General features: G+C 46.3%; 2 protein-coding genes across 2 annotated transcripts; one reads left to right on the top strand and one right to left on the bottom strand.

The window, feature by feature from the left end:
- Positions 1–7,156: 7,156 nt before the first annotated feature.
- On the bottom strand, positions 7,157–15,988 carry LOC148442619 (uncharacterized). Its single transcript, XM_088463716.1, has 7 exons — positions 15,907–15,988; positions 12,061–12,139; positions 11,845–11,942; positions 11,553–11,691; positions 8,443–8,686; positions 7,922–8,130; positions 7,157–7,840 (listed from the first exon to the last, which is right to left on the bottom strand). The coding sequence occupies exons 2-7, from the start codon at positions 12,092–12,094 to the stop codon at positions 7,344–7,346; spliced, it is 1,221 nt and encodes a 406-aa protein (XP_088319842.1). The 5' UTR covers positions 12,095–12,139; positions 15,907–15,988; the 3' UTR covers positions 7,157–7,343.
- Positions 15,989–35,426: 19,438 nt separating this feature from the next.
- LOC148442618 (uncharacterized) lies at positions 35,427–53,516 on the top strand (the record flags this gene model as incomplete). Its single annotated transcript, XM_088463715.1, has 7 exons — positions 35,427–35,487; positions 44,287–44,444; positions 44,565–44,643; positions 47,003–47,100; positions 47,240–47,915; positions 52,809–52,906; positions 53,069–53,516. Coding segments are annotated over exons 3-7 (1,354 nt in total), but the record flags the coding sequence as incomplete, so codon positions are not given.
- Positions 53,517–72,089: the final 18,573 nt, after the last annotated feature.

Genomic DNA, 72,089 nt, shown 5'->3' with positions numbered 1-72,089 from the left:
CACCTGACTTTTTATATGCCACTGTCAACTGCTCATTCATGAAAATCAAGTGTTGTTTTACTAAACTTGCAAAAATAAAACTTAATTTAAAAAAAAGAAAATGGTGGCTTCATATATAACAGAAGCCAATTATCAGGCACATTGCATAATCCCAGCGAAATATAGAATGTATGGCGACATTGGTCCACTCCACCCAAAATGCAGACTTTGGGGGAGTAGCCCAGGCATAATTATTGTCCATCCAGACTGTCAGGATGGCACTGGGAGATTCATATCTTCAGGTCTGGTTTGATACTGTTTTTCCAGAGGCACTGAGTCTAAAGGGGCACTGGTCTTCATAAGGGACCATCCCCTTCCCAAGGAGGTTTAGGCTACCCCGCAGGTCACTGTCACCAGGCAAGCACCAGATGTGACTTTAAGGAGATTGCAAGAGAGGCACCGGGGAGGTATGGGATACTAAGAGGGCTGGGTATACTAAGTAGGCAGCACAGGATCTGGATCACAGCACAAGGATGCTTAATAAAGTGTCAAGAGAAGAGCACAAGATGGTGCAACTTGGAATGCTGAAGTGCAATACATGGAGTAACTGCAACAATGCTGGAACATAAAACACGTGTTTGATTAGAATTCAGGACCACAATGCAGGTGTGGTTTGGATTACTGGACTTCAGTACAAGTAGTCCATACTGAAATACAAAAAAAAACATTTTCTGGGAAATTTCTGATGGAACCTTTAAGAGTCAAAGCATGGAATATTAGAGGCATCAATCCAAGTACGTTCTTTGGGACCATAACACTTACAATCAATTATAAACTGAAGTTTAACTGAATTTTGACAGGTCTCGAAAACTGGTCAATGACCAAGGAATTGAGCAAAGATATATGATAAGAGTTTGCTATTCAAATTAGAGAGGCATAACAGAAGCTTGTAGGTTACCGGATTTAGCAGGAGCTAATTTCATGGTGGGGTCCCACAGGCAAAGATCCTTGGTCTAGAGCCAAACCCTAACTCCAGTTTTGAGATTGGGAATTGGTAAATGTCTCATCAACAAAGAATTTGCAGTGAACAGATTCCTAATTCATTAGGAAAGTCCAGCAGAAGTTGCAGCGAAAAGCGGATTTTGGCGTCCGCATGGGCATAACTGCGCAGGATATGTTATTGGTATAAACATGTAACTTGCCCTTTTGTTGACTTGGTTGTAATGTTACTCGTGTGTGAAGGGTGACGTGCCTTTAAAGATGAACAAGCAAAGGTGTAACCAAAGGTTATAGAAAATTCTGCTTCCCTGCAAGCTATAATTGTGTCAACTTGTACACTACCATTCAAAAGTTTGGGGTCACTTAGAAATGTCCTTATTATTTAAAGAAAAGCACTGTTTTTTTCAATGAAGATAACATTAAATTAATCAGAAATACACTCTGTACATTGTTAATGTGGTAAATTACTATACTAGCTGCAAACGTCTGGTTTTTAAAGGAATATCTACATAGATGTATAGAGGCCCATTTCCAGCAACCCTCACTCCAGTGTTCTAATGGTACATTGTGTTTGCTAAGAGCGTTAGAAGACTAATGGATGATTAGAAAACCCTTGTGCAATTATGTTAGCACAGCTGAAAACGGGTTTGCTAGTTAGAGAAGCTATAAAACTGGACTTCCATTGAGCTAGTTATGTATCTGGAGAATCACATTTGTGGGTTCTATTATACTCTACAACTAGCCAAAAAAAGAGAACTTTCATGTGAAACTCGACAGTCTATTCTTGTTCTTAGAAATGAAGGCTATTCCATGCGAGAAATTGCCAAGAAACTGAACATTTCCTACAACGGTGTGTACTACTCCCTTCAGTGAACAGCACAAACAGGTTCTAACCAGAGTAGAAAGTGAAGTGGGAGTCCCCAGTGCACAACTGTGCAAGAAGACAAGTACATTAGAGTCTCTAGTTTGAGAAATTTACACCTCACAAGTCCTCAACTGGCAGCTTCATTAAATGGTACCCGCAAAACGCCAGTGTCAACATCTACAGTGAAGAGGCGCCTCCGGGATGCTGGCCTTCTAGGCAGAGTGGCAAAGAAAAAGCCATATCTGAGACTGGCCAATAAAAGGAAAAGATTAATATGGGCAAAAGAACACAGACATTGGACAGAGGAAGATTGGAAAAAAGTGTTATGGACAGATGAATTGAAGTTTGAGGTGTTTGGATCACACAGAAGAGCATTTGTGAGACGCAGAACAAGTGAAAAGATGCTGGAAGAGTGCCCGACGCCATCTGTCAAGCATGGTGGAGGTAATGTGATGGTCTGGGGCTGCTTTGGTGCTGGTAAAGTGGGAGATTTGTACAAGGTAAACAGGATTTTGAATAAGGAAGGCTATCACTCGATTTTGCAACGCCATGCAATACCCTGTGGACAGCGCTTGATTGGAGCCAATTTCCTCCAACAGGATAATGACCCAAAGCACACCTCCAAATTATGCAAGGACTATTTAGGGGAGAAGTAGGTAGCTGGTATTCTGTCTGTAATGGAGTGACCAGCGCTGTCGCCAGATCTCAACCCCATTGAGCTGTTGTGGGAGCAGCTTGACCGTATGGTACGCAAGAAGTGCCCATCAAGCGAATCCAATTTGTGGGAGGTGCTTCAGGAAGCGTGGGGAGACATTTCTTCAGATTACCTCAACAAATTAACAGCTAGAATGCCAAAGGTCTGCAATGCTGTAATTGCTGCAAAAGGAGCATTCTTTGACGAAAGCAAAGTTTGAAGGACAAAATTATTATTTCAAATAAAAATAATTATTTCTAACCTTGCCAATGTCTTGACTATATGTTCTATTCATTTTGCAACTCATTTGATACATAAAAGTCAGTTTTCATGTAAAACACGAAATTGTCTGGGTGACCCCATACTTTTGAACGGTAGTGTATATCCCACATAAGAAGGATGTCCAGGGAAATTAATTGACAGCTGGCCAGATCCTTGCTAACACCAGTCATAAAAATCCCTGTGTCCTGTTTAGGGACGGAGATCAAAGAATTGTTGTTTATACCAGCAGTCAGGCTACAGAGATGTATGTTTAATTACCTAATCAGTGTGCACGTTTATTGACCTAAGCCCACTTCTCAAACTTCAGAAAGGACTAAAAGGTAATTAATAACCCCTGCTCAGGTGACCAAGAAACCCTGTGTTACAGTCACCTAAACAATGGAAGGGTTAAACTATCCCAAGGGAGGAGAGTGACCCAGAGCAGCCTGGAAAGGCAGGCATAAATATGTGGTTCAACTATAGTTTGTTGTTCATTTCCGAGAGGCTATCGTGAGATACAGAGTGATCCAGAATTCGTCATTGAGACTGCCTCGTCTCACACCACTTACAGTCAATGTGGTTTGTTTATTCACTTTGATTTTATTTCTGAAACTGTGAGTAATTTGTGTGAACCCTTTTATTATAACATTATAATTTCTTGTAACTTTTTGTAACTAAGCTTTGAAGATTTTCTTGAATTAAAACATTAATTCTAGTTCTGGAACTGTGTTTTTATGACCCAAGGCCTCATTTGGCCCATGTTACCTATTTTTACTAAGTGTACATAATCGTATAGCGGGTAAGAACAAAGGCTTACCCTGTATTTAATACTAAAGTTCCCCTTTGCTGGTGGCAGCTATCAGGTTTATTTAACCACACATGCCGAGTTAACTTGTAAATGTCACGGGCGGCCATTCTCAGATTGGCATATCTGGAGAGATCGGCCGGTGGTCCATGACAGAAGTGACTCAATGGCCTGGTCAACAAAGTATGGCTAAGAATTAAGTGGTGGAAGTCAGGGATTAATGCCATAAACTAAACAGTGTAGAATGGAGTGGTCCCAGATGATATGGTTATTGTGAGCAAACTCAGCCCAAGGAAGTAGGTCAACCCATTCATCTTGAGTGCCGGAAATTTACATTCTCAGAAGATTTCAATACTGATTAGTGCATTCTGTCAGCCCTTTGGACTGTGGGTGGTATGCCCAGGTGAAGTTTAGATGGATCTGTAATGCTTTACACAGGGTTCTTCCAACCTTTGCAAAAAAACACTCTGATCTGAGACAATCTTTTTAGGACATCTATGGAGGTGGAATATTTCCCAGATGAACAAATTTGCCAGAATTGTAGCAGAAGGGAGGCCTGTGAGTGGAATAAAATGGGCCATTTTCGAGAAATAATCCACCATGAACTAGATGGAAGAGGTTAAAGAGGACCAAAAGAAGCTTGATATGGAAGCCTGAACAAAGCAGGCTGCAACAAATTGTTTCACGTCCTGGAGAAGAGTAGTCAATAGTTACAATGAATCAGCTCTATTGTCTTGCAAATATCAGCGTGCCCAGCACAAGCAAGAAGAGTGTGCATTTTGGAGAAGAGTTTTAGTCAACTTGAGTGCCATTAAGGTTTCCCCAGGAGTAGGTGTATGAATGGGGACTGCTAACGTTGCTTGGAGGCACTTGGGATCAATAATGGGTTGCTTCTTAAGAGACTCTTATCGTCAGTAACAGAAAAATAGTGAGAGAGGGCATCTGGTTTCTTATCCAAAATATAATGCGGAGATTAAAACATGAAAATAAAAATAAAAAAAAGACCACAAGCTTGTCACAAATTGAGACAATGTGCTTTTTGTAGTTTAAAGACGTTTATTGGGCAAAAAAATTTTGGGAAAGAAATAACACAAGTGCAACTTCCCATCAGAGAATTTTTGAGAGAGGATGGCAGCAATACCCAACTGAAGATGCCTCAACCTCCACATAGAAAGATAGGGAAGGAACAGAAAGTGTCAGGTTGTCTGAGAACCGGCGAGGACAGCCTGATGGCTACAGGAGACCAGACCTAAGGACAGGTGTGCTTCTTAGTAAGAGAGAGCTATAGGAGCAACACGAGAGGAATAACACCTGAATAATCCGGCAATAATTAGTGAATCCTAATAAATTCAGATGCTTCAGATCCAGGGGTTGTGACCAATCTAGGATGACCTACTTTCTCAGGGTATATCTGGAGGCCTGTTCCAGACACAATATTACTAGAAACAACATCTCCTCCTATTCATAAAGGTATTTCACTACTTTACAATAGAATTCTGCTTCCATAGATGATCACTGAATTCCAAGATATGGAGATAATGGAAGTGAATATCCCAGAAGAAATCAAAATATCATCCAAATAGACCACCACTAGAAAGATAGAGCAAATCCCGGAAAATCTCATTCACAAAATTTTGGAACACAGTAGGGGCATTGCATAATCTGAAGGGCATAACCACGTACTTGTACCCAGTCCTTATTTTGAAAACAGTCTTCCATTTATCTCTGCTGCAAATCTGGATAAGATTGTAGGCCCTGTGAGGATCTAACTTAGAAAGAATAACTTTATACCAGCCAAAGAGTATGATGGACAAATGAACCCACATTGAAAATTTTCTTTGATGTATCCAGACATTGCCCTAGAGGAGAAACCTTGACAAGATCAAGGTCAATAGGGCAATCCCAGCAGTGCTGAAGTGGAAGAATCTCTGGCCACTGTTTAGTAAAGATATCATGGAAGCTCTGATATTGTGGTGGAATTGCGGGGTTAAAATTCGCAGTGGAAGAGGGGAGGAGGTTGAATCTTATTGCGACAGGGGCCCAAATGTAAGAGACTCCTGGAGAGAACTTGAAGAGGGGACCAGTCCAAGTGAGGATAATGTAGCTGCAACTCTACTAGACCAAGGACTTCAGGATTAGAGGCAGCACCAGAAATAGATTTCCATGAGTGAGGTGCAGTTGTGTACGGTATCATCAGGATTATGGCTCCCATCGATAGCAGTAAGGACGATAACAAACCTCAATCGGCTGAAGAGGTAGGTCTAACTTACAAACCAGCGCAGAAGATACTGACCATACCTAAATCTATAAGAGCTGAAAGAGCGTCAGACCTAGTAGAGTATTCAATGGTAACTGAAAGTACAATCCGGCCACTGATTCAGCAAGGAACGCAGCTGCAAATTCGCACGCACCTGGTCGATGTTTGCATTCTGCGCATGCATCGCATTGCGCGTGCGCAAATTGGCCGCTGCGATCATAGTGACCAAGCAGTCTCATCACATATTGACAGGAAGTGATTGTTTGGGGGTGGTGACGAGGGGGGGAGGGGTGGTCAGAGAAACACGGGCATGCCAGTGCGTTTGAACGCTGTTACAGGGGCGTGCATAATAATTAAGCCCCTGTGATTGCATACGTAGACAGAGCTTATGGCACCGAAAGAACGTGTAGATATCTCTAAGACATGGACGGCTCAACCGCAACAATGCGTGTGGGTCCAATGTTACCCGATGTTTTTGCAAAGGTGTTGCGGATGTCAGTAATGGGAACTTGGCGCCTGCACACAGTGATGCATTCGCATTACATAAAACACATGCAGCTGATGCTATGCACACTGATAAATGGAATGCCGTCTAGCGTCCTTTCTGCAAACATACTGTAGGCATATTGTGGTAGAAGCACTGGAGATGTCTGGGATGGCATATATGTGTGTCCCAGATTCCTATCATATGTGTTTTTAAAACCCCAGGAAAAGTCTGTTATGCCAAACAGACCAGAAAAGCCGGATAATGGGTCCTAGGGGTGTGGATGTGAGAAGAGAATGGAGGTCTCCATCCACAGGCCATTCCAGGTGTTGGGCCTTTCAGTCTGAGAACAGGCTGATTAATAGTTGCACATGGAAGTGGCTCAGATAAGCTGTGTTAGGTTTTGATTCAGTGTGTCACGTACCCTGGGGAGAAACAGACACTGAGGTTTGTTCAGAGACACTGTGACATTTGAAAGTGCTGTGTTTGTGGTAAGGCAGTAGGCCCTGCCACTTGTAGAGAGGGAATAACCTGTCTAGTTAGTGCCCAGACGGGCTAGGATTTATTTTTATGTTTTGTTTATTTTGTTGTGTATATTGCACAATAAAACTGGTTCCGACCAGCTTGCATGAAAACCCTGGACTGGTGTGCTCTTTCCTAGCTGCTGTGTGTAAGGAGGTGTCCATCTACCCCAGGAGAGGGACCTCCTACCCAGACTATATCACAATATATACAACTGTTCCAGAGGCTAACTGATTATAAAGGTAACAAGAATGAGACAGACTTCAAAAGGACAGGTAAAGTTTGGTTTATTTACCACAACAAAATGAACATTTTTGTTGTATTTTTTTTTTTTTTTTTACAAATTAAATAGTATTCATAAGTCAAAATAATGGAGTATTGGAATATAAAGCAACACCCCATTCTGTAGGAAGGAATAGTAAGCAATGTACATATTGGCCAGTGGAATACGGAGGCCATAGGAGATTGCAGATGCTGTTATTTTCTGCGTCGTTTCTTCTGTGCAGGCTTTAGGGAAAAATGTTCTGTTTGCACCCTCCGTGTAGATCTGTGACTGCCCTGACCAGAGATGGTAGGATTCCGGTCAGGGCTGGGGGATGTCACAGCATAGGTGGTGGGCCTCAATCGTTGATCGAGAATGGAGGTTAGCTCCCTCATAGCGTTCCTGTGTATTATGTTGCCCTGCTCCTGGGCCTGGGCCTGTCGCTCCCGAGCCTGGGCCTGTCGCTCCTGGGCCTGGGCTAGTCGCTCCTGGGCTTCGGCCAGTCGGTGAATTCCAGATAAAATATCTGTGAAAATCCGCGAATTCCTGTGTGTCTCCTCAAGCAATTCTGTAAGAATTTCTTCTGGCCTCAGGAGGGGCGTCTCAGGAGGGGTGTCTACTGGGTCCGCAGGTGACGTTGGTGCCTCATCTCCAGCAGTAAACCTTGACCCACCCTCCCTGGAATTTCCCTCAGGAGCAGGCTCTTCAACATCTGTAGATTAAAACAAACAAAAAAATTTCTATTGTGTTTCCAGTAATTTAGAATAAATTAATATTATTTTAAATACAGTACCCTGGGCAACATGCGGGGCTGCAATGTTAGGCATGTCCGTGTCGATACTGGACACGCCTAACACCTCCTCCTCTTCGATACACCCCAGAGCCATCTCTTCTAATGGGGTGTACTTCAATGACTCTGGGGTTCGCCCACCACCTGTGCCCCTCGCATGTCTATGGCGGGCAGCCATCTTTCCCTTCAGCCTGTACTTGAAGTCTGCCCATCTGTATAAATATTTTTAGGTTATTTTTATTTTTTGCTTGTAAAGCTTTGAAACAAAAACATTTTGATTGTGCCCTTATTTACATTTTAATTTTAGAAATAATTAATAAATTAACACTATATAGATATACTGTTGCAACAAATATTTAAAAAAAAAAAAACACTGTTGATATTCACAACATAATACACATTTAATTATAATTTTTTTTAATGTTAACATTACACATTTTGAAATGTGTAAACATTTTTTTAAAACTATCTGAAATTGTAAATGTTTATTAAAAAAAAACAAAAAACATAAATCTATTTCTTACCGTCTCTTCACTTCATGTGATGCGCGGACGATGGGCGCCTCAGTGTTAACAGCTTCGGCAATCTCTTGCCAGATTTTCTCTCTCTGACCGGCCCCCATGTTCCTTGGGCCATGATGGATCCTCTCCATTGCCAGGCTTATTAATATACTGAGCTCCTTCCAACAGAATGGTGGTTGTCTCTTACGGCCCAGTGGTTGAGTTGCTTGGCTTGGGCCTGCTTGTGTTGCTTCATCCTCAGAAGCCCCTGATAAATAACATATGCACATTTATTTAACCGATGTACAACTGTGGCATTTATATCACACTAAAAATGACATCTTCCATTGTATATGAGTTGTAATTTACATGTAAAAACATAACACACACCTTCCTCAGAAAGATATCTCCATCTAAGGTCCTCAGTCACCCTCTCAAAATGCGTGCCAGGGTCCATAACTGCAAGATTTATTGGAGTTTGGGATACTTTGGGCTTTTTTATACAGCCAATCTCGTAACCACCTCCACTGTCTACATAAGGTGTTTTCAGTTCTTTCATTTTGTGCTTGTAGTTGGTTGTGGTTGTTGTGGCTTTGTTGTGATTTATCCTGAGGGAACGTGTCATTTTATATTTCTTGGCCAGGTAAGGTAATGTGAGTGTGAGTCCTTACTGAAAATCTGTGAAAGTCTTTTATTAATGAATTTTTATTTTTTTTCCCCTCTGCTGATTGGTTAACAGGTGCCTTTCCTTGGTTTAACGTTTGTTCAGTGGGTACGTGTCATTTATTTTTCTTGGTGTACTACAGTAGAATTGCGTGCGTATGCAAATAGCGCTTTACAGGGGATGCGGACAAAACAATAAAATATAATATAAAATGCCCTACTCTAAAACACGTCCAAAGGCCGGCATTTGTCCAAGTTTTTTCACTAACGATGTCATGTGAATGACCAACGAATGCCTGCAAAGACATGTGTAAGACGCTTGTAGAGTGGCGATCAATTACACATAGAGGTTTCTGTAACTATTTCACAGCCATAACTAGTGAACACTGACATGCAGCCATTTTTATGTAGACAGCCAATCAGAAAGCACCAGAGCCTTGATAAAGCATGCACACTGTAATATTCGCCATTGCCATCATGAGAGCTGCATCCTTCAGCCGCAGGGAGCTCCGCCTACTTGTGGAAGTAACGGACCGCCGGCTGGGGCATGTGGCGCTCTTTGTGGCAAAGGCCATGAAATTAAGGGGCTACGTGGAGGTGCCTCCGACGCATAGGATGCCACCGCTCCATTGTGCACATGGAACGACGGTGGTCCGACCTAAGGCGCCACACACCGGACCTCCTGGCCCTCTTGCAGGCACTCAACGCACGGAGTAAGTATGCTTTACTATGTGCATGCAGATTAGTGTGACTTGTATGAATGTAAGCCATTCTACGTGCGCACCTCGCGGGCGTGCTGTTGCTTGCTGCTATGTGCACGTGTGTGATGTTAGACTTGTCTGTCAGTTTGGTGCTTCCATTTTGTTTTATTCAGTGGCCATTTTGATTATTCTATCAGTGGTGTACTGTGTAGTGCAAGTGCATTTTGTGTCATAACACAGTAATGTCAGCTATAATAGGCTGTTTTATTTGTTAGTGCTTAATGGTGTGTGTGTCTGTGTGTGTGTTTTATTAAAATCTAGCATAATTTGTTTTTCTTTTTATACAATTTAGCCCAAATCCCTCGCTCCCCTGCACCAACATCATACCGTTCACAAATTGCATCCCCTGGCCAAAAATCCCTCCCTTGTCCAAACAACCTAACCTCCCCAAATTTCTTCCTGACAGTCCTTCTCCAGTGGCCCAGCTCGGAATCCTCGGCAGGGTCCAATTGGGCAGCATCCTCACTGGGAGGACCTGAGGCTGAAGGTACATGAAAAGCTACCGTAACTTACCTCACATGTACAAGTAAGTTTGTATTTGCAGCACTTACAATGAAAAATCTGGGGGGAGACTGGTCGGATCTCTGGGCTGGTAACACACAGTGACATGATGTGAGGGGGAGAGCAGGAGTATAATAGGGGCTGATGGCTCCTGATGTATGAGATACACCAGAGAGTGTGGGGAGGAGACTGGTCAGATCTCTGGGCTGGTAACACACAGTGACATGATGTGAGGGGGAGATGAGGAGTATAACAGGGAATGATGGCTCCTGATATATGAGATACACCAGAGAGTGTGGGGAGGAGACTGGTCAGATCTCTGGGCTGGTAACACACATTGACATGATGTGAGGAGGAGAGCAGAAGTATAATAGGGACTGATGGCTCCTGATGTATGAGATACACCAGAGAGTGTGAGGAGGAGACTGGTCAGATCTCTGGGCTGGTAACACACAGTGACATGATGTGAGGGGGGAGATCAGGAGTATAATAGGGGCTGATGGCTCCTGATGTATGAGATACACCAGAGAGTGTGGGGAGGAGACTGGTCAGACCTCTGGGCTGGTAACACACAGTGACATGATGTGAGGAGGAGAGCAGGAGTATAATAGGGACTGATGGCTCCTGATGTATGAGATACACCAGAGAGTGGGGAGGAGACTGGTCAGATCTCTGGGCTGGTAACACACAGTGACATAATGTGAGGGGGAGAGCAGGAATATAATAGGTGCTGATGGCTCCTGATGTATGAGATACACCAGAGAGTGGGGAGGAGACTGGTCAGATATCTGGGCTGGTAACATACAGTGACATGATGTGAGGGGGAGAATAGGAGTATAATAGGGGCTGATGGCTCCTGATGTATGAGATACACCAGAGAGTGTGGGGAAGAGACTGGTCAGATCTCTGGGCTGGTAACACACAGTGACATGATGTGAGGAGGAGAGCAGGAGTATAATAGGGGCTGATGGCTCCTGATGTATGAGATATGCCAGAATGTGGGGAGGAGACTGGTCAGATCTCTGGGCTGGTAACACACAGTGACATGATGTGAGGGGGAGAGCAGGAGTATAATAGGGGCTCCTGACTCCCCCACTGGGCAGAGACATTTCCCTCATTAGTTTGTACTGACAGAGGATAAGAGATTGCTGTAGTGACTGAGCAAGGACAAAATGTGGCTGTTTTCTGTAATAAGTGTTTATTACTCACCTGTGCTGATATCTGTAGAGATTTCCTCCTCCTTACACTGTTGATCGCCCCTCACATACGTCTCTTCTTCTCCCTCTATATCTTCTGCCTTTATATCACTCAGATCTACCTTAATACAAGTCGCCATAAGTTCTAAAACCTATAAAACCCCGAAGACAATAAAATAACATATTATAATGTGTAATGTCATTGAGATTACAGAATATCAGTGTATAAGACACACACAGCTTCTGTACAGATCATATAGTGACAGTCACTTTGGTATATTGGTGAGACGCTAAATCCCACCTACCTGATGCTCCTGTGGGAACCTGTGATTCTCCTCTTTACAATCCTGGGAATAAAGAGGACGGGGACATCTCTCTGGGGTATTTCTGTTACTGAGTCCATCTGTAGGAGACACACAGTGACTGAGTACATTGTATATATGTGATTATCAGATGATGTGTGTACATAGGGGGCCCTATACCTGCTCTCCCCTGTACAATAAATGACAGTCTCCTCTTACCCAGTGATGTGAGGGGCCGGTGATTCTCCATCATCACGTCCTTGTACAGACTCCTGTGTTCCTCTATGTACTCCCCCTCCTGCATGGAGACATAGACAGTGACATCCTGACAGCTTATAGGAACCTGACACACACAATGATACAGTCATCACCCAGACACATCCCCTGGTGTTACTGTATAATGTCCCATTCCCAGCAGTCACCTCTCCAGTCATCACCCAGACACATCCCCTGGTGTTACTGTATAATCTCCCATTCCCAGCAGTCACCTCCCCAGTCATCACCCAGACACATCCCCCGGTGTTACTGTATAATGTCCCATTCCCAGCAGTCACCTCTCCAGTCATCACCCAGACACATCCCCCGGTGTTACTGTATAATGTCCCATTCCCAGCAGTCATCACCCAGACACATCCCCCGGTGTTACTGTATAATGTCCCATTCCCAGCAGTCACCTCTCCAGTCATCACCCAGACACATCCCCCGGTGTTACTGTATAATGTCCCATTCCCAGCAGTCACCTCTCCAGTCATCACCCAGACACATCCCCCGGTGTTACTGTATAATGTCCCATTCCCAGCAGTCACCTCTCCAGTCAGCAGCCAGACACATCCCCTGGTGTTACTGTACAGTGTCAAATTCCCAGCAGTCACCTCTCCAGTCATCACCCAGACACGTCCCCTGGTGTTACTGTATAATGTCCCATTCCCAGCAGTCACCTCTCCAGTCATCACCCAGACACATTCCCTGGTGTTACTGTATAATGTCCCATTCCCAGCAGTCACCTCTCCAGTCATCACCCAGACACGTCCCTTGGTGTTACTGTATAATGTCCCATTCCCAGCATTCACCTCCCCAGTCATCACCCAGACACGTCCCCTGGTGTTACTGTATAATGTCCCATTCCCAGCAGTCACCTCTCCAGTCATCACCCAGACACATCCCCTGGTGTTACTGTATAATGTCCCATTCCCAGCAGTCACCTCTCCAGTCATCACCCAGACACATCCCCCGGTGTTACTGTATAATGTCCCATTCCCAGCAGTCACCTCTCCAGTCATCACCCAGACACATCCCCCGGTGTTACTGTATAATGTCCCATTCCCAGCAGTCACCTCTCCAGTCATCACCCAGACACATCCCCCGGTGTTACTGTATAATGTCCCATTCCCAGCAGTCACCTCTCCAGTCATCACCCAGACACATCCCCCGGTGTTACTGTATAATGTCCCATTCCCAGCAGTCACCTCTCCAGTCATCACCCAGACACATCCCCCGGTGTTACTGTATAATGTCCCATTCCCAGCAGTCACCTCTCCAGTCATCACCCAGACACATCCCCCGGTGTTACTGTATAATGTCCCATTCCCAGCAGTCACCTCTCCAGTCATCACCCAGACACATCCCCCGGTGTTACTGTATAATGTCCCATTCCCAGCAGTCACCTCTCCAGTAATCACTCAGACACATCTCCTGGTGTTACTGTACAATAATAATAACAGGACACTACAGGCTGCTCCCCCTGTACAATAATAATAATAACAGGACACCACAGGCTGCTCCCCTGTATAAAAATAATAACAGGAGACCACAGGCTGCGCCACCTGTATTATAATAATAATAATAATAATAATAATAATAATAACAGAACACCACAGGCTGCTCCCCCTGTATAATAATAATAACAGGACACCAAAGGCTGCTCTCCCTGTATAATAATAACAGGACACCACAGGCTGCTCCCCCTGTATATTAATATTATTAACAGGACACCACAGGCTGCTCCCCCTGTATAATAATAATAACAAGACACCACAGGCTGCTCCCCCGTATAATAATAATAATATCAGGACACCACAGGCTGCTCCCCCTGTATAATAATAATAACAGGACACCACAGGCTGCTCACCCTGTATAATATTAACAGGACAGCACAGGCTGCTCCCCCTGTATAGTAATAATAACAGGACACCACAGGCTGCTCCCCCTGTATAATAATAGTAATAACAGGACACCACAGGCTGCTCCCCCTGTATAATAATAATAACAGGACACCACATGCTGCTACCCCTGTATAATATTATTATTAACAGGACACCACAGGCTGCTCCCCCTGTATAATAATTTTAATAATAACAGGACACCACAGGCTGCTCCCCCTGTATAATAATAATAATAACAGGACACCACAGGCTGCTCCCCCTGTATAATAATAATATTATTATTAACAAAAACAGGACAACACAGGCTACTCCCCCTGTATAATAATAACAGGACACCACAGGCTGCTCCCCCTGTATATTAATATTATTAACAGGACACCACAGGCTGCTCCCCCTGTATAATAATAATAACAGGACACCACAGGCTGCTCTCCCTGTATAATAATAATAACAGGACACCACAGGCTGCTCCCCCTGTATAATAATAATAACAGGACACCACAGGCTGCTCCCGCTGTATAATAATAACAGGACACCACAGGCTGCTCCCCCTGTGTAATAATAATAACAGGATACCACAGGCTACTCTCCCTGAATAATAATAATAACAGGACACCACAGGCTGCTCCCCCTGTATAATAATAATAACAGGGCACCACAGGCTGCTCTCCCTGTATAATAATAACAGGACACCACAGGCTGCTCCCCCTGTATAATAATAATAACAGGACACCGCATGCTGCTCTCCCTGTATAATAATAATAACAGGACACCACAGGCTGCTCTCCTGTATAATAATAACAGGACACCACAGGCTGCTCCCCCTGTATAATAATAATAATAACAGGATACCACAGGCGACTCTCCCTGAATAATAATAATAACAGGACACCACAGACTGCTCCTCCTGTATATTAATAATAACAGGTCCCCACAGGCTGCTCCCCCTGTATAATAATAATAAAAGGACATCACAGTCTGCTCCCCCTGTATAATAATAGTAACAGGACACCACAGGCTGCTCCCCCTGTATAACAATAGTAACAGGACACCACAGGCTGCTCTCCCTGAAAAATAATAATAACAGGACACCACAGGCTGCTCCCCCTGTATAATAATAACAGGACACCACAGGCTGCTTCCCCTGTATAATACTAATAACAGGACATCACAGTCTGCTCCCCCTGTATAATAATAGTAACAGGACACCACAGGCTGCTCCCCCTGTATAATAATAGTAACAGGACACCACAGGCTGCTCTCCCTGAATAATAATAATAACAGGACACCACAGGCTGCTCTCCCTGAATAATAATAATAACAGGACACCACAGGCTGCTCCTCCTTTATATTAATAACAGGACACCACAGGCTGCTCCCCCTGTATAATAATAATAACAGGACACCACAGGCCGCTCCCCCTGTATAATAATAGTAACAGGACACCACAGGCTGCTCCCCCTCTATAATAATAATAACAGGACACCACAGGCTGCTCCCCCTGTATAATAATAGTAACAGGACACCACAGGCTGCTCCCCCTGTATAATAATAATAACAGGACACCACAGGCTGCTCCCCCTGTATAATAATAATAACAGGACGCAAAGGCTGCTCCCACTGTATAATAATAACAGGATACCACAGGCTGCTCCCCTGTATAATAATAATTACAGGACACCACAGGCTGCTCCCCCTGTATAATAAATATAACAGGACACCACAGGCTGCTCCCCCTCTATAATAATAATAACAGGACGCAAAGGCTGCTCCCACTGTATAATAATAACAGGACACCACAGGCTGCTCCCCTGTATAATAATAATAACAGGACACCACAGGCTGCTCCCCCTGTATAATAAATATAACAGGACACCACAGGCTGCTCCCCCTGTACCGTTACCTGCTACATGACACAATAATGTCTCCCTGGCCCTGTGTCTCAGCTCCTTGTCCTACAGACAAAACAGAGTGGAACGCATACACCGGAAGTCTGGTGGAACGCATTCCCCGGAAATGAGGTGAAATATACACCGGAAGTCATGTGGAACGCACAGCCCGAAAGAAAGGTGGACCGCATAGACCGGAAGTAATTTGGAACGCATGCCCCGTAGTTCAGGTGGAACGCATAGACCAGAAGTCGGGTGGAACGCACAGCCTGGTGACCACATCAGTGTCTGCAGCGTTACTCTGCACTGGCAATCCGGAGAATATGCCGTACAGAGGAGATGGGGCTCTGTGTTGGGGGTAGGAGAGACGGGGCTCTGTGTTGGGGTAGGAGAGATGCGGCTCTGTGTTGGGGGTAGGAGAGACGGGGCTCTGTGTTGGGGGTAGGAGAGACGGGGCTCTGTGTTGGGGTAGGAGAGATGCGGCTCTGTGTTGGGGGTAGGAGAGACGGGGCTCTGTGTTGGTGGTAGGAGAGACGGGGCTCTGTGTTGGTGGTAGGAGAGATGGGGCTCTGTGTTGGTGGTAGGAAAGACGGGGCTCTGTGTTGGTGGTAGGAGAGATGGGGCTCTGTGTTGGTGGTAGGAGAGATGGGGATCTGTGTTGGTAGGAGAGATGCAGCTCTGTGTTGGTGGTAGGAGAGATGGGGCTCTGTGTTGGTGGTAGGAGATGGGGCTCTGTGTTGCTAGGAGAGATGCAGCTCTGTGTTGGGGGTAGGAGAGATGCGGCTCTGTGTTGGTGGTAGGAAAGACGGGGCTCTGTGTTGGGGGTAGGAGAGACGGGGCTCGGTGTTGGGGGTAGGAAAGACGGGGCTCTGTGTTGGTGGTAGGAGAGACGGGGCTCTGTGTTGGTGGTAGGAAAGACGGGGCTCTGTGTTGGTGGTAGGAGAGACGGGGCTCTGTGTTGGTGGTAGGAGAGACGGGGCTCTGTGTTGGTGGTAGGAGAGACGGGGCTCTGTGTTGGTGGTAGGAGAGACGGGGCTCTGTGTTTGTGGTAGGAAAGACGGGGCTCTGTGTTGGTGGTAGGAGAGATGGGGCTCTGTGTTGGTGGTAGGAGAGACGGGGCTCTGTGTTGGTGGTAGGAAAGACGGGGCTCTGTGTTGGTGGTAGGAGAGACGGGGCTCTGTGTTGGTGGTAGGAGAGACGGGGCTCTGTGTTGGTGGTAGGAGAGATGGGGATCTGTGTTGGTAGGAGAGATGCAGCTCTGTGTTGGTGGTAGGAGAGATGGGGCTCTGTGTTGGTGGTAGGAGATGGGGCTCTGTGTTGGTAGGAGAGATGCAGCTCTGTGTTGGTGGTAGGAGAGATGCGGCTCTGTATTGGTGGTAGGAGAGATGGGGCTCTGTGTTGGGGGTAGGAGAGACGGGGCTCTGTGTTGGCGGTAGGAAAGACGGGGCTCTGTGTTGGCGGTAGGAGAGATGCGGCTCTGTGTTGGTGGTAGGAGAGATGGGGCTCTGTGTTGGTGGTAGGAGAGATGGGGCTCTGTGTTGGTGGTAGGAGAGATGGGGATCTGTGTTGGTGGTAGGAGATGGGGATCTGTGTTGGTGGTAGGAGATGGGGCTCTGTGTTGGTAGGAGAGATGCAGCTCTGTGTTGGTGGTAGGAGAGATGCGGCTCTGTATTGGTGGTAGGAGAGATGGGGCTCTGTATTGGTGGTAGGAGAGATGGGGCTCTGTATTGGCGGTAGAAGAGATGGAGTTACAGAGGAGAAGAAGAGACATATGTGACTGATATGAAGGCAGAAGATATACATGGAGAAGAAGAGACATGTGAGGCATGATCAGCAGTGTAAGGAGGAGGAACCCGCCACCTACCGCCCAGGGGTGGCGGGGATATCCCCGGACTATCAGCCTAGGCCAGGGGTGCCCTGGATAGGGGTACCCCTAGATAGGAGGGTTACTCAACTCCCCAGGGATTCCTGGCCTGAGCTGACTAGCAGTCAGGACTGATCCTGCAGCTGGGGGGCCCGGTGAAAGGGCTACCCTGGCTGTGGCATCAGCCCCCCGCTAGTAAGGGTCCAGGGCTGGTTTTAAATATAGGTGTACCCCTACGCAATTTTTTTGCCCCTTGAATTAAAACCAGCCCTGTTCCTGCTTCCTGGTGCTGGTACCTAATTTACGGACGAACCCTATTCATTTTGTTCCCCATAATTTTAGGTACCAGGACAGGTTGGCAAGTCCGGGGCTGGTTAGTGTTTTTTTGGGGGGAACCTCACGTCATTTTAGAAACAAAATAAACCAAGTTTTTTACAGGTACAACACAAGCAGCCAGCACATATCTCACTGATATGTGCAGGCTGCTAGGTCGGGCGAGATTTGCTGTGAGAAAACACTGCAACCTCGGGTCAGTTATCACATCTTCACTTGTAACTTGGGAGAGAAATCTCGATTTGCTTCACCATCGGAAAACTCACTTTCAGCTAAACTCGCTTCTTAGTAAATTTCCAAAACCAAAAAAAAAACCGTCCGAGTTTAGGCGATGCAAATCGAGATTAAAAAAAAAAACTCGACCTATCTCGATTCTTAGTAAATTTACCCCCTAGAGTCACAATGGCGAGGTCTTCTGCTAATAATAGCCAACCATTGTTCCCTTAGAGCTGGAAGCGCTCACTGATACATAAGTGGCCACCTGGTCTTAAAATCAGGTCATTAGTTGTTTTCACGGCAGTCCCAGTGACCACACGATGTTATGCTGCTGATCATGGTACAAGCTTATGCAGGTCTTGAAGGTAGTGATGAGGTTGCAGGGAATGACCTTAATGCAGACTGGCGACCAAGATGATAAAGGTGCAGCCTTGAGGACCTAGGTGCAGTCTTGAGGGCTGAAATGAGTTGGCTGCAGATGGTGGCAGCTAGATGGTTATGTTGCTGGTATGGTGAGGCTGCAGGCTAAGGTCAGGCTAGAGGAGACTGCGGCTTGCTGGAAGCTTCCCCAAGGCTGGTACACTGCTCTGGCTGGTAACTGCCGCAAGTGAGGATAAAGATGTTTGGCGGATTTCACAGCAAAGGAATGAGTCTCTCATGGTTAGACACTGACAGGCAGGAGAAAGACTGGCAGGAACTTGGAATACACGCTAGGAGACGTTATATCCGGCAAGATGGCGCTGAACCATCAGGTTTATAAAAGATATCGCACCAATGGCTTGTAAGGCAGAAGATTCACTAATAGCCAGTAACTGAGACAAAGCATGTCAACCAGTAGACACAGAAGTGCGTGCGGAAGCCCGGCATCTAGATCGCCTAGCAACTGCAGGCGCCGGCCCAGTGTGGCGGCTAGGTTCGCCCAGCAATAGAGAGGGGCTGTCTGAAGCTGCGGACCTAGAACACGGCATCCCGGAAGGAAAGCGACAGCCAGGGCATGTGAAGGGTAACAAGCGTCAATGGCGGCTTGTGAAACGCACAATGTTTCCCTCAAGTATCTATGCTTGGATGCTCTGTACTGGTTCTCTTCATCTGCTGACCTGTCTCTGTATCCTGCTCTGCCCTTCTGCTTTCTTCCTTTTTCTGCTGTGGCCTGCCTGTGCCCTGCATCATTCCCCTACCCTGCCCTACTGCTTCCCCCGCTCTGTGCTGCCATCATTCTGTGTTCCTCTGTCCTGCTGCTCTCCTCCCTCCTCAGAAGTTGTGAATAACCAAAATTCAGGCTAAAGTAGTAGCATGACTCTGGCTGTGTCCTTCAACCACTGCTTGAGGTTGAAGGACGCAGAGGCTGCCTAATGTTTGTATTTTGCTACCTGTGTGTACAACTGGAGAACTTCAAGTAGTATACGTGCATGGATAGGACGTACTGACAATTTAGCCTCCAAGGCACCAGTGTTTGTGTGTGAGGGCAGTGGGTGGGCTTTGTGGTTGGGCAATGGCTAATGAGATTTCTTGTCATTTGATGCTGCTTGGCCAATGTGTGTTTGGAAATACTACTCACCAAAGTCTTTAATTTTGAGTGACTTGTCCAATATGGCCATGCAGGGATGGGCATAGGATGCCGGCGCTTGGGATTCCGGAGGTCAGAATACCGATGCCGGCGTCCCAGCAGGGTTAGAATACCGACACTTGTCGGTCAGTATTCAAACACTACCACTCTCCCTGCCCTAACCCTCCCTTTCCGGTGCCTAAACCTCACCTCCCCGCACCATAAACCAAACCCTCCACCCCTAGTGTCTATACCTCCCCGGTGCCTAAACCTAACCTCCCCCCACCATAAACCAAAACCTCCCCCAGTAGTGTCTAACCCTCCCCCTAGTGCCTAACCCCTAGCCCTAACCCCGCTATATACCAACTGGATGCCAGCACTGAGATTCCGGATTCCGGCGCCTGCACTCCGGCATCGCGACTATCGAGATTTTAACCGCATCCCAGCCACGCAGTCTAAGTCATTGGGGTTGGGTCTGGGCAGCATTATTGGTAATGCTGTTGTACTGTCCTAAGCCAATATTTTATCTGTTCAATGAAAGAGTCATATTTCCTGTATTACTAAAGTATCTATTTGCAAGTTGCAAATAGATAATAAAGAGTTGAACATCCTAAACTCCGTAATAGTACAACAATTTACTTCTCTATATAAATAACAGGATGTCTATTACTGTAAATTTATTTATTTCCAGCAGATGGATGCCAAAGCAGGAACACCTTGCAGGGACATCTCATCACATAGTCGAGAAACTGTTCTCTTATTGAAAAACCTGATTGTGGTAAAAGATTTTCAGAAACGCCAAATCATGTTATTCATCTGAAAATAAAAATGAGAGAATAGCAATTTCAGTGAGATGTTATATATAAATATTGATAATGGCAATCCTAATGTTGAAGCTTCTGATTTTATAAATAAAAATGATACAAATAGGCATAAATACATATGCAGACTGTGTACGCAATTGTAAATAGAATTACAGGACTGAATTGAGTTATGGTAGTCTCGCAGTTTTTTAATGTCATAATTTTATTACCATCCACCTATGGGAAAATGTGTGTCATCAATATACAACAGGAATATATCTCTCGTGTGGAACTTTTTAGGTTATACAATTAGTTCTGTAATCTGTTACGAACACACTGTGGGTCATTTACAAAGCGGCATAAGTATGGGCCCCAATTTAAGATGTTACGTGTATTTTTTTATTTGTACAAATATGCCCATTTGTAGAAATTGTTGGGTGTATGTAAGCAAATTTTGGGTTCCTTTGCTGAAAGTGGTCTACAAAATATTTTGTACACAGGGAGATGTTTCAATGGGGTCCAAAAGTTGGAGATAGCTCATTTATGGTGACCCTTCTAGTACAACAAGAGGCTGTGAGGCTTTTGTCCCACCAACAAAACAACTTATGTTTTTCAAAAACTTAGAGTACTCCATTTTTATATGTTACACCTTTTGCACTGTTCAGATGCGTTTCATCACAAAAGCACGTTTAAGGGACATAAGTACTCATAAAATAAAAACATTCAAACATACAAATGTGACAGTGAATATAGTAACAATACTGAATTTGAACCTCTATACTATCCTGCCTATACCTTCTAATATCCTGCCTATAAACCTCTAAGGATGATGCTGTTTGCGTAAGCAGTCATACAGTAAATAAAGACTTTAGACCTTGAACCTGTGTTTCCAAAGCACAAAGTATTATTCAAGTAAAAGTACAGTCAGTTACACGCTATGATCTAAGTACAATTTAGCGCAAAGAAATTATACAGACCCAAGTACAGTTATACATACGCATACGCTTCTGGACCAGATACCGGCATCAGCAAGAAACCTCCGTCAATCAGCATTCAGCAAGAAGACCCAGACTGGGGTCACTACACACACGTTTATACCCTCACAGAAACAGACAACACAAAAGAGAAGCTTGTCGCTGATGCCATTGGTTCCCAAGGGGGATGCATCTGTTACAGAGCAACTTAACAGGTTGATTCAAATAGACACAGTCCAGCCTCTAACAACTGGTTGTCTCTGGTTTCCCGCCTAACAGTTGGTCATATAATGTACATTTCGGTGCTTTAAGTCTCTGCGGTCCATAAGTTGAGAATGCATGTTACGATCTTCACACCGATAATACCGGAATTCTGTTGAAAGAGTGCAGATCAGTATAATATCAAACATGGCTTACTTATCATGTATTAAACCTTAGCTACCAAATACCTTTATTTCACAGCAAGTATAATAAATGAACAAACTTGAATCTTCTACTTTAAAGCTTATGGAACCTTTTATGTGAATATGTAATGTGTAAGTGTGCGGGGTTTGATATAAAGACGCTAGTTAACTTGGGGCAGATGCGTGCGCATGGAGCTAATAAACAGTGTTTTCATACAGGATCTTATGCATTCGCTAATGTGCGACTAGTTAACAGCGCAATTGTGCGTATTTATGTGTGTATGGGGTATAGTGAAAGATGCAATCGCATGATGCTAATAGTAACATCGCCATATGTACTTAAGTGTGAGTATGGCTAAAATTGCGCTGAGCGGCCATTCGCAAAATAGCGTCTTGCGAAATCTCATTTTCAAGATGGCGTCTTGCGGCCAGTCGCAAGATGGCGTCATTACGATCTAATTTTAAGCTGATCTTGTCTCAGCCAATTATCCAGCTTCGACAATAGTCACAATGTTCCTTTGTGATTTAAGACATAAATGAGGCATTAATGAGATGAAGGTTTGGAAAAAAAACAAGTGGTGACATGAATGGAGAGGGGTGGTCTTATTAGGCAGGACCTTCAGTCATAGTTTGCTCTATCCACAAAGCCAATACATAGGTGCAGTTGGGGGATGCAGTCAATATCCCAACCATGGGGATTCCGGCGCTCAGAAATGCCGGTGCCAGAATCCTGACATCTGTCAGAATCCTGGTGCCGGCATCCCAAAGGTAAGTAGGGAGGGTTAAGCACTAGGGGGAGGGTTAGGGTAAGGCACTAGGGGGAGGGTTAGGCACTAGGGGGAGGGTTAGGGTTAGGCACTAGGGGGAGGGTTAGGCACTAGGGGGAGGGTTAGGGTAAGGCACTAGGGGGAAGGTTTAGGCACTAGGGGGAGGGTGAGGGTTAGGCACTAGGGGGAGGGTTAGGGTAAGGCACTAGGGAGAGGGTTAGGGTAAGGCACTAGGGGGAGGGTTAGGGTAAGGCACTAGGGGAAGGGTTAGGGTAAGGCACTAGGGGAAGGGTTAGGGTAAGGCACTAGGGGGAGGGTTAGGGTTAGGCACTAGGGGGAGGGTTAGGGTAAGGCACTAGGGGGAGGGTTAGGGTAAGGCACTAGGGAGGGTTAGGGTAAGGCACTAGGGGGAGGGTTAGGGTAAGGCACTAGGGGGAGGGTTAGGGTTAGGCACTAGGGGGAGGGTTAGGGTTAGGCACTAGGGGGAGGGTTAGGGTAAGGCACTAGGGGAAGGGTTAGGCACTAGGGGGAGGGTTAGGCAGTACAGGGAGGGTTAGGCACTAGGGGGAGGGTTAGGGTAAGGCACTAGGGGAAGGGTTAGGGTAAGGCACTAGGGGGAGGGTTAGGCAGTACAGGGAGGGTTAGGCAGTACAGGGAGGGTTAGGCACTAGGGGGAGGGTTAGGCACTACAGGGAGGGTTAGGCACTAGGGGGAGGGGAAGGGTTAGGCACTAGGGGGAGGGTTAGGCACTAGGGGGAGGATTAGGAACTAAGGGGTATGGTTAGGTTTAGGGTGCAGGGAGGGGGAGGTTAGGTTCAGGCACCGAGGAGGTAGGAATAATAGGGGATGGGACTGCGCTGAACTCTGTTGTATGGGTTACTCTAGTTGCTGTTTGGCGTTCGTGAGGACAGTGCTGACCTCACTTATACAGGTAAAATGAAAAAGTGGGGAACGCTAAGCGCATACTATAGCCTATAAGTCATATGTAATGGAGGAGACGATCTTAGTTGAACACAATGGATTTATTAGATGATATACAAAAACAATAGTAAGCATAAACGTTCTAATACCGGTATAAGACATGAAAGACATATACGTTAAAAACATATACTATGACATATAACCATGAACATGGACTGTGGCCCTGATTCAGACCTGGACGCTCTGAAAGAGCGCTCGCTCTGAATCAGGGCGTTTTTTTTCTTTTTTTTTGACCACCCACAGCTATTGCGAGTGGCCAGGATGATGGTCGCGATGGTCAAGACCATCGTGACCATCGGGCTTGCGACGAGACCCTTGTTGTAGGGTCTCGTGGCCGCAAGCCCCAGAGAGCTTCTGGCTCTAATAGAGCCGGAAGCTCTCCCACTGACATCACTGGTGATGTCAGTTGGGCCGCCCACAAACGGCAGGCATTCGCATGGGAACGCCTCCGTTTGTGAAGCCACCCCCACGCCATGCCTCCAAAACGGTGCGAGCTGTCGATCAAAATCGACAGCCGCCTCCTTTGGGTGCGAGACCCGGAGCGACGGAGCACCCGTCGCTAGTCGGGTCTCGCGCATCCGCACGTCAGAGCCGGCTCCAGCGTGCGCATGCGCAGTGGCCTAACATCGACCCGCTCACGAGCGCATAGCGCTTGTGAGTGGGTCTGAATCAGGCCCTGTGTGCGCAATGATTAGGACTATTACTCCTGCTTTGTGCCGCTGCAGCGTGATACGCCTAAGCGGTTTATTCACTCTGGGCCCGATTCAGCGAGCAAGAACGCACGCACTCGGCCAATGTTTTTGCACTGCGCGTGCATGAGGTAGCCGATGCAATCGGGTAAGTGTACGCAGACCCCTTTCCGATAGTGATTGACAGGAAGTGCCGTTTGTGGGTGGTGATGGGGGGGTGGTCGGAGGCGAACACAGGCGTTGGGACGCTGTTTTAGGGGCGTCCATAATTAAGCCGGTGTGGCTACGGACGCAGTGATGAGACTCCGTGCACACAGGAAGATCCTGCGCGAGGTCTGGTCAACCACTATTATGCATATGTGGGCGATGGTTCTCGATGTTACCGATGTTTACGTTATCTTGCGTACTGATCATGCTGTGAGTAAAGGGAGATGGGTGGATTAATATGGGGCTGGGCATCTGCATGTTGTGCTGTGATTGCCGTGCGTATACATTGATTAGCATATTCTCGCGGCGGCCGGGTGCGTGCGTTCCTTGCTGAGTCAGGTCCTCTGTTCCTTGGAAAGTTTGTCACAAATAGTGGATCAATATCTTGGTATCTTATGGATGGTAAACAAAGTCAGTGTATATTGCTTGGTCCGGAAATTTAAAGGGGCTTGCGGTAATTGCCGCTGTGGACATCAAGGTATACTTCAAATGTTTGTGATAAAGTCCTTGTCCTGGTGTATGGAAAGCAGTGTCCGGTGTGTACAGATTACCTTCTTTCCTTGGGTATAATATCTCCATGGACGTCCTACTGGAGTCCCGAGGGGCTGGGGGTCTGCCGTCCCGTCCACGTTCAGGGCTGTGTGGTACGTAAAGGGATCAGTGATTCCGTGATCTACGCTTTTCGCCTGTAAGGCTTCCTCAGCATTGCACCGAGGAGGGAGGGTTAGGATACTTACCGACAGGTGTTGGTATCCTAACCTGTTGGGATATCAATGACGGTATTCTGACCGCTGGGATCCCGAGTGCCAGCATCCTGTGTATTTGTGTATAAATGCTTGGTGGGGCTGACCAGTAGACGTGCCTGAATACAGCCTCATATACCCTGTATCCCATAGAAGGTACGAAATCACCTGGGTTGGTAAAATAGTAAAAGCAAATATATTTATATTGTAATACAAAAAGACACAGAAAAAGACGTTTTGTACCCACCACGCCGGACACACAAAGCTCTATATCAGGGGAACTACTAGTCCCAGAGCATTGTATTCATTGTACCAAAAGTGCTAAGTAAGAAAAATACCAAAGTTACATTACTTTCGATAGGTCCAGATCAGTCCGCGTTCCTGCCCGGCAAAGTCACAGCCATAAACTTGAGCTGATTATTAATATTCTCAGGTCTCTAAATTAGCCATGATATGGATTTGACCGGTGTAGACAATGCTTCAGTCCGCCTTTCTCTGAAGGATTATGGGCCTGATTCAGACCCACTCGCGAGCGGCTGTCCGCTCGCAAGTGGGTCGATGTTATGCACTGAGCATGTGCACGACGGAGGGAGCTCCGTCGTGCGCATGAGCCAGACGCGACGAGCGAAGGAAAGTCCTTCGCTCGTTGTGTCCGATCAAAGGGGGCGTGCTGTCAATGTTGATTGACAGCACGCCCCCTTTGGTGGGCGTGCCTCCCTGACGGGGGCGTTCCCACGGGAACGCCTCCCGTCAGAAGCCGGCCCACTGACATCACTAGTGATGTCAGCGGGAGTGATTTTGGCTCTGATAGAGCCAAAATCACTCCGGAGCTTGCTGTTGAAAACCTCAACCGCAGGCTCCGGCTCGCAATTTCGATGGTCGCGATGGTCTCGACCATCGCGGCCATCACAAAGCACGCTCGTATAGCCTGTGGGTGGTGACCCACAGCTATACGAGCGTCCAGGAGGCCGCTCCATGAAAATGGAGCCCGGCCCTCATTCAGAGCGTGCGCTCTGCTCAGAGCGTACGGCTCTGAATGAGGGCCATTGAGTTTAAGGAATTAGACACCAGCTGAAACACCTATTATTTTTTCCATAAAATAGAGATATTGGCAATTTAATACGGAGGTGAACTAGACATGATGGAGGCACTCACCTAATACGCTATTAATACCCTTGCATATATAGCAAATACAGTTTTTGAAGGTTCTCCTAAGGGAATTAAATTAATAGATCATTTTTTGTTTCTACAACTAAAATGTGATGGAACAGAAACTTTTTATACAGGAACTTCATGTTTATACTTGGAACCTCTCTTACCAGAATATGAAATATGATCATTTAGATTTTATTTTAGGAGTTGATAACACAAATAAAATAGTGTCAAGTCCGTTTTTAGAAATGTGGAATGAAACAGTTTGATTTTGTACACTAGCTGCTACAACCCCTATTCACAATTTCTCCAATTGTAGTGCTCTATATTTTTTATTCAATCTTTTTTTTTTTTTGTACAAATGCAAATACAAAAAATTAAACCGGAACAATAAAGGAGTACACGTAAACGGGATGTAGGTTTGAGACCGGCGGCCGCGACGCAGTCGGTCTAAATCCCGACAATGGACTTAAGATAGGCGTCGAAATACCAATGCCTATCTGAATCCCGATGCCGGAATCCTGGAGGACGCCAGTCCGAACGAGGTAAGTCCGGGGCGCACTTAGTGTTAGCCCTGGGGGGAGGGGGGGTTAGGTTTACGCAGCGTAGCAAGGTTAGGGTTAGGCACCCCTAGGGGGGAGGGTTAGGCACCACTGGGGGGTGGTTAGGGTTAGGCACGAAGGGGGGAGACTTAGGTTTAGACACTAACGGGGAGTGTTAGGGTGCGGGGCTGTGAGGGTTAGGCTACAAGAAGGGAGGTTTAGGGGGAGAAGGGGAGAGGGAAAGTATACTTACCTGACCCCTATCGGGATACCAACCATCGAGATGCCGCTGTTGGTATGTGGACAGGAGACAACCCGACAGCCGACACTACATACTGATTCCCACAAAAACAACCTGTAAAAATAAATTTTACATTTTCTGAGCAAAGAACACAAAAGATATTTAACTAGAGAACATGAAAAGGGGGGCAGTGATGAAACGCAACGAAGGTAGAGGAGGAAGATGGGGAGTTCTCAGGACACCCCCAATCATAAACAGGCACCAAAAAGCTTTCCGCATGTAAAGTGAAGCAGACCGGTTAAGTGTCAGGGGGACAGCAGTCACCTGAATCGTCCCTTCAAAATCAAGAGACCCCAACGTCACGTTTGATAGGGCGAGGGTATCACTACAGGTAAAGCTGGTAGAGCAACAAAAAGTTCTGTAGACAAACACTTTCATTATGGTTTTCTGTGTGTCATGAGGGAGTCAAGATAGAGTTCCCATTACTTATGGAATTGAATGATCTCCTTTTTCGATATGGAAAAGAGATGAACTTCTATCCCTATGGTGGGAGAGACCATGAAGATTAATTTTCCTTAAGTAGCTTTCTTGAATGAATTTCACAAGAATAGCAAGAAGAGACTTGCTAGATCACATAATGTGTGCAAAGGTACCCGTACCCCGCCTGAACTTAGGGCATAGACCTGTTTCTCCATCCACCATGTGTCACCACAGGAACTGTGAAATATAATCTCTGTAAGGTTTTGATGTGCATCTCCTGCAACCTAGTAGAGCTAGTGGCCTTCAAAGTGTACTCCAAGGACTCCATGGGGTCCCTATCGGCTTGAATAGGAATAATAGCATCCTCAAAATGACCAGGAAACGATTTATTATCTTTAACAATTTATACCAGGAAACGATTTATTATCTATGATTGCAGAAGAAATTCTGTTAATGGATTCACCACCTGAAACCGGAGGAACTTATACAATACCCTCCTGAAGCCATCAGAACCTGGTAATTGAAGAAGTTTAAGATGTTTAATACTCAAAGCCACTTCTTTGGGTAAGTGATGTTAGTTGTGAGTCAGCTACTTGGGTAAGAATTATATGGGATCAGAACTTTGTCTTCATTAAAGTTCCTAAGGACATTCAAAAAGTCTCCGGCGCTCTGTCAGAGGATATCCGACTCATCGTTAAGGATGCGATTGCACAGCCTCTCCTGTCATTCTGCACTAGGTTACAGGGTCTCCCGTTCTTGTTGCCATGGCGGTGAAACAAGAATCTGCCTGTCTCCAAAGTCGTGCACCACTGAACCACTGGGGGTAAGGAGTGTTTTCATAGATTGGAAGGCCTTGGTTAGGTTTTGTTGCAAAGATTAATACCACTTCGGACTGACCATCTGGAGGAGCGCCTTGGGCCCCTTCCAGAAAAAAAATGGGTCCTCTAAGTGGGTCGAGTTGGATTGGACAAAGGAATGCCATGCATATTTTAATATGTCCTGAAATTTTTGTAAGAAGGGCAGGTCCACAGGGGAAAAACAGCCTACAATTATACCAGTTCTTCAGATTGACACAGATTGAGGGATGATCGGTCAAGCCAATAGGCTCTATGTCAGTATAATTTTTTCAGGGGTTCAATGAACCAACGGAGGAAATATATCTCCAATGGGAATTATATACGGAAGAGAGGAACGTACATTCCTTATCTGTAGGAAGTCTGAGATGCAAGAAAGTCTGCAGCAGAAAGTCGGTGGAATGGGGGAAAGAGATTCCATACTGCTGATGCCGCCAGTGTGGTCAGTTATTGGTGTGAACAGCCGGGGGTGTCACCAGCTATTGGTGTGAACAGCAGGGTGTATGGCCAGCTATTGGTGTGAACAACAGGGTGTGTGGCCAGCTATTGGTGTGAACAGCCAGGGGTGTGGCCAGCTATTGGTGTGACCAGCTATTGGTGTGAACAGCAGGGGGTGTGGCCAGCTATTGGTGTGAACAGCAGGGAGTGTGGCCAGCTATTGGTGTGAACAGCCGACAGCGGGGGTGTGGCCAGCTATTTGTGTGAACAGTCGGGGGTGTGGCCAGCTTATTGTGTGAACAGTCGGGGGTGTGGCCAGCTATTGGTGTGAACAGCTGGGGGTGTGGCTAGCAACCAGATGAAGAAAACTACACAGGTCCAGAGACATTAGAATTAATAATATAACAACAATAATGCTGAATCTGGTATTATAGGTATAGTTTAAAACCAATTAAGTAATTATGTTTACGTCCAGTCTCCAGAAGGCATAGGGATTAGAAGCTCTAGCTAAAGCCACCCTGGGCCTGAATACAGCTGTCAGCATTTAAAAGTCTGAAATGCATGTATGGTGATGGAAACCTTATATTTTAATCCTGTGTTAAAGTACCAGCGCCTGCTGCATTTATTCTGTGGTTCTGGGGTAACTATACTTTTCAATTGAGCATGCAGACTCAACTGTCTCATAACTCACTGCCTGTAATACACTACCTCACCCATCGCAGAGCATTGCAGTAACCGCCATACTATAAAGAGAGCATTGCAATGACCTCCATACTATACAGAGAACATTGTATTGACCACTATATAATGCAGAGAACATTGCAGTGACCACCATATAATGCAGAGCATAGCAGTGTCACTTTATAATGCAGAGCGTCGCAGTGTCACTTTATAATGAAGAGAGCGTCACAGTGTCACTATATAAGGCAGAGAGCGTTGCAGTGCTCACCATATAATGGAGAGAGCGTCACAATGTCACTATATAATACAGGGAGTGTAACAGTGTCAATATATAATGCAGAGAGCGTCACAGTGCTCACTATATAATGCAGAGAGCGTCACAGTGTTCACTATATAATGCAGAGAGCGTCACAGTGTCACGATATAATGCAGAGAATGTCACAGTGCTCATTATATAATAGAGAGAGCATCACAGTGCTCATTATATAATGTGGCGAGTGTCAAAGTGTCACTAATGCAGAGAGAGTCACAGTGTCACTATATAATGCAGAGAGCGTCACAGTGTCACTATATAATGCAGAGAGCATCACAGTGCTCACTATATAATGCAGAGAGCGTCACAGTGTCACTATATAATGCAGAGAGCGTCACAGTGTTCACTATATAATGCAGCGAGCGTCACAGTGTCACTATATAATGCAGAGAGTGTCACAGTGCTCATATAATGCAGAGAGCATCACAGTGCTCATTATATAATGTAGAGAGTGGAGAGTGTCACAGTGTCACTATATAATGCAGAGATTGTCAGTGTCAATACAGAGAGTGTCACAGTGCCCACTATATAATGCAGAGAGTCACAGTGTCACTCTATAATGCAGAGTGTGTCACAGTGTCACTCTATAATGCACAGTGTCACTGTAAAATGCAGATATTGTCAGTGTCACTACATAATGCAGAGATTGTCAGTGTCACTATATAATGCAGAGAGAGTAACAGTGTCACTATATAATGCAGAGATTGACAGTGTCACTATATAATGCAGAGTATCACAGTGTCACTCTATAATGCAGAGATTATCAGTGTCACTGTATAATGCAGAGAGCGTCACAGTGCCCACTATAAAATGCAGAGAGCGTCACAGTGCCCACTATATAATGCAGAGTGTCACACTGCTCATTATATAATGTAGAGTGGAGAGTGTCACTATATAATGCAGAGAGCATTACAGTGCTCATTATACAATGCAGTGTCACAGTGCCCACTATATAATGCAGAGTGTCACAGTGCCAACTATATAATGCAGAGTGTCACTATATAATGCAGAGAGTGTCACAGTGGTCATTATATAATGTAGAGTGGAGTGTGTCACTATATAATGCAGAGAGCATTACAGTGCTCATTATATAATGCAGAGTGTCACTATATAATGCAGAGAGTGTCACAGTGGTCATTATATAATGTAGAGTGGAGTGTGTCACTATATAATGCAGAGAGCATTACAGTGCTCATTATATAATGCAGAGTGTCACAGTGCTCATTATATAATGCAGAGAGCGTCACAGTGCTCATTATATAATGCAGAGAGCGTCACAGTGTCACTGTATAATGCAGAGTGTGTCACAGTGCCCACTATATAATGCAGTGTGTCACAGTGTCACTATATATTGCAGAGTGTCACAGTGCTCATTATATCATGTAGAGTGGAGAGTGTCACTATATAATGCAGAGAGCATTACAGTGCTCATTATATAATGCAGAGTGTCACAGTGCTCATTATATAATGCAGAGAGCATCACAGTGTCACTATAATGTAGAGAGCATTACAGTGCTCATTATATAATGCAGAGAGTGTCACAGTGCTCATTATATAATGCAGAGAGCATCACAGTGTCACTATATAATGCAGAGAGCATTACAGTGCTCATTATATAATGCAGAGAGTGTCACAGTGCTCATTATATAATGTAGAGTGGAGAGTGTCACTATATAATGCAGAGAGCATTACAGTGCTCATTATATAATGCAGAGAGCGTCACAGTGTCACTGTATAATGCAGAGAGTGCTCATTATATAATGCAGAGAGTGTCACAGTGCTCACTATATAATGCAGTGTGTCACAGTGTCACTATATAATGCAGAGAGAGTCACAGTGTCACTATGTAATGCAGAGAATGTTACAGTGTCACTATGTAATGCAGAGAGTCACAGAGTCACTATATAATGCAGAGAGCATCACAGTGTCACTATATAACGCAGAGAGCGTCACAGTGTCACTATATAACGCAGAGAGCGTCACAGTGTCACTAATAATGCAGAGAGCGTCACAGTGTCACTATATAACGCAGAGAGCGTCAGTGTCACTATATAATGCAGAGTGTCACTATATAATGCAGAGAGAGTCACAGTGTCACTATATAATGCAGAGAGTCACAGTGTCACTATATAATGCAGAAAGCGTCACAGTGTCACTATATAATGCAGAGAGCATCACAGTGTCACTATATAATGCAGAGTGTCAGTGTCACTATATAATGCAGAGAGCGTCACAGTGTCACTATATAATGCAGAAAGCGTCAGTGTCACTATATAATGCAGAGAGCGTCACAGTGTCACTATATAATGCAGAGAGAGTCACAGTGTCACTATATAATGCAGAGAGCGTCACAGTGTCACTATATAATGCAGAGAGTCACAGTGTCACTATATAATGCAGAGAGCGTCACAGTGTCACTATATAATGCAGAGAGTCACAGTGTCACTATATAATGCAGAGAGAGTCACAGTGTCACTATATAATGCAGAGTGTCACAGTGTCACTATATAACGCAGAGAGCATCAGTGTCACTATATAATGCAGAGAGTGTCACAGCGTCACTATATAATGCAGAGAGCGTCACAGTGTCACTATATAATGCAGAGAGCGTCAGTGTCACTATATAATGCAGAGTGTCACTATATAATGCAGAGAGTCACAGTGTCACTATATAATGCAGAAAGCGTCACAGTGTCACTATATAATACAGTGTCACTATATAATGCAGAGAGCGTCAGTGTCACTATATAATGCAGAAAGTGTCACAGTGTCACTATATAATGCAGAGAGCATCACAGTGTCACTATATAATGCAGAGAGAGTCACAGTGTCACTATATAATGCAGAGTGTCACAGTGTCACTATATAATGCAGAGTGTCACTATATAATGCAGAGAGTGTCACTATATAATGCAGAGAGCGTCAGTGTCAATATATAATGCAGTCAGTGTCACTATATAATGCAGAGAGCGTCACAGTGTCACTATATAATGCAGAAAGCATCAGTGTCACTATATAATGCAGAGAGAGTCACAGTGTCACTATATAATGCAGAGAGCGTCACAGTGTCACTATATAATGCAGAGAGTCACAGTGTCACTATATAATGCAGAGAGCGTCACAGTGTCACTATATAATGCAGAGAGTGTCAGTGTCACTATATAATGCAGAGAGAGTCACAGTGTCACTATATAAAGCAGAGTGTCACTATATAATGCAGTGTCACTATATAATGCAGAAAGCGTCACAGTGTCACTATATAATGCAGAGAGCATCACAGTGTCACTATATAATGCAGAGAGAGTCACAGTGTCACTATATAATGCAGAGTGTCACAGTGTCACTATATAATGCAGAGAGTGTCACTATATAATGCAGAGAGTGTCACTATATAATGCAGAGAGCGTCAGTGTCAATATATAATGCAGAGTGTCAGTGTCACTATATAATGCAGAGAGCGTCACAGTGTCACTATATAATGCAGAGAGAGTCACAGTGTCACTATATAATGCAGAGCATCACAGTGTCACAATATAATGCAGAGAGCGTCACAGTGTCACTATATAATGCAGAGAGCGTCACTATATAATGCAGAGTGTCACTATATAATGCAGAGAGCGTCACAGTGTCACTATATAATGCAGAGTCACAGTGTCACTATATAAAGCAGAGTGTCACTATATAATGCAGTGTCACTATATAATGCAGAGAGCGTCACAGTGTCACTATATAATGCAGAGTGTCACAGTATCACTATATAATGCAGAGAGCATCACAGTGTCACTATATAATGCAGAGAGAGTCACCCTTCCCCCGGCTGGCACTGCAAAGCGTGACATGAGGACAGAGGTCACACTGCACAGCCTGATGCCAGCTGGACCAAGCACCCACCCCTCTACAGCAGACACCGCCGCTGCCGAAAGCCCCACTGGTAAGTCACTGTGAGGGCTGGGTTGGGGATTATAACCAGGCCAATCCAGGGTATCCCAGGACTGAGGTTTTTTTCAATACCAAATCCCGGGATTGGCCTCCCCACTGGGAACTGTAGAAGAATTCAGCAGCCCTCTGCCCACCCAATTACCCCTCCCGCCACCAGCCGCAATAGAAGACGTGGCCATAAATCACTGGGGCCCGCCGGGGATTTCTCCAAATCGCCGGCAGCCCAGAGGAACAAACCTCCGAAACTTGGGTTTTACCAAATTTCCCATATGTTCTAAGCTCCGGACCACGTTCCCAGTGAAGAGATCAGAGACTTCTTTAAGGTAAGACAGCAAAAACATCGGTAACATCGAGAACCATCGGACAATTGTAGTTAACCAGACTTCACTCGGAAACAGCTAAACTTCCTTTGTACATCTAGAGCTCAGGCTGCGTATATGCCGTCACAGGGGATTAATTATGCACACCCCTGTAACAGCGTCCAAACGCACTGGCATGCCTGCGTTGAGCCGACCATCCCCTCCGTCACCAACCACAAACGGCACTTCCTGTCAGTCAATGGTCCATGAATCTGCGTATAGTCTGCGATCACTTCCCCGATCGCAGTAGCTAGTTGGAACACTGCGATGCAAACGCAGGACGCAAACATCGGCCGGGTGCGTGCAAATTTGCACTTGCGATCCAAGCTGAATCAGGCCCCATTTGTTCTAGATACTAAAATATAAAAAAAATATGAAAAACACTGGATTAGGGTAAAAGTGGTGAAAAGGTGAAAAATAAGTAAAAAAAATGATGAAATAATGAAAAAAATATGTAAAAATTAAAAATGCGGCAGAGACCAATTAATATATATCTGATAGTAAATATCATAATGTTATTGGTCACTTCATAGGGAGGAAGGGAAGAGGCTTCACCTTATATAGGTGGTAATAGTGCCTGGGGATGCCTCTCCCTAATGCTGAGCACTGTATATACAGCTATATATCCCCTTATACACAGCCTCAGGTTACTGTGTGTTATACCTACCACACAGGGCAGTCACCATCAGCAATTCTCCACTAAACACTGGAGGAACATTGTATTACCTACTGTATATAACATATGTCTCCGATTTAAGGAGCCAGCGGCGGCCATTTTCCCGAAGTACAGAGACTGCTCTTTAGCTACACAATACATACTACGTGTATAGGTTATAACATAAGGAACCCGATACCCCGGATGTGCAGTCGGGTAACAGCCTCATAGCTCAGGGATCGCAAAACCAAATAATAAAGATCAAAATGCAGCGCGGCCATTTTCCCAGAGACGCTTTTCTGACCCGTAAGTCTATATTTTCATTAACCTCTAGAGAGTGACGCAGGGGAGGGGGCGGGGTCACAGAAATCTCAGTCGCCATTTTTCCTTTGTGAAATACAAACCAGTCTAAAGGTAGAATACTCTATATTATTATAGTTTGTTGTTATATAGGCGGAGGGCTTACAGGTATATATGAGGGGGAATAACACAGCTCCCAGCACACACTGATATGTGGTATTATTATTATATAGGGGGAGGGGACTGTACAGTGATATATGAGGGGGAATAACACAGCTCCCAGCACACACTGATATGTGGTATTATTATTATATAGGGGAGAGGGGACCGTACACTGATATATGAGGTGGAATAACCCAGCTCCCAGCACACACTGATATGTGGTATTATTATATAGGGGGAGGGGACTGTACAGTGATATATGAGGGGAATAACACAGCTCCCAGCACACACTGATATGTGGTATTATTATTATATAGGGGAGAGGGGACTACACAGTGATATATGAGGGGGAATAACACAGCTCCCAGCACACACTGATATGTGGTATTATTATTATATAGGGGAGAGGGGACTGTACAGTGATATATGAGGTGGAATAACCCAGCTCCCAGCACACACTGATATGTGGTATTATTATTATATAGGGGGAGGGGACTGTACAGTGATATATGAGGGGAATAACACAGCTCCCAGCACACACTGATATGTGGTATTATTATTATATAGGGGAGAGGGGACTACACAGTGATATATGAGGGGGAATAACACAGCTCCCAGCACACACTGATATGTGGTATTATTATTATATAGGGGAGAGGGGACCGTACAGTGATATATGAGGGGGAATAACACAGCTCCCAGCACACACTGATATGTGGTATTATTATATAGGGGAGAGGGGACCGTACAGTGATATTTGAGGGGGAATAACACAGCTCCCAGCACACACTGATATGTGGTATTATTATTATATAGGGGAGAGGGGACTGTACAGTGATATATGAGGGGGAATAACAGCTCCCAGCACACACTGATATGTGGTATTATTATTATATAGGGGAGAGGGGACCGTACAGTGATATATGAGGGGAATAACACAGCTCCCAGCACACACTGATATGTGGTATTATTATTATATAGGGGAGAGGGAACCGTACTGTGATATATGAGGGGAATAACACAGCTCCCAGCACACACTGATATGTGGTATTATTATATAGGGGAGAGGGGACTGTACAGTGATATATGAGGGGAATTACACAGCTCCCAGCACACACTGATATATAGTATTGTTATTATATAGGGGAGAGGGGACTGTATAGTGATATATGAGGGGAATAACACAGCTCCCAGCACACACTGATATGTGGTATTATTATAATATAGGGGGGAGGAGACTACAGTGATATATGAGGGGGAATAACACAGCTCCCAGCACACACTGATATGTGGTATTATTATTATATAGGGGAGAGGGGACCGTACAGTGATATTTGAGGGGGATAACACAGCTCCCAGCACACACTATGTGGTATTATTATTATATAGGGGGAGAGGGGACCGTACAGTGATATATGAGGGGAATAACACAGCTACCAGCACACACTGATATGTGGTATTATTATTTTATAGGGGAGAGGGGACCGTACAGTGATATATGAGGGGGAATAACACAGCTCCCAGCACACACTGATATGTGGTATTATTATTATAGAGGGGAGAGGGACTGTAGAGTGATATATGAGGGGGGATAACACAGCTCTCAGCACACACTGATTTGTGGTATTATTATTATATAGGGGAGAGGGGACCGTACAGTGATATATGAGAAGGAATAACACTGCTCCTAGCATACACTGATATGTTATATTATTGTATAGGGGAGAGGGGACCGTACAGTGATATATGAGGGGGGAATAACACAGCTCCCAGCACACAATGATATGTGAATTATATAGGGGAGAGGGGACCGTACAGTGATATATGAGGGGGAATAACACAGCTCCCAGCACACACTGATATGTGGTATTATTATTATATAGGGGAGAGGGGACTGTACAGTGATATATGTGGGGAATAACACAGCTCCCAGCACACTGATATGTGGTATTATTATTATATAGGGGGAGAGGGGACCGTATAGTGATATATGAGGGGGGATAACACAGCTCCCAGCACACACTGATATGTGGTATTATTATTATATAGGGGAGAGGGGACCGTACAGTGATATATGAGGGGAATAACACAGCTCCCAGCACACTGATATGTGGTATTATTATTAAATAGGGGAGAGGGGACCGTACAGTGATATATGAGGGGAATAACACAGCTCCCAGCACACACTGATATGTGGTATTATTATATAGGGGAGAGGGGACTGTACAGTGATATATGAGGGGGAATAACAGCTCCCAGCACACACTGATATGTGATATTATTATATAGGGGAGAGGGGACTGTACAGTAATATATGAGGGGGAATAACAGCTCCCAGCACACACAGATATGTGATATTATTATATAGGGGAGAGGGGACCGTACAGTGATATATGAGGGGAATAACACAGCTCCCAGCACACACTATGTGGTATTATTATATAGGGGAGAGGGGACTGTACAGTGATATATGAGGGGGAATAACACAGCTCCCAGCACACACTGATATGTGGTATTATTATATAGGGGAGAGGGGACTGTACAGTGATATATGAGGGGGAATAACACAGCTCCCAGCACACACTGATATGTGGTATTATTATATAGGGGAGAGGGGACTGTACAGTGATATATGAGGGGGAATAACACAGCTCCCAGTACACACTGATATGTGGTATTATTATTATATAGGGGGGAGGGGAGTGTACAGTGATATATGAGGGGGAATAACACAGCTCCCAGCACACACTGATATGTGGTATTATTATTATATAGGGGAGAGGGGACTTTACAGTGATATATGAGGGGGAATAACACAGCTCCCAGCACACACTGATATGTGGTATTATTATATAGGGGAGAGGGGACTGTACAGTGTTATATGAGGCGGAATAACACAGCTCCCAGCACACACTGATATGTGGTATTATTATTATTTAGGGGAGAGGGGACTTTACAGTGATATATGAGGGGGAATAACACAGCTCCCAGCACACGATATGTGGTATTATTATATAGGGGGGAGGGGACTGTACAGTGATATATAAGGGGGAATAACACAGCTCCCAGCACACTGATATGTGGTATTATTATTATATAGGGGAGAGGGGACTGTACAGTGATATATGAGGGGGAATAACACAGCTCCCAGCACACACTGATATGTGGTATTATTATATAGGGGAGAGGGGACTGTACAGTGATATAAGAGGGAATAACACAGCTCCCAGCACACACTGATATGTGGTATTATTATTATATAGGGGAGAGGGGACTGTACAGTGATATATGAGGGGGAATAACACAGCTCCCAGCACACACTGATATGTGGTATTATTATTATATAGGGGAGAGGGGACTTTACAGTGATATATGAGGGGGAATAACACAGCTCCCAGCACACACTGATATGTGGTATTATTATATAGGGGAGAGGGGACTGTACAGTGTTATATGAGGCGGAATAACACAGCTCCCAGCACACACTAATATGTGGTATTATTATTATATAGGGGAGAGGGGACTTTACAGTGATATATGAGGGGGAATAACACAGCTCCCAGCACACGATATGTGGTATTATTATATAGGGGGGAGGGGACTGTACAGTGATATATAAGGGGGAATAACACAGCTCCCAGCACACACTGATATGTGGTATTATTATTATATAGGGGAGAGGGGACTGTACAGTGATATATGAGGGGGAATAACACAGCTCCCAGCACACACTGATATGTGGTATTATTATATAGGGGAGAGGGGACTGTACAGTGATATAAGAGGGAATAACACAGCTCCCAGCACACACTGATATGTGGTATTATTATTATATAGGGGAGAGGGGACTGTACAGTGATATATGAGGGGGAATAACACAGCTCCCAGCACACACTGATATGTGGTATTATTATTATATAGGGGAGAGGGGACTGTACAGTGATATATGAGGCGGAATAACACAGCTCCCAGCACACATTGATATGTGGTATTGTTTTTATATAGGGGAGAGGGGACTTTACAGTGATATATGAGGGGGAATAACAGCTCCCAGCACACAATATGTGTTATTATATTATAGGGGGGGGAGGGGACCGTACAGTGATATATGAGGGGGAATAACACAGCTCCCAGCACACACTGATATGTGGTATTATTATTATATAGGGGAGAGGGGACTGTACAGTGATATATGAGGGGGAATAACACAGCTCCCAGCACACACTGATATGTGGTATTATTATATAGGGGAGAGGGGACTGTACAGTGATATAAGAGGGAATAACACAGCTCCCAGCACACACTGATATGTGGTATTATTATTATATAGGGGAGAGGGGACTGTACAGTGATATATGAGGGGGAATAACACAGCTCCCAGCACACACTGATATGTGGTATTATTATTATATAGGGGAGAGGGGACTGTACAGTGATATATGAGGCGGAATAACACAGCTCCCAGCACACATTGATATGTGGTATTGTTTTTATATAGGGGAGAGGGGACTTTACAGTGATATATGAGGGGGAATAACACAGCTCCCAGCACACGATATGTGGTATTATTATATAGGGGGGAGGGGACCGTACAGTGATATATGAGGGGGAATAACACAGCTCCCAGCACACACTGATATGTGGTATTATTATTATATAGGGGAGAGGGGACCGTACAGTGATATATGAGGGGGAATAACACAGCTCCCGTCACACACTGAGATGTGGTATTATTATCATATAGGGGGGAGGGGACCGTACAGTGATATATGAGGGGAATAACACAGCTCCCAGCACACACTGATATGTGGTATTATTATTATATAGGGAGAGGGTACTGTACAATGATATATGAGGGGGAATAACACAGCTCCCAGCACACACTGATATGTGGTATTATTATTATATAGGGGAGAGGGGACTGTACAGTGATACATGAAGGGGAATAACACAGCTCCTTGCACACACTGATATGTGGTATTATAATTATATAGGGGGAGAGGGGACTGTACAGTGATATATGAGGGGGAATAACACAGCTCCCAGCACACACTGATATGTGTTATTATTATTATATAGGGGAGAGGGGACCGTGCAGTGATATATGAGGGGGAATAACACAGCTCCCAGCATACACTGATATGTGGTATTATTATATAGGGGAGAGGGGACCGTACAGTGATATATGAGGGGGAATAACACAACTCCCAGCACACACTGATATGTGACATTAGTATTATATAGGGGGGAGGGACTGTACAGTGATATTTGAGGGGGAATAAGACATCTCCCTGCACACACTATGTGGTATTATTATTATATAGGGGAGAGGGGACCGTACAGTGATATATGAGTGGAATAACACAGCTCCCAGCACACACTGATATGTGGTATTATTATTATATAGGGGAGAGGGGACCGTACAGTGATATATAAGGGGGAATAACACAGCTCCCGGCACACACTGAGATGTGGTATTATTATCATATAGGGGGGAGGGGACCGTACAGTGATATATGAGGGGAATAACACAGCTCCCAGCACACACTGATATGTGGTATTATTATTATATAGGGAGAGGGTACTGTACAATGATATATGAGGGGGAATAACACAGCTCCCAGCACACACTGATATGTGGTATTATTATTATATAGGGGAGAGGGGACTGTACAGTGATACATGAGGGGGAATAACACAGCTCCTAGCACACACTGATATGTGGTATTATAATTATATAGGGGGAGAGGGGACTGTACAGTGATATATGAGGGGGAATAACACAACTCCCAGCACACACTGATATGTGACATTAGTATTATATAGGGGGGGGGGGACTGTACAGTGATATTTGAGGGGGAATAAGACATCTCCCAGCACACACTGATTTGTGGTATTATTATTATATAGGGGAGAGGGGACCGTACAGTGATATATAAGGGGGAATAACACAGCTCCCAGCACACACTGATATGTGGTATTATTATTATATAGGGGAGAGGGGACTTTACAGTGATATATGAGGGGGAATAACACAGCTCCCAGCACACACTGATATGTGGTATTATTATATAGGTGGGAGGGGACCATACAGTGATATATGAGGGGGAATAACACAGCTCCCAGCACACACTGATATGTGGTATTATTATTATATAGGGGAGAGGGGACCGTACAGTGATATATGAGGGGGAATAACACAGCTCCTAGCACACACTGATATGTGTTATTATTATATAGGTTAGAGGGTACCGTACAGTGATATATGAGGGGGAATAACACAGCTCCCAGCACACACTGATATGTGGTATTATTATATAGGGGAGAGGGGACTGTACAGTGATATATGAGGGGGAATAACACAGCTCCCAGCACACACTGATATGTGGTATTATTATATAGGGGAGAGGGGACTGTACAGTGATATATGAGGGGGAATAACACAGCTCCTAGCACACACTGGTATGTGGTATTATTATAATATAGGGGAGAGAGGACTGTACAGTGATATATGAGGGGACATAACACAGCTCCCAGCACACACTGATATGTGTTATTATTATATAGGGGAGAGGGTACCGTACAGTGATATATGAGGGGGAATAACACAGCTCCTAGCACACACTGATATGTGGTATTATTATTATATAGTGTAGATGGGACTTTACAGTGATATATGAGAGGGAATAACACAGCTCCCAGCACACACTGATATGTGGTATTATTATTGTATAGTGGGAGAGGGGACCGTACAGTGATATATGAGGGGGAATATCACAGCTCCCAGCACACACTGATAAGTGGTATTATTATTATATAATGGAGATGGGACTGTACAGTGATATATGAGGGGGAATAACACAGCTCCCAGCACACACTGATATGTGGTATTATTATGTAGGGGAGAGGAGACCGTACAGTGATATATGAGGGGAATAACACAGCTCCCAGCACACACTGATATGTGGTATTATTATATAGGGGAGAGGGGACTTTACAGTGATATATGAGGGGGAATAACACAGCTCCCAGCACACGATATGTGGTATTATTATATAGGTGGGAGGGGACCATACAGTGATATATGAGGGGGAATAACACAGCTCCCAGCACACACTGATATGTGGTATTATTATTATATAGTCGAGAGGGGACCGTACAGTGATATATGAGGGGGAATAACACAGCTCCCAGCACACACTGATATGTGTTATTATTATATAGGGGAGAGGGTACCGTACAGTGATATATGAGGGGGAATAACACAGCTCCTAGCACACACTGATATGTGGTATTATTATTATATAGGGGAGAGGGGACCATACAGTGATATATGAGGGGGAATAACACAGCTCCCAGCACACACTGATATGTGGTATTATTATATAGGGAGAGGGGACTGTACAGTGATATATGAGGGGGAATAACACAGCTCCTAGCACACACTGGTATGTGGTATTATTATAATATAGGGGAGAGAGGACTGTACAGTGATATATGAGGGGACATAACACAGCTCCCAGCACACACTGATATGTGTTATTATTATATAGGGGAGAGGGTACCGTACAGTGATATATGAGGGGGAATAACACAGCTCCCAGCACACACTGATATGTGGTATTATTATTATATAGTGTAGATGGTACTTTACAGTGATATATGAGAGGGAATAACAGCTCCCAGCACACACTGATATGTGGTATTATTATTGTATAGGGGGAGAGGGGGCAGTACAGTGATATATGAGGGGGAATATCACAGCTCCCAGCACACACTGATATGTGGTATTATTATTATATAATGGAGATGGGACTGTACAGTGATATATGAGGGGGAATAACACAGCTCCCAGCACACACTGATATGTGGTATTATTATGGAGGGGAGAGGAGACCGTACAGTGATATATGAGGGGAATAGCACAGCTCCCAGCACACACTCATATGTGTTATTATTAATATATAGGGGAGAGGGGACCATACAGTGATATGTGAGGGGGAATAACACAGCTCCCAGCACACACTGATATGTGGTATTCTTATTATATAGGGGGAGGGGACCGTACAGTGATATATGAGGGGGAATAACACAGCTCCCAGCACACACTGATATGTGGTATTATTATTATATATGGGGGGGACGGGACAGTACAGTGATATATGAGTGGGAATAACACAGCTCCCAGCACACACTGTTATGTGGTATTATTATTATATAATGGAGATGGGACTGTACAGTGATATATGAGGGGGAATAACACAGCTCCCAGCACACACTGATATGTGGTATTATTATATAGGGGAGAGGAGACCGTACAGTGATATATGAGGGGAATAACACAGCTCCCAGCACACACTGATATGTGGTATTATTATTATATAGGGGGAGAGGGGACTGTACAGTGATATTTGAGGGGGAATAACACAGCTCCCAGCACACACTGATATGTGGTATTAATATTATATATGGGAGAGAGGACTGTACAGTGATATATGAGGGGGAATAACACAGCTCCCAGCACACACTGATATGTGGTATTATTATATAGGGGGGGGACTGTACAGACTTTGTGTCTGAAGTCCCTATCTTATTTGTTACTCTATTTAGTGATTTTTTTCTCATGCATAGTTTGTATATTGAAATAATTACGTTTTTTTAATAACTTAAAATTTTACTGTTAAGATGTTATCATTATTGAATATATTGAGTTACATTTTCCTCATTAATGATGTCTTTGTCTTTACAAAGGATTGCAAACTAGTGATTAAGACACTTGTGTCACGAGGACTGAGCAGGACCCAGAGCCCATCAAGGTGCTTCCACCTCACTCACTAATACATGACAGATACAATAACCAGAAGATCCTGGAACTCACCAACAAGATCATTCAGCTGCTGACTGGAGAGGTGACTGCTGGGAATGGGAGAGTATACAGTAACACCGGGATGTGTCTGGGTGATGACTCTATCATTGTGTGTCAGGTTCCTATAAGGTATCAAGGTGTCACTGTCTATGTTTCCATGCAGGAGGGGGAGTATATAGAGGAACACAAGGGTCTGTACAAGGACGTGATGATGGAGAATCACCGGCCTCTCATATCACTGGGTAAGTGGAGACTGTTATTTATTGTACAGGGGAGAGCAGGTATGGGGGCCCCCTATATACACACATCACCTGATAATCACATACAGTCAGGTGCATAAATATTGGGACATTGACAGAATTTTCATATTTTGTCCTCTATTCACCACCACAATGGCTTTGAAATGAAGCAAACAAGATGTGCTTTAACTGCAGACTTTCAGATTTAATTTGAGGGTAATTACATCCAACTCAGGTGAACGGTGTAGGAATTTCAACGGTTTCTATATGTGCCTCCCACTTTTTAAGGGGCCAAAAATAATGGGACTATCAACTCAAAAGCTATTTCATGGACAGGTGTGGGCTATTCCCTCGTTATTTCATTATCAATCAAGCAGTTAAAAGGTCTGGAGTTGATTCTAGGTGTGACATTTGCATTTGGAATCAGTTGCTGTCGACTCTCAATATGAGATCCAAAGAGCTGTCACTATCAGTGAAGCAAGCCATCATTAGGCTGAAAAATCAAAACAAACCCATCCGAGAGATAGCAAAAACATAGGTGTGGCCAAATCAACTGTTTGGAACATTCTTAAAAGTAAAGAACGCATCGGAGAGCTCAGCAACACCAAAAGACCCGGAAGACCACGGAAACAACTGTGGTGGATGACAGAAGAATAATTTCCCCGGTGAAGAAAAACCCCTTCACAACAGTTGGCCAAATCAAGAACACTCTCCAGGAGGTAGGTGTATATGTGTCAAAGTCAACAATCAAGCGAAGATTTCACAAGAGTGAATATAGAGGGTTCACCACAAGATGTAAACCATCGGTGAGCCACAAAAACAGGAACACCAGATTAGAGTTTGCCAAACAACATCTAAAAAAGCCATTACAGTTATGGAACAACATCCTATAGACAGATGAGACAAAGATCAACTTGTACCAGAGTGATGGGAAGAGAAGAGTATGGAGAAGGAAAGGAACTGCTCATGATCCAAAACATACCACCTCATCAGTGAAGCATGGTGGTGGTAGTGTCATGGCGTGGGCATGTATGGCTGCCAATGGAACTGGTTCCCTTGTATTTATTGATGATGTGACTGCTGACAAAAGCAGCAGAATGAATTCTGAAGTGTTTCGGGCAATATTATATGCTCATAGTCAAATGCTTCAGAACTCATTGGACGGCTTCACAGTGCAAATGGACAATGACCCGAAGCATACTGCAAAAGCAACCAAAGAGTTTTTTAAGGCTAAAAAGTGGAATATGTAATGGCCAAGTCAATACCCTGACCTGAATCCGATTGAGCATGCATTTCACTTGATGAAGACAAAACTGAAGGGAAAATGCCCCAAGAACAAGCAGGAACTGAAGACATTTGCAGTAGAGGCCTGGAAGAGCATCACCAGGGATGAAACCCAGTGTCTGGTGATGTCTATGCGTTCCAGACTTCAGGCTGTAATTACCTGCAAAGGATTTGCAACAAAGTATTAAAAAGTGAAAGTTAGATTTAGGATTGTTTAGTTTGTCCCATTACTTTTGGCCCCTTAAAAAGTGGGAGGCACATATAGAAACCGTTGTAATTCCTACACCGTTCACCTGATTTGGATGTAATTACCCTCAAATTAAATCTGAAAGTCTGCAGTTAAAGCACATCTTGTTTGTTTAATTTAAAAGTCATTGTGGTGGTGAATAGAGGCCAAAATATGAAAATTCTGTCAATGTCCCAATATTTATGCACCTGACTGTATATATATACATACATACATACACACACACTCACAGAAATACACACACAAAGTCAACTGGGAGGCACATATAGAAACCGTTGTAATTCCTACACCGTTCACCTGATTTGGATGTAATTACCCTCAAATTAAATCTGAAAGTCTGCAGATAAAGCATATCTTGTTTGTTTCATTTCAAAGGCATTGTGGTGGTGAATAGAGGCCAAAATATGAAAATTCTGTCAATTTCCGCTAGGCTGTTTTAGTGGGGCGCGGCACCCTGCCCTCCTTCTAGAGGGCAAAAAGCACCCTGCCCTCCAGAAGGTGGGCAAAAAGCGCCCTGCCCTCACAGCCTGCGGGTGCCGTCTTCACCCTCGGGACGCAATGTCCCGCCGGTGGAGAAATGTGCGGTGACCCGGCATCTATTCTCCCTGTCTGCAGCGCTTGGGGGCTGCCCGGCGTGTCCGTAGGTGCCGGGCACGCCCCCAAGTATGACGAAAAGGGATTGCGTCTTATAGACACGACCCCCTTTTCATGGCCACGCCCCCTTTTCACGCGCGCACAACATTGCCCTCTCTAGCTCCGGCGCCCTGCCTGCCGCCGGATCTAGAGTGAACACTATATACAATGTACTCAGTCACTGTGTGTCTCCTACAGATGGATCCAGTAACAGAAATACCCCAGAGAGATGTCCCCATCCTCTTTATTCCCAGGACTGTACAGAGGAGAATCACAGAATCTCACAGGAGCATCAGGTAGATGGGATTTAGGGTCTCACTAATATACCAAAGTGACTGTCACTATATGATCTGTAAATAAGCTGTGTGTCTTCTACACAGTTAAGTAAATTAGGCATCATTAATGTTTTATTACATTGTTTTATGGGTCATTTAGGGTGAAGATCTTACAGATATAAAGTCAGAATATACAGAGGGAGAAGAAGAGATGTTTGTGACTGATATGAAGGCAGAAGATATAGAGGGAGAAGAAGAGACGTATGTGACTGATATAAAGGCAGAAGATACAGAGGGAGAAGAAGAGACGTATGTGACTGATATAAAGGCAGAAGATATAGAGGGAGAAGAAGAGACGTATGTGACTGATATGAAGGCAGAAGATATAGAGGGAGAAGAAGAGACGTATGTGACTGATATGAAGGCAGAAGATATAGATGGAGAAGAGATGTGTGTGACTGATATGAAGGCAGAAGATATAAAGGGAGAAGAAGAGACGTATGTGACTGATAATACGGCGGAAGATATAGAGGGAGAAGAAGAGACGTATGTGACTGATATGAAGACAGAAGATATAGAGGGAGAAGAGACGTATGTGACTGATATAAAGGCAGAAGATATAGAGGGAGAAGAAGAGACGTATGTGATTGATATGAAGACAGAAGATATAGAGGGAGAAGAGACGTATGTGACTGATATAAAGGCAGAAGATATAGAGGGAGAAGAAGAGACGTATGTGACTAATATAAAGACAGAAGATATAGAGGGAGAAGAGATGTATGTGAGAGGTGATCAGCAGTGTAAGGAGGAGGAACTCCCTACAGATATCAGCACAGGTGAGTAATAAACACTTATTACAGAAAATAGTTACATATTCTCCTTGTTCAGTCACTACAACAATCTCTTATTCCATGATATCCATAATATAATGATCCTGCTCAGGAGGATATTGGTCAGTTCTTCTAGACCTCCTGGCCGAGTTCTTTTAGACCACCTGGCTGTATCCCGAGAGACCCATCTACCCCACGGCCTTTGATTTCCCACCGCTGGCTGTGACATCGTCTAGTGATAAATCATAGGACTCAGATGAGAGATCTGATGTCACTTTTGCTCATTTTCTACCAAGAGAAACTGAACGTTGCATAATGAGACTTCTGATGCTCACACATGTCGTGGTCACATGGGGATAAGGGGACACACGGCACCTTTTCACTATGATGCCCTCTCTTTCCATGAAGCCACTTGAGGTTCCTTTCCATCTACTACTCACCTATACTGAGACAATACGGAAACCAGTGGAGATAAAAGCATATTGTGGATATAGAAGACTTGATCCCTTCCTATTGAGTATGTGTAGTCCTCTGTACAACCAGACGGCCATTACACAGACTGAGAGGGACTGATACCACAGCTGGGATGGTGCGGTTATTTACGGCTTCTTATATCCTGGCCGGCAGACTTGATGTCAGGTATTCTGAGACCACCACACGTTACTCTCGTAAAGGATTTGGAAGTTGTCCCCTCTAGAGCGACAAGGGTCATCATCTCTAATGTACTTAGGGCCTCATTCAGAGCCGCTCGCAAAAAGTGAGCGCTTGCTCTGAATGAGGGCGGCCGCTTTTGTTTTAAAATGCCGGCCTCCTGGCCGCTTGCTAAGCTGTGGGTGACCACCCACAGTTTTAGCGAGCGGCCAGGTGATGGTCGCGATGGTCACGACCATCGCGATCATTGGCGCTTGCGACGAGACCCTTGCGGTAGGGTCTCGTCTACTGCAAGCCCCAGGGAGCTTCCTGCTCTGATAGAGCAAGAAGCTCCCTACTGACATCACTGGTGATGTCAGTAGGGCCGCCCACATACGGCAGGAGTTAATTCAGGAACGCCTCCGTTTGTCCAGCCACCCCCCCTCCCCGCCCACAAAATGGGGCGAGCTGTCGATCAACATCGACAGCCGTCCCGTTTGTAGCAAGCCCCAGAGCGAGAGAATTTCTCTCTCGCATCGGGGCTTGCGCACGCCAGGGCCTCACCATCGACCCACTTGCGAGCGCATAGCGCTTGCGAGCGTGTCTGAATGAGGCCCTTAGTCAAATGTACCTTGTATTGTGGACGGACCTTCTTGCAATGTTCCTTTCACCTCAAGCGGGCCACAAAGACAGGTGGAAACCTCAAAACACAATAAAACACAACTGGTGGACATTTGTCTCCATATTTAATAAGATTAATGAGATTAGTGGACAATCTTGTCCATGGGGTGTAGTGAGGATTGAGGATCTAGCACTTAATAGGTCAACTTTTTAGTGTATATAATTTATTCCCCTTAGTCTTTAAGTGCTGAAGGAATAGATCAGCACTAGGTTAGCTACTATATATATATATATATATATATATATATGTTTTAATTTTATTTTGTTCCTGCATCTTTTAATCCCCCCCATCTAAAAAGCTACCAACCTCTCCTTACCTTCCGACAGCTGCAGGAGGCCAAGGGCTCAAGATGCAGTGGAAGGAGAGGCTGCTGGATGTCAGAGGGGGTGCAGGGGCCTTTTCTCTCAAGCAGCAGCTCCTGGACACACCGCCCAGTGGCAGAGCCTGCACGCTAATCCCTGAGTTTCGGACAGCAACAGTGCAGGTGCCAAAGAAACGGGTGGTCTAGTGGAAAGCTGCGGCTGGAGAACCAATGACCGCTGCAGGAAGGGCGCAGAGCCAGCAGCGCCAGGGGTCAACTGGAGGGGTCAGTAATGGTGTCTGATAAGGGACGGGAGTTGCGGATGCCAGAGAGCACATAGGGCAGCAGGAGTCGGTGGTAGGCTGGAGGTTACCGCAGTGACAGGCGCCAAGCAGCATGCAGGAAAGCTCCAACTTCAGGCTCACAGAGCCAGGCTGTGCATGACTGTGTTAACCACATCTGCCAGCCATTGCAGATGATGTTGGCAAGCAGCAAGAAATTGAATCCGGACCAGACCATTCCGCCTAGCAAAAAGGGTGGGGGGGGTTGGTTCCAGGATAATGGTCTCTTCGCAACACTACTGCCAGCCATTAAAGTGAGTGGTCCAGCTGCAGGTACCACAGTATGCCCCCGGAGACTGCAAGGAGAGCAATACGTGAAACCGGGTAAGATCTCTGGACTATACAGAGCTGCCGGCCATCACAGAAGGCTTCGGCCGGCAGCAGCAAATGTATCTAGACCAGGCCACCCTGCGAAGTGAGAGTGGCTGGATCAGCAGCAATGGCCTCCTCTCTCACCCTAGTAAGACAGTCAGAGTTGAAGTGGATGCTCCCAGTGCCTACCTTTAACGCGTTTCGCTAAGATGTCAGGCTGATAAAGACAGCCCACTAGAGTTACAGCACATGGTTTAGTGCAGCACCTGAAAGAAGGTTCTACTAATGACCAGTGTGAAGCTCCTCTCTTCCCACTCCTCTCACGCACTGGTAACATGGTATAAGTATCTGACCAATTTACATTTATTTCTATTCAGGTATTTATGTATATTTCCATGTATGTAGGCTGACTAAATACCCAGTATAATACGGCATTTTGTGAATTGTTCTCCTTATTGTACTATTTGTTAAAAGTGTCTGAAAAGGGAAAACTTCAAAGTTTCTGGAAGACGGAAATATAGTTTGTACAGTTGTCATTCTAAATATCTGAGTGGTGCATTGTTACAGTGCTGCTTGTAATGACACCGCGACCCTCTTCTGGTTTCGGAGGTCCCTGACATCCCCGCAGGAATCTTAAAGGCAGCGATACCTACAGAGGAACACTCAGTGGTTTATTTTTTTGCCTGGTGTTCCTCAGTATGTAAAACAGCAAGCCAAGCTTCACCATATCCTGGGGTGATCAATGTCTGCCCACTTTCCCAATGAAGAGGTGTGCCAGCTCGGAGATATCTATGGTTATAATGTGGTGCAGGTGTCTCCCTACACCCTGAGAAGTGTAAAGGAATTGTTGCCAGGGATAACTTAGGGATCAGGCTGGGACATTGGGATTTTTTGGAAGTCCCATCTTGGGCCAGGGCAATGGAATTTTAAATTTGAAAAGACGTCCTCTTAATTAAAAAAAGGGAGTCTCAGACTCATTTTAGATGTCAAGGACCTTAGTACAGGACTGCAGGTAGACCGATTTATGTTGGAATCTGTAAAAACTGTTATATATGGAATGAACGTGTATATACACGAAGGATGCCCACCTTCACCTCCCATTTGGGAGAGCCATTTTGAATTTACCACAAAAGTCATGGCAGGCCTCCTATTATCTATGGGAATAAGGTTTATTCCTTATTATAAAAATGCAGACTCAAATGATGATCTTCAGGCTAAGTGTAATGAAAGACCGATAGTCCCATGGCTGGCTTTTATCAGTTGGCAATAGTCCAAGATGATTCCCAGTTAGTGCATTAAGTTTTTATGCCAAGGGTTCAATACCCAACTATACAGGTACTTCTTGCCAAGAGAAAGCCATCCAAAAATCCAGTACGAAACTTTTTGATGGACTCAGGTTTATTGTAAGGGTGGTCCAGTAGGCAAGGTTGCATTTCAGGATGTTCTCTAGGAGCTTGGTCGCAATCAACCATTGGTAATCGCCTCAATTTATGATCTTTTATCATAGACCGATCAATCTCTCGGATGGTGGACCTGCTCAGAGAACTTGAACAGAGGCAGGAGTTCCTCATCCAGGCTTGATTGGTTAACAAGAATGGTGCCAGTCTCCATGGACAGAAGACTGTTACACTGTACCATCATTTCAGGGACTTTGGTTCAGAAGACTTAAAGACACACAACACTAGAAATGCCCAATCTTGTGGGTAACTTGAAAGTAATTTTTCTTACAGCAAGAGTGCCAGAATTAAGGTGCTTATCTTGGAGATCTCCATTCTAGGTTCACGCAGATAGTGTTATATACACTACCTTATTTGTCTCTTGAGTAGTGTTGTCTTTTCTCATTAATTACGAGACTGTGTTACCTACTGTTTGCTAAATCAGCAAAGCATTGGATCAGAGTCCCCATTAGATGTGGTGATATGAGAATGTATAACTGGAAAGGGATTAGAGCCACAATTCAGTAGACATATGAGTGGCGGAATGATCTAGTATCTCAGCTCATTTGGTGCTTTGTGGTTGGCATGGCATGGAACTTCCATGGAACACTTATGTGGAGCAGTTACATGGGCCTCCTAGGTTCATACAATCACCGGGTTTATAGATGCATGATTTTGTGCAGGGATGCTTCCTTTAGCCAGAGGTTACTGGCTTCAGCCAAGACTGTACATACCCTCCCCTGGGGCAGCTTTTGTACATTGTACAAGGAGAATATAGGATTTTTGGTACTTACCTTTAAATATCCTTATCCAAGACCATCTGGGGGCGCCACGATCCCTCCTTTATTGGGTTGTGCATGTAAGAGCTTATAAAGTTCAAAACGAGTTAGGGGTTGGATGAGAGGAGCTAAAAAGTGCTATCTCCTCAACTTTCATAACACCCCATGGTCAAGAGTGTCCCCTAGATGGACCCAGAAAAGAGATTTAACAGTAAGTTCCAAAATTGTTATATTCTTATTGATCTAGCCCAGTCACCGCTGTAGTACAATAATGTTACAGTTGTAATATATAAGAGATGCCTCCTTATACACTTAATACAGTATAGAGAGTTATTCCTGCTTTTGATATCACATTATACACACATCATCTGATAATCGCATATATGCAATATCCTCAGTCACTGTGTGTCTCCTACAGATGGACTCAGTAACAGAAATACTCCAGAGAGATGTCCCCATCCTCTTTATTCCCAGGATTGTACAGAGGAGAATCACAGGACCCCACAGGAGCATCAGGTAGATGGGATTTAGGGTCTCACCAATATACCACAGTGACTGTCACTATATGATGTGTAGAAAGCTGTGTGTGTCTTTTACACTGATATTATATTATGTAATCTCAATTATTACATTTTGTCATTATGTGAGTTTTATTTTATAGTGCCTTTGGTTTATTAGGGTGAACACCTGACTGACTTCAAGACAGAAGATATAGAGGGAGAAGAGGAGACGTATGTGACTGATCTGAAGACAGAAAATACAGAGAGAGAAGAAGAGACGTATGTGACTGATATGAAGGCAGTAGATATAGTGGGAGAAGAAGAGACGTATGTAACTGATATGAAGACAGAAGATATAGAGGGAGAAGAAGAGACGTATATGACTAATATGAAGGCAGAAGATATAGAGGGAGAAGAAGAGACGTATGTGACTAATATGAAGGCAGAAGATATAGAGGGAGAAGAAGAGACGTATGTGACTAATATGAAGGCAGAAGCTATAGAGGGAGAAGAAGAGACGTATTTGACTAATATGAAGGCAGAAGATATAGAGGGAGAAGAAGAGAGGGGTGTGAGGGATGATCAGTGTAAGGAGGAGGAAATGCCTACAGATATTATCAGCAAAGGTGAGTAATAAACACTATTATAAAGAGTTACATATTCTCCTTGCTCAGTCACTACAGCAATTTATTTTCTGCACTCTCCTCTATCAGTACAAACTAATGAAGAAAATGTATTTGCCCAGTGGGCACCATCAGTCCTTATTATACTCCTGCTCTCCCCCAACATCATGTCACTGTCTGTTACCAGCCCAGAGATCTGACCAGTTTCCTCCCCACACTCTGGCGTATCTCATACATCAGGAGCCATCAACCCCTATTATACTCCTGCTCTCCCCCTCACATCATGTCACTGTGTGTTACCAGCCCAGAGATCTGACCAGTCTCCTCCACACACTCTCTGGTGTATCTCATACATCAGGAGCCATCAGCCACTATTATACTCCTTATCTCCCCCTCACATCATGTCACTGTGTGTTACCAGCCCAGAGATCTGACCAGTCTCCTCCACACACTCTCTAGTGTATCTCATACATCAGGAGCCATCAGTCCCTATTATACTCCTGCTCTCCTCCTCACATCATGTCACTGTGTAATATCAGCCCACAGATCTGATCAGTCTCCTCCCCATACTCTCTGGTGTATCTCATACATCAGGAGCCATCAGCCCCTATTATACTCCTGCTCTCCTCCTCACATCATGTCACTGTGTAATATCAGCCCAGAGATCTGACCAGTCTCCTCCCCACACTCTCTGGTGTATCTCATACATCAGGAGCCATCAGCCCCTATTATACTCCTGCTAATCTCATGACATCATGTCACTGCGTGTTACCAGCCCAGAGATCTGACCAGTCTCCTCCCCACACACTCTGGTTTATATCATACATAAGGAACTATCAGCCCCTATTATTCTCCTGCTCTCCCCCTCACATCATGTCACTGTGTGTTACCAGCCCAGAGATATGACCAGTCTCCTCCCCATACTCTCTGGTGTATCTCATACATCAGGAGCCATCAGGCACTATTATACTCCTGCTCTCCCCCTCACATCATGTCACTGTGTGTTACCAGCCCAGAGATCTGACCAGTCTCCTCCCCACACTCTCTGGTGTATCTCATACATCAGGAGCCATCAGCCCCTATTATTCTCCTGCTCTCCCCCTCACATCATGTCACCAGCCCACAGATCTGACCAGTCTCCTTCCCATACTCTCTGGTGTATTTCATACATCAGGAGCCAGCAGTCCCTTTTATAGTCCTGCTCTCCCCCTCACATCATGTCACTGTGTAATATCAGCCCAGAGATCTGACCAGTCTCCTCCCCACACTCTGGTGTATCTCATACATCAGGAGCCATCAACCCCTATTATTCTCCTGCTCTCCCCCTCACATCATGTCACTGCGTGTTACCAGCCCAGAGATCTGACCAGTCTCCTCCCCACACTCTCTGGTGTATCTCATACATCAGGAGCCATCAGCCCCTATTATTCTCCCGCTCTCCTCCTCACATCATGTCACTGCGTGTTACCAGCCCAGAGATCTGACCAGTCTCCTCCCCACACTCTCTGGTGTATCTCATACATCAGGAGCCATCAGCCCCTATTATTCTCCTGCTCTCCTCCTCACATCATGTCACTGCGTGTTACCAGCCCAGAGATCTGACCAGTCTCCTCCCCACATTCTCTGGTGTATCTCATACATCAGGAGCCATCAGCCCCTATTATTCTCCTGCTCTCCCCCTCACATCATGTCACCAGCCCAGAGATCTGACCAGTCTACTCCCCATACTCTCTGGTGTATTTCATACATCAGGAGCCAGCAGTCCCTTTTATACTCCTGCTCTCCCCCTCACATCATGTCACTGTGTAATATCAGCCCAGAGATCTGACCAGTCTCCTCCCCACACTCTGGTGTATCTCATACATCAGGAGCCATCAGCCCCTATTATTCTCCTGCTCTCCCCCTCACATCATGTCACTGTGTGTTACCAGCCAAGAGATCTGACCACTCTCCTCCCCACACTCTCTGGTGTATTTCATACATCAGGAGCCATCAGCACCTATTATTCTCCTGCTCTCCCCCTCACATCATGTCACTGTGTGCTACCAGCCTAGAGATCTGACCTGTCTCCTCGCCACTCTCTCTGGTTTATCTCATACATCAGGAGCCATCAGCCCCTATTATTCTCCTGCTCTCCTCCTCACATCATGTCACTGCGTGTTACCAGCCAGAGATCTGACCAGTCTCCTCCCCAGACTCTCTGGTGTATCTCATACATCCGGAGCCATCAGCCCCTATTATTCTCCTGCTCTCCTCCTCACATCATGTCACTGCGTGTTACCAGCCCAGAGATCTGACCAGTCTCCTCCCCACACTCTCTGGTGTATCTCATACATCAGGAGCCATCAGCCCCTATTATACTCCTGCTCTCCCCCTCACATAATGTCACTGTGTGTTACCAGCCCAGTGATCTGACCAGTCTCCTCCCCACACTCTCTAATGTATCTCATACATCAGGAGCCATCAACCCCTATTATACTCCTGCTCTCCCCCTCACATCATGTCACTATGTGTTACCAGCCCAGAGATCTGACCAGTCTCCTCCCCACACTCTCTGGTGTATCTCATACATCAGGAGCCATCAGCCCCTATTATACTCCTGCTCTCCCCCTCACATCATGTCACTGTGTGTTACCAGCCCAGAGATCTGACCAGTCTCCTCCCCACACTCTCTGGTGTATCTCATACATCAGGAGCCATCAGCCCCTATTATACTCCTGCTCTCCCCCTCACATCATGTCACTGTGTGTTACCAGCCCAGAGATCTGACCAGTCTCCTCCCCACACTCTCTGGTGTATCTCATACATCAGGAGCCATCAGCCCCTATTATACTCCTGCTCTCCCCCTCACATCATGTCACTTTGTGTTACCAGCCCAGAGATCTGACCAGTCTCCTCCCCACACTCTCTGGTGTATCTCATACATCAGGAGCCATCAGCCCCTATTATACTCCTGCTGTCCTCCTCACTTCATGTCACTGTGTGTTACCAGCCCAGTGATCTGACCAGTCTCCTTCACACACTCTCTGGTGTATCTCATACGTCAGGAGCCATCAGCCCCTATTATTCTCCTGCTCTCCCCCTCACATCATGTCACTGTGTGTTACCAGCCCAGAGATCTGACCAGTCTACTCCCCACACTCTCTGGTATATCTTATACATCAGGAGCCATCAGCCCCTATTATTCTCCTGCTCTCCCCCTCACATCATGTCACTGTGTGTTACCAGCCCAGAGATATGACCAGTCTCCTCCCCACACTCTCTGGTGTATCTCATACATCAGGAGCCATCAGCCCCTATTATACTCCTGCTCTCCCCCTCACATCATGTCACTGTGTGTTACCAGCCAGAGATCTGACCAGTCTCCTCCCCACACTCTCTGGTGTATCTCATACATCAGGAGCCATCAGCCCCTATTATACTCCTGCTAACCTCATTACATCATGTCACTGTGTGTTACCAGCCAGAGATCTGACCAGTCTCCTCCCCACACTCTCTGGTGTATCTCATACATCAGGAGCCATCAGCCCCTATTATACTCCTGCTAACCTCATTACATCATGTCACTGTGTGTTACCAGCCCAGAGATCTGACCAGTCTCCTCCCCACACTCTCTGGTGTATCTCATACATCAGGAGCCATCAGCGCCTATTATACTCCTGCTCTCCTCCTCACATCATGTCACTGAGTGTTACCAGCCCAGAGATCTGACCAGTCTCCTCCCCACACTCTCTGGTGTATCTCATACATCAGGAGCCATCAGCCCCTATTATACTCCTGCTCTCCCCCTCACATCATGTCACTGTGTGTTACCAGCCCAGAGATCTGACCAGTCTCCTCCCCACACTCTCTGGTGTATCTCATACATCAGGAGCCATCAGCCCCTATTATACTCCTGCTCTCCCCCTCACATCATGTCACTGTGTGTTACCAGCCCAGAGATCTGACCAGTCTCCTCCCCACACTCTCTGGTGTATCTCATACATCAGGAGCCATCAGCCCCTATTATACTCCTGCTCTCCCCCTCACATCATGTCACTGTGTGCTACCAGCCTAGAGATCTGACCTGTCTCCTCGCCACTCTCTCTGGTTTATCTCATACATCAGGAGCCATCAGCCCCTATTATTCTCCTGCTCTCCTCCTCACATCATGTCACTGCGTGTTACCAGCCAGAGATCTGACCAGTCTCCTCCCCAGACTCTCTGGTGTATCTCATACATCCGGAGCCATCAGCCCCTATTATTCTCCTGCTCTCCTCCTCACATCATGTCACTGCGTGTTACCAGCCCAGAGATCTGACCAGTCTCCTCCCCACACTCTCTGGTGTATCTCATACATCAGGAGCCATCAGCCCCTATTATACTCCTGCTCTCCCCCTCACATAATGTCACTGTGTGTTACCAGCCCAGTGATCTGACCAGTCTCCTCCCCACACTCTCTAATGTATCTCATACATCAGGAGCCATCAACCCCTATTATACTCCTGCTCTCCCCCTCACATCATGTCACTATGTGTTACCAGCCCAGAGATCTGACCAGTCTCCTCCCCACACTCTCTGGTGTATCTCATACATCAGGAGCCATCAGCCCCTATTATACTCCTGCTCTCCCCCTCACATCATGTCACTGTGTGTTACCAGCCCAGAGATCTGACCAGTCTCCTCCCCACACTCTCTGGTGTATCTCATACATCAGGAGCCATCAGCCCCTATTATACTCCTGCTCTCCCCCTCACATCATGTCACTGTGTGTTACCAGCCCAGAGATCTGACCAGTCTCCTCCCCACACTCTCTGGTGTATCTCATACATCAGGAGCCATCAGCCCCTATTATACTCCTGCTCTCCCCCTCACATCATGTCACTTTGTGTTACCAGCCCAGAGATCTGACCAGTCTCCTCCCCACACTCTCTGGTGTATCTCATACATCAGGAGCCATCAGCCCCTATTATACTCCTGCTGTCCTCCTCACTTCATGTCACTGTGTGTTACCAGCCCAGTGATCTGACCAGTCTCCTTCACACACTCTCTGGTGTATCTCATACGTCAGGAGCCATCAGCCCCTATTATTCTCCTGCTCTCCCCCTCACATCATGTCACTGTGTGTTACCAGCCCAGAGATCTGACCAGTCTACTCCCCACACTCTCTGGTATATCTTATACATCAGGAGCCATCAGCCCCTATTATTCTCCTGCTCTCCCCCTCACATCATGTCACTGTGTGTTACCAGCCCAGAGATATGACCAGTCTCCTCCCCACACTCTCTGGTGTATCTCATACATCAGGAGCCATCAGCCCCTATTATACTCCTGCTCTCCCCCTCACATCATGTCACTGTGTGTTACCAGCCAGAGATCTGACCAGTCTCCTCCCCACACTCTCTGGTGTATCTCATACATCAGGAGCCATCAGCCCCTATTATACTCCTGCTAACCTCATTACATCATGTCACTGTGTGTTACCAGCCAGAGATCTGACCAGTCTCCTCCCCACACTCTCTGGTGTATCTCATACATCAGGAGCCATCAGCGCCTATTATACTCCTGTTCTCCCCCTCACATCATGTCACTGTGTGTTACCAGCCCAGAGATCTGACCAGTCTCCTCCCCACACTCTCTGGTGTATCTCATACATCAGGAGCCATCAGCCCCTATTATACTCCTGCTCTCCCCCTCACATCATGTCACTGTGTGTTACCAGCCCAGAGATCTGACCAGTCTACTCCCCACACTCTCTGGTATATCTTATACATCAGGAGCCATCAGCCCCTATTATTCTCCTGCTCTCCCCCTCACATCATGTCACTGTGTGTTACCAGCCCAGAGATATGACCAGTCTCCTCCCCACACTCTCTGGTGTATCTCATACATCAGGAGCCATCAGCCCCTATTATACTCCTGCTCTCCCCCTCACATCATGTCACTGTGTGTTACCAGCCAGAGATCTGACCAGTCTCCTCCCCACACTCTCTGGTGTATCTCATACATCAGGAGCCATCAGCCCCTATTATACTCCTGCTAACCTCATTACATCATGTCACTGTGTGTTACCAGCCAGAGATCTGACCAGTCTCCTCCCCACACTCTCTGGTGTATCTCATACATCAGGAGCCATCAGCGCCTATTATACTCCTGTTCTCCCCCTCACATCATGTCACTGTGTGTTACCAGCCCAGAGATCTGACCAGTCTCCTCCCCACACTCTCTGGTGTATCTCATACATCAGGAGCCATCAGCCCCTATTATACTCCTGCTCTCCCCCTCACATCATGTCACTGTGTGTTACCAGCCCAGAGATCTGACCAGTCTACTCCCCACACTCTCTGGTATATCTTATACATCAGGAGCCATCAGCCCCTATTATTCTCCTGCTCTCCCCCTCACATCATGTCACTGTGTGTTACCAGCCCAGAGATATGACCAGTCTCCTCCCCACACTCTCTGGTGTATCTCATACATCAGGAGCCATCAGCCCCTATTATACTCCTGCTCTCCCCCTCACATCATGTCACTGTGTGTTACCAGCCAGAGATCTGACCAGTCTCCTCCCCACACTCTCTGGTGTATCTCATACATCAGGAGCCATCAGCCCCTATTATACTCCTGCTAACCTCATTACATCATGTCACTGTGTGTTACCAGCCAGAGATCTGACCAGTCTCCTCCCCACACTCTCTGGTGTATCTCATACATCAGGAGCCATCAGCGCCTATTATACTCCTGTTCTCCCCCTCACATCATGTCACTGTGTGTTACCAGCCCAGAGATCTGACCAGTCTCCTCCCCACACTCTCTGGTGTATCTCATACATCAGGAGCCATCAGCCCCTATTATACTCCTGCTCCCCCCTCACATCATGTCACTGTGTGTTACCAGCCCAGAGATCTGACCAGTCTCCTCCCCACACTCTCTGGTGTATCTCATACATCAGGAGCCATCAGCCCCTATTATACTCCTGCTAACCTCATTACATCATGTCACTGTGTGTTACCAGCCAGAGATCTGACCAGTCTCCTCCCCACACTCTCTGGTGTATCTCATACATCAGGAGCCATCAGCGCCTATTATACTCCTGTTCTCCCCCTCACATCATGTCACTGTGTGTTACCAGCCCAGAGATCTGACCAGTCTCCTCCCCACACTCTCTGGTGTATCTCATACATCAGGAGCCATCAGCCCCTATTATACTCCTGCTCTCCCCCTCACATCATGTCACTGTGTGTTACCAGCCCAGAGATCTGACCAGTCTCCTCCCCACACTCTCTGGTGTATCTCATACATCAGGAGCCATCAGCCCCTATTATACTCCTGCTCTCCTCCTCACATCATGTCACTGTGTGTTACCAGCCCAGAGATCTGACCAGTCTCCTCCCCACACTCTCTGGTGTATCTCATACATCAGGAGCCATCAGCGCCTATTATACTCCTGCTCTCCTCCTCACATCATGTCACTGAGTGTTACCAGCCCAGAGATCTGACCAGTCTCCTCCCCACACTCTCTGGTGTATCTCATACATCAGGAGCCATCAGCCCCTATTATACTCCTGCTCTCCCCCTCACATCATGTCACTGTGTGTTACCAGCCCAGAGATCTGACCAGTCTCCTCCCCACACTCTCTGGTGTATCTCATACATCAGGAGCCATCAGCCCCTATTATACTCCTGCTCTCCCCCTCACATCATGTCACTGTGTGTTACCAGCCCAGAGATCTGACCAGTCTCCTCCCCACACTCTCTGGTGTATCTCATACATCAGGAGCCATCAGCCCCTATTATACTCCTGCTCTCCCCCTCACATCATGTCACTGTGTGCTACCAGCCTAGAGATCTGACCTGTCTCCTCGCCACTCTCTCTGGTTTATCTCATACATCAGGAGCCATCAGCCCCTATTATTCTCCTGCTCTCCTCCTCACATCATGTCACTGCGTGTTACCAGCCAGAGATCTGACCAGTCTCCTCCCCAGACTCTCTGGTGTATCTCATACATCCGGAGCCATCAGCCCCTATTATTCTCCTGCTCTCCTCCTCACATCATGTCACTGCGTGTTACCAGCCCAGAGATCTGACCAGTCTCCTCCCCACACTCTCTGGTGTATCTCATACATCAGGAGCCATCAGCCCCTATTATACTCCTGCTCTCCCCCTCACATAATGTCACTGTGTGTTACCAGCCCAGTGATCTGACCAGTCTCCTCCCCACACTCTCTAATGTATCTCATACATCAGGAGCCATCAACCCCTATTATACTCCTGCTCTCCCCCTCACATCATGTCACTATGTGTTACCAGCCCAGAGATCTGACCAGTCTCCTCCCCACACTCTCTGGTGTATCTCATACATCAGGAGCCATCAGCCCCTATTATACTCCTGCTCTCCCCCTCACATCATGTCACTGTGTGTTACCAGCCCAGAGATCTGACCAGTCTCCTCCCCACACTCTCTGGTGTATCTCATACATCAGGAGCCATCAGCCCCTATTATACTCCTGCTCTCCCCCTCACATCATGTCACTGTGTGTTACCAGCCCAGAGATCTGACCAGTCTCCTCCCCACACTCTCTGGTGTATCTCATACATCAGGAGCCATCAGCCCCTATTATACTCCTGCTCTCCCCCTCACATCATGTCACTTTGTGTTACCAGCCCAGAGATCTGACCAGTCTCCTCCCCACACTCTCTGGTGTATCTCATACATCAGGAGCCATCAGCCCCTATTATACTCCTGCTGTCCTCCTCACTTCATGTCACTGTGTGTTACCAGCCCAGTGATCTGACCAGTCTCCTCCCCACACTCTCTGGTGTATCTCATACATCAGGAGCCATCAGCCCCTATTATACTCCTGCTCTCCCCCTCACATCATGTCACTGTGTGTTACCAGCCCAGAGATCTGACCAGTCTCCTCCCCACACTCTCTGGTGTATCTCATACATCAGGAGCCATCAGCCCCTATTATACTCCTGCTCTCCCCCTCACATCATGTCACTGTGTGTTACCAGCCCAGTGATCTGACCAGTCTCCTCCCCACACTCTCTGGTGTATCTCATACATCAGGAGCCATCAGCCCCTATTATACTCCTGCTCTCCCCCTCACATCATGTCACTGTGTGTTACCAGCCCAGAGATCTGACCAGTCTCCTCCCCACACTCTCTGGTGTATCTCATACATCAGGAGCCATCAGCCCCTATTATACTCCTGCTCTCCTCCTCACATCATGTCACTGTGTGTTACCAGCCCAGTGATCTGACCAGTCTCCTCCCCACACTCTCTGGTGTATCTCATACATCAGGAGCCATCAGCCCCTATTATACTCCTGCTCTCCCCCTCACATCATGTCACTGTGTGTTACCAGCCCAGAGATCTGACCAGTCTCCTCCCCACACTCTCTGGTGTATCTCATACATCAGGAGCCATCAGCCCCTATTATACTCCTGCTCTCCCCCTCACATCATGTCACTGTGTGTTACCAGCCCAGAGATCTGACCAGTCTCCTCCCCACACTCTCTGGTGTATCTCATACATCAGGAGCCATCAGCCCCTATTATACTCCTGCTCTCCCCCTCACATCATGTCACTTTGTGTTACCAGCCCAGAGATCTGACCAGTCTCCTCCCCACACTCTCTGGTGTATCTCATACATCAGGAGCCATCAGCCCCTATTATACTCCTGCTGTCCTCCTCACTTCATGTCACTGTGTGTTACCAGCCCAGTGATCTGACCAGTCTCCTCCCCACACTCTCTGGTGTATCTCATACATCAGGAGCCATCAGCCCCTATTATACTCCTGCTCTCCCCCTCACATCATGTCACTGTGTGTTACCAGCCCAGAGATCTGACCAGTCTCCTCCCCACACTCTCTGGTGTATCTCATACATCAGGAGCCATCAGCCCCTATTATACTCCTGCTCTCCCCCTCACATCATGTCACTGTGTGTTACCAGCCCAGTGATCTGACCAGTCTCCTCCCCACACTCTCTGGTGTATCTCATACATCAGGAGCCATCAGCCCCTATTATACTCCTGCTCTCCCCCTCACATCATGTCACTGTGTGTTACCAGCCCAGAGATCTGACCAGTCTCCTCCCCACACTCTCTGGTGTATCTCATACATCAGGAGCCATCAGCCCCTATTATACTCCTGCTCTCCTCCTCACATCATGTCACTGTGTGTTACCAGCCCAGTGATCTGACCAGTCTCCTCCCCACACTCTCTGGTGTATCTCATACATCAGGAGCCATCAGCCCCTATTATACTCCTGCTCTCCCCCTCACATCATGTCACTGTGTGTTACCAGCCCAGAGATCTGACCAGTCTCCTCCCCACACTCTCTGGTGTATCTCATACATCAGGAGCCATCAGCCCCTATTATACTCCTGCTCTCCCCCTCACATCATGTCACTGTGTGTTACCAGCCCAGAGATCTGACCAGTCTCCTCCCCACACTCTCTGGTGTATCTCATACATCAGGAGCCATCAGCCCCTATTATACTCCTGCTCTCCCCCTCACATCATGTCACTTTGTGTTACCAGCCCAGAGATCTGACCAGTCTCCTCCCCACACTCTCTGGTGTATCTCATACATCAGGAGCCATCAGCCCCTATTATACTCCTGCTGTCCTCCTCACTTCATGTCACTGTGTGTTACCAGCCCAGAGATCTGACCAGTCTCCTCCCCACACTCTCTGGTGTATCTCATACATCAGGAGCCATCAGCCCCTATTATACTCCTGCTCTCCCCCTCACATCATGTCACTGTGTGTTACCAGCCCAGAGATCTGACCAGTCTCCTCCCCACACTCTCTGGTGTATCTCATACATCAGGAGCCATCAGCCCCTATTATACTCCTGCTCTCCTCCTCACATCATGTCACTGTGTGTTACCAGCCAGAGATCTGACCAGTCTCCTCACCACACTCTCTGGTGTATCTTATACATCAGGAGCCATCAGCCCCTATTATACTCCTGCTCTCCCCCTCACATCATGTCACTGTGTGTTACCAGCCAGAGATCTGACCAGTCTCCTCACCACACTCTCTGGTGTATCTTATACATCAGGAGCCATCAGCCCCTATTATACTCCTGCTCTCCCCCTCACATCATGTCACTGTGTGTTACCAGCCCAGAGATCTGACCAGTCTCATCCCCACACTCTCTGGTGTATCTCATACATCAGGAGCCATCAGCCCCTATTATACTCCTGCTCTCCCCCTCACATCATGTCACTGTGTGTTACCAGCCCAGAGATCTGACCAGTCTCCTCCCCACACTCTCTGGTGTATCTCATACATCAGGAGCCATCAGCCCCTATTATACTCCTGCTCTCCCCCTCACATCATGTCACTGTGTGTTACCAGCCCAGAGATCTGACCAGTCTCCTCCCCACACTCTCTGGTGTATCTCATACATCAGGAGCCATCAGCCCCTATTATACTCCTGCTCTCCCCCTCACATCATGTCACTGTGTGTTACCAGCCCAGTGATCTGACCAGTCTCCTCCCCACACTCTCTGGTGTATCTCATACATCAGGAGCCATCAGCCCCTATTATACTCCTGCTCTCCTCCTCACATCATGTCACTGTGTGTTACCAGCCAGAGATCTGACCAGTCTCCTCACCACACTCTCTGGTGTATCTTATACATCAGGAGCCATCAGCCCCTATTATACTCCTGCTCTCCCCCTCACATCATGTCACTGTGTGTTACCAGCCAGAGATCTGACCAGTCTCCTCACCACACTCTCTGGTGTATCTTATACATCAGGAGCCATCAGCCCCTATTATACTCCTGCTCTCCCCCTCACATCATGTCACTGTGTGTTACCAGCCCAGAGATCTGACCAGTCTCATCCCCACACTCTCTGGTGTATCTCATACATCAGGAGCCATCAGCCCCTATTATACTCCTGCTCTCCCCCTCACATCATGTCACTGTGTGTTACCAGCCCAGAGATCTGACCAGTCTCCTCCCCACACTCTCTGGTGTATCTCATACATCAGGAGCCATCAGCCCCTATTATACTCCTGCTCTCCCCCTCACATCATGTCACTGTGTGTTACCAGCCCAGATATCTGACCAGTCTCCTCCCCACACTCTCTGGTGTATCTCATACATCAGGAGCCATCAGCCCCTATTATACTCCTGCTCTCCCCCTCACATCATGTCACTGTGTGTTACCAGCACAGAGATCTGACCAGTCTCCTCCCCATACCTACAATATACTAACAAACCTGTCGAAGTTTTTAAATTTTTTATCAGATTTGGTTTACAGGCTGGGGCAAATTTCATACACAGTAATATGAGCTCACACAATGATCTGCCTCAGCTGGGCCCTCTCCTGATTATCTGTCCCTCCTGCCCTTATACACGCAGTGATCTGCCTCATCTGTGCCCTCTCCTGATTATCTGTCCTTCCTGCCCTTATACACACAGTGATCTGCCTCATCTGTGCCCTCTCCTGATTATCTGTCCCTCCTGCCCTTATACACGCAGTGATCTGCCTCATCTGTGCCCTCTCCTGATTATCTGTCCTTCCTGCCCTTATACACAGTGATCTGCCTCATCTGTGCCCTCTCCTGATTATCTGTCCTTCCTGCCCTTATACACAGTGATCTGCCTCATCTGTGTCCTCTCCTGATTATCTGTCCTTCCTGCCCTTATACACGCAGTGATCTGCCTCATCTGTGCCCTTTCCTCTTTATCTGTCCCTCCTGCCCTTATACACGCAGTGATCTGCCTCATCTGTGCCCTCTCCTGATTATCTGTCCTTCCTGCCCTTATACACACAGTGATCTGCCTCATCTGTGCCCTCTCCTGATTATCTGTCCCTCCTGCCCTTATACACGCAGTGATCTGCCTCATCTGTGCCCTCTCCTGATTATCTGTCCTTCCTGCCCTTATACACAGTGATCTGCCTCATCTGTGCCCTCTCCTGATTATCTGTCCTTCCTGCCCTTATACACGCAGTGATCTGCCTCATCTGTGCCCTCTCCTGATTAGCTGTCCCTCCTGCCCTTATACACGCAGTGATCTGCCTCAGCTGGGCCCTCTCCTGATTATCTGTCCTTCCTGCCCTTATACACACAATGATCTGCCTCAGCCGGGCCCTCTCCTGATTATCTGTCCTTCCTGCCCTTATACACACAGTGATCTGCCTCAGCTGGGCCCTCTCCTGATTATATGTCCCTCCTGCCCTTATACACGCAGTGATCTGCCTCATCTGTGCCCTCTCCTGATTATCTGTCCTTCCTGCCCTTATACACACAGTGATCTGCCTCATCTGTGCCCTCTCCTGATTATCTGTCCCTCCTGCCCTTATACACGCAGTGATCTGCCTCATCTGTGCCCTCTCCTGATTATCTGTCCTTCCTGCCCTTATACACAGTGATCTGCCTCATCTGTGCCCTCTCCTGATTATCTGTCCTTCCTGCCCTTATACACAGTGATCTGCCTCATCTGTGTCCTCTCCTGATTATCTGTCCTTCCTGCCCTTATACACGCAGTGATCTGCCTCATCTGTGCCCTTTCCTCTTTATCTGTCCCTCCTGCCCTTATACACGCAGTGATCTGCCTCATCTGTGCCCTCTCCTGATTATCTGTCCTTCCTGCCCTTATACACACAGTGATCTGCCTCATCTGTGCCCTCTCCTGATTATCTGTCCCTCCTGCCCTTATACACGCAGTGATCTGCCTCATCTGTGCCCTCTCCTGATTATCTGTCCTTCCTGCCCTTATACACAGTGATCTGCCTCATCTGTGCCCTCTCCTGATTATCTGTCCTTCCTGCCCTTATACACGCAGTGATCTGCCTCATCTGTGCCCTCTCCTGATTAGCTGTCCCTCCTGCCCTTATACACGCAGTGATCTGCCTCATCTGTGCCCTTTCCTCTTTATCTGTCCCTCCTGCCCTTATACACGCAGTGATCTGCCTCATCTGTGCCCTCTCCTGATTATCTGTCCTTCCTGCCCTTATACACACAGTGATCTGCCTCATCTGTGCCCTCTCCTGATTATCTGTCCCTCCTGCCCTTATACACGCAGTGATCTGCCTCATCTGTGCCCTCTCCTGATTATCTGTCCTTCCTGCCCTTATACACAGTGATCTGCCTCATCTGTGCCCTCTCCTGATTATCTGTCCTTCCTGCCCTTATACACGCAGTGATCTGCCTCATCTGTGCCCTCTCCTGATTAGCTGTCCCTCCTGCCCTTATACACGCAGTGATCTGCCTCATCTGTGCCCTCTCCTGATTAGCTGTCCCTCCTGCCCTTATACACGCAGTGATCTGCCTCATCTGTGCCCTCTCCTGATTATCTGTCCTTCCTGCCCTTATACACAGTGATCTGCCGTATCTGTGCCCTCTCCTGATTATCTGTCCTTCCTGCCCTTATACACACAGTGATCTGCCTCATCTGTGCCCTCTCCTGATTATCTGTCCTTCCTGCCCTTATACACACAGTGATCTGCCTCATCTGTGCCCTCTCCTGATTTTCTGTCCTTACTGCCCTTATACACAGAGTGATCTGCCTCATCTGTGCCCTCTACAGATTATCTGTCCTTCCTTCCCTTATACACACAGTGATCTGCCTCATCTGTGCCCTCTCCTGATTATCTGTCCTTCCTGCCCTTATATACACAGTGATCTGCCTCATCTGTGCCCTCTCCTGATTATCTGTCCTTCCTGTCCTTATACACACAGTGATCTGCCTCATCTGTGCCCTCTCCTGATTATCTGTCCTTCCTGCTCTTATACACACAGTGATCTGCCTCATCTGTGCCCTCTCCTGATTATCTGTCCTTCCTTCCCTTATACACAGAGTGATCTGCCTCAGCTGTGCCCTCTCCTGATTATCTGTCCCTCCTGCCCTTATACACACAGTGATCTGCCTCATCTGTGCCCTCTCCTGATTATCTGTCCTTCCTGCCCTTATACACAGTGATCTGCCTCATCTGTGCCCTCTCCTGATTATCTGTCCTTCCTGCCCTTATACACACAGTGATCTGCCTCATCTGGGCCCTCTCCTGATTATCTGTCCTTCCTGCCCTTATACACAGAGTGATCTGCCTCATCTGGGCCCTCTCCTGATTATCTGTCCTTCCTGCCCTTATACACACAGTGATCTGCCTCATCTGTGCCCTCTCCTGATTATCTGTCCTTCCTGCCCTTATACACACAGTGATCTGTCTCATCTGTGCCCTCTCCTGAATATCTGTCCTTCCTGCCCTTATACACAGAGTGATCTGTCTCATCTGTGCCCTCTCCTGATTATCTGTCCTTCCTGCCCTATACACGCAGTGATCTGCCTCCTCTGTGCCCTCTCCTGATTATCTGTCCTTCCTGCCCTTATACACAGTGATCTGCCTCATCTGTGTCCTCTCCTGATTATCTGTCCTTCCTGCCCTTATACACACAGTGATCTGCCTCATCTGTGCCCTCTCCTGATTATCTGTCCTTCCTTCCCTTATACACACAGTGATCTGCCTCATCTGTGTCCTCTCCTGATTATCTGTACTTCCTGCCCTTATACACACAGTGATCTGCCTCATCTGTGCCCTCTCCTGATTATCTGTCCCTCCTGCCCTTATACACACAGTGATCTGCCTCATCTGTGCCCTCTCCTGATTATCTGTCCTTCCTGCCCTTATACACACAGTGATCTGCCTCATCTGTGCCCTCTCCTGATTATCTGTCCTTCCTGCCCTTATACACAGTGATCTGCCTCATCTGTGTCCTCTCCTGATTATCTGTCCTTCCTGCCCTTATACACACAGTGATCTGCCTCATCTGTGCCCTCTCCTGATTATCTGTCCTTCCTGCCCTTATACACACAGTGATCTGCCTCATCTGTGCCCTCTCCTGATTATATGTCCTTCCTGCCCTTATACACACAGTGATCTGCCTCATCTGTGCCCTCTCCTGATTACCTGTCCTTCCTGCCCTTATACACACAGTGATCTGCCTCATCTGTGCCCTCTCCTGATTATCTGTCCTTCCTGCCCTTATACACACAGTGATCTGCCTCAGCTGTGCCCTCTCCTGATTATCTGTCCTTCCTGCCCTTATACACACAGTGATCTGCCTCATCTGTGCCCTCTCCTGATTATCTGTCCTTCCTGTCCTTATACACACAGTGATCTGCCTCATCTGTGCCCTCTCCTGATTATCTGTCCTTCCTGCCCTTATACACACAGTGATCTGCCTCATCTGGGCCCTCTCCTGATTATCTGTCCTTCCTGCCCTTATACACAGAGTGATCTGCCTCATCTGGGCCCTCTCCTGATTATCTGTCCTTCCTGCCCTTATACACACAGTGATCTGCCTCATCTGTGCCCTCTCCTGATTATCTGTCCTTCCTGCCCTTATACACACAGTGATCTGTCTCATCTGTGCCCTCTCCTGATTATCTGTCCTTCCTGCCCTTATACACACAGTGATCTGCCTCATCTGTGCCCTCTCCTGATTATCTGTCCTTCCTGCCCTTATACACACAGTGATCTGCCTCATCTGTGCCCTCTCCTGATTATCTGTCCTTCCTGCCCTTATACACACAGTGATCTGCCTCATCTGTGCCCTCTCCTGATTATCTGTCCTTCCTGCCTTTATACACACAATGATCTGCCTCAGCTGGGCCCTCTCCTGATTATCTGTCCTTCCTGCCCTTATACACACAGTGATCTGCCTCAGCTGGGCCCTCTCCTGATTATATGTCCCTCCTGCCCTTATACACGCAGTGATCTGCCTCATCTGTGCCCTCTCCTGATTATCTGTCCTTCCTGCCCTTATACACACAGTGATCTGCCTCATCTGTGCCCTCTCCTGATTATCTGTCCCTCCTGCCCTTATACACGCAGTGATCTGCCTCATCTGTGCCCTCTCCTGATTATCTGTCCTTCCTGCCCTTATACACAGTGATCTGCCTCATCTGTGCCCTCTCCTGATTATCTGTCCTTCCTGCCCTTATACACAGTGATCTGCCTCATCTGTGTCCTCTCCTGATTATCTGTCCTTCCTGCCCTTATACACGCAGTGATCTGCCTCATCTGTGCCCTTTCCTCTTTATCTGTCCCTCCTGCCCTTATACACGCAGTGATCTGCCTCATCTGTGCCCTCTCCTGATTATCTGTCCTTCCTGCCCTTATACACACAGTGATCTGCCTCATCTGTGCCCTCTCCTGATTATCTGTCCCTCCTGCCCTTATACACGCAGTGATCTGCCTCATCTGTGCCCTCTCCTGATTATCTGTCCTTCCTGCCCTTATACACAGTGATCTGCCTCATCTGTGCCCTCTCCTGATTATCTGTCCTTCCTGCCCTTATACACGCAGTGATCTGCCTCATCTGTGCCCTCTCCTGATTAGCTGTCCCTCCTGCCCTTATACACGCAGTGATCTGCCTCATCTGTGCCCTCTCCTGATTATCTGTCCTTCCTGCCCTTATACACACAATGATCTGCCTCAGCCGGGCCCTCTCCTGATTATCTGTCCTTCCTGCCCTTATACACACAGTGATCTGCCTCAGCTGGGCCCTCTCCTGATTATATGTCCCTCCTGCCCTTATACACGCAGTGATCTGCCTCATCTGTGCCCTCTCCTGATTATCTGTCCTTCCTGCCCTTATACACACAGTGATCTGCCTCATCTGTGCCCTCTCCTGATTATCTGTCCCTCCTGCCCTTATACACGCAGTGATCTGCCTCATCTGTGCCCTCTCCTGATTATCTGTCCTTCCTGCCCTTATACACAGTGATCTGCCTCATCTGTGCCCTCTCCTGATTATCTGTCCTTCCTGCCCTTATACACAGTGATCTGCCTCATCTGTGTCCTCTCCTGATTATCTGTCCTTCCTGCCCTTATACACGCAGTGATCTGCCTCATCTGTGCCCTTTCCTCTTTATCTGTCCCTCCTGCCCTTATACACGCAGTGATCTGCCTCATCTGTGCCCTCTCCTGATTATCTGTCCTTCCTGCCCTTATACACACAGTGATCTGCCTCATCTGTGCCCTCTCCTGATTATCTGTCCCTCCTGCCCTTATACACGCAGTGATCTGCCTCATCTGTGCCCTCTCCTGATTATCTGTCCTTCCTGCCCTTATACACAGTGATCTGCCTCATCTGTGCCCTCTCCTGATTATCTGTCCTTCCTGCCCTTATACACGCAGTGATCTGCCTCATCTGTGCCCTCTCCTGATTAGCTGTCCCTCCTGCCCTTATACACGCAGTGATCTGCCTCATCTGTGCCCTTTCCTCTTTATCTGTCCCTCCTGCCCTTATACACGCAGTGATCTGCCTCATCTGTGCCCTCTCCTGATTATCTGTCCTTCCTGCCCTTATACACACAGTGATCTGCCTCATCTGTGCCCTTTCCTCTTTATCTGTCCCTCCTGCCCTTATACACGCAGTGATCTGCCTCATCTGTGCCCTCTCCTGATTATCTGTCCTTCCTGCCCTTATACACACAGTGATCTGCCTCATCTGTGCCCTCTCCTGATTATCTGTCCCTCCTGCCCTTATACACGCAGTGATCTGCCTCATCTGTGCCCTCTCCTGATTATCTGTCCTTCCTGCCCTTATACACAGT

The sequence above is a fragment of the Taudactylus pleione genome, unplaced genomic scaffold (assembly GCF_031769625.1).
Source record: "Taudactylus pleione unplaced genomic scaffold, aTauple2 ptg001435l, whole genome shotgun sequence".
Taxonomy (NCBI): domain Eukaryota; kingdom Metazoa; phylum Chordata; class Amphibia; order Anura; family Myobatrachidae; genus Taudactylus; species Taudactylus pleione.
The sequence above is the reverse complement of the archived record's forward strand: the minus strand, read 5'-3'. Positions and strand labels throughout refer to the sequence as shown.

Excerpts from the sequence above, each read along its gene's own strand:
- LOC148442619 (XM_088463716.1), bottom strand. The coding sequence starts at position 12,094 with ATGATGGAGAATCACCGGCCCCTCACATCACTGG. Across the intron at positions 11,943-12,060 it reads CCGGCCCCTCACATCACTGG|ATGGACTCAGTAACAGAAAT; the intron begins GTAAGAGGAGAC and ends TGTCTCCTACAG. Across the intron at positions 11,692-11,844 it reads GGTTCCCACAGGAGCATCAG|GTTTTAGAACTTATGGCGAC; the intron begins GTAGGTGGGATT and ends GGGGTTTTATAG.